The 60,892-nt window shown below is 44.4% G+C and overlaps 2 protein-coding genes across 6 annotated transcripts; one reads left to right on the top strand and one right to left on the bottom strand.

Annotated features, from left to right (window-relative positions):
• Window positions 1-8,949: 8,949 nt before the first annotated feature.
• CHMP1B (charged multivesicular body protein 1B) lies at window positions 8,950-19,759 on the bottom strand. Its single transcript, XM_018086469.2, has 8 exons — window positions 19,666-19,759; window positions 17,001-17,098; window positions 15,635-15,781; window positions 14,041-14,109; window positions 13,697-13,804; window positions 12,740-12,783; window positions 12,334-12,406; window positions 8,950-11,976 (listed from the first exon to the last, which is right to left on the bottom strand). The coding sequence occupies exons 1-8, from the start codon at window positions 19,679-19,681 to the stop codon at window positions 11,932-11,934; spliced, it is 600 nt and encodes a 199-aa protein (XP_017941958.1). The 5' UTR covers window positions 19,682-19,759; the 3' UTR covers window positions 8,950-11,931.
• Window positions 19,760-32,174: 12,415 nt separating this feature from the next.
• Window positions 32,175-47,885, top strand: TENT5D (terminal nucleotidyltransferase 5D). 5 transcript variants are annotated; one of them, XM_018086473.1, is made up of 4 exons: window positions 32,175-32,284; window positions 40,277-40,398; window positions 41,614-41,728; window positions 46,604-47,885. In XM_018086473.1, the coding sequence occupies exon 4, from the start codon at window positions 46,619-46,621 to the stop codon at window positions 47,795-47,797; it is 1,179 nt and encodes a 392-aa protein (XP_017941962.1). In that variant the 5' UTR covers window positions 32,175-32,284; window positions 40,277-40,398; window positions 41,614-41,728; window positions 46,604-46,618; the 3' UTR covers window positions 47,798-47,885. The 5 variants fall into 5 exon arrangements, with proteins under 5 accessions (XP_017941962.1, XP_017941966.1, XP_017941964.1 ...); XM_018086477.1 differs by having other exon boundaries at window positions 41,614-41,732; XM_018086475.1 differs by having other exon boundaries at window positions 40,277-40,455.
• The last annotated feature ends 13,007 nt before the right edge of the window (window positions 47,886-60,892 follow it).

Raw genomic sequence — 60,892 nt, 5'->3', positions numbered from 1 at the left:
TGCCCAAAATCACCCCCAGTGTGAGCAGAACTGAGCTCAAACACAGCGATGTTGGCAATTTGTGGAAGTACAAATCACCTGGGGCAGGCTTGGAAGAAACTCCTCCACCAAGGAGGAGATGATCTGAACATGTCATATTATTTCATCTCCTAATTCACCAAACTAGTAGAAGATTCAACCCTCTGACTACTGTGAGTTATTAATTTAAAATCAACTTCTCGTTTGACTCTTGCTGCCAACAGCAGGACAGTCCCAAAGGCAGCAGCTCCATGAATCCCCTGGTGAATCTCCTTCAGGAAGCTCTTCTGCTCTTTCCATCACAGCATATTGGCACCAAGCTGTCTATAATATGTAACATATACACGCATAAAGTGCATTCCCAAGGGATTTCTGCTGCTCTGGAAGCAGCTGGAGGCTGTGCACAGTGTCCATGTCCTTCTGGCATCTCTAAATCACCCTTGGATGAGAAACCAAGAGCTGCTCACAGTGTTCCTCTGCCACCACCAACCCAGCAGCTGCAGGAGACTCATCCCACACCAGGAACATTCCAATCCCACACCAGGAATATCCCAATATTGCCTCTCCTGGTCAATAATCAAATTTCTGAGCTGGTTGCTAATCACCTGCTCATGAACATGTTTTGCTGCAGCTTGAGGAATGGAAAGTCCCATCAACGTTGCTCTAATATTTCAGAGTATTGGGAATCCTCACTAATTGTCCCTGCAGAGAAATCCAGCCCACCTAGACATCACCTGCAGAATAAAACAATTACATTTAAAGAAGCACATTGTTGTTTTGGGGTGGCTTTTTCACTCCAGGCTGCTCTTAGAGCAGAGTTTATCTCCCTCCCTCTGCATGGCAGCACAAATCTGGCCAGGGAGGCAAGGAAGTGAAGTGTGGTGGGAGCTGTCAGCAGCTCCCTGGGATCTGACAGGGTCCAGCAAACGCTCCCCCCACCCTGACCCCACCTGTCAATCAGCTTCTGGGGGGAGAAGCCCCTTCCCACCCTCCCCCTTGGCGAGGAGCAGCAGCTTCAATTGTGAGGAGCTGTCATTTATCATTATTTTGGGAGGAAGGGGCTGGGAAGGTTCTCCTCACCCCCAAGGTGCAGGCAGAGCAGAATTTGAGATGATGGGTGGGGATTTCCCCCGGCACAGATGGGAATAAGACCCGGAGCTTTCTAGGCTGTACCAAAAATAGTGGCCCAATTTCAATCTCAATTAGAGCCTGGTAACCCCAGAGTATAATTCAGGAGGCAGCTTCTAATATTTCAGTTCAGGATGAAGAATAATATCCCACTTCCCGCTCCGCAGCCCGAGCGATTTTCATTTCATGGGGGCTAATCCTGACTCCAACATGTGTTTGGTGAGGTGCTCAGGGATGGGAGGGCGCTAAAGAAAATATGGGAAAAAGCTGTGTAGGAATGGCTGCGTTGAGGTCTGTGAAGCACAGTAATACAGCTCCCTGGAACCACAGAATCATGGAATGCTTTGGGTTGGAAGGGATCCTAAAGCTCATCCTAAAGCCATGGGCGGGGATACCTTCCACTGGACCAGGTCTAACCTGGCCTTGGACACTTCCAGGGATCCAGGGGCAGCCACAGCTTCTCTGGGCAACCTGTGCCAGGGCCTCCCCACCCTCACAGGGAAGAATTCCTTCCCAATATCTCATCTAAACCTCCCCTTTATCAGTTCGAAGCCAAATAATGCCTTTCATTTATTTTTTGGATGTCTCTATCACCACAAAGCTCCTACCAACAGGCCTTATGGAGAAGAAAACAAAAATTGCAAAACCCCTCCCAGATTTATTCTTTATTCTGGAAAACACTCCCTTTCCAAAGCTTCCAGTCAGTATTATCATCCTAATAATAAATTATTTTAAGAATGATTATTTTAAGAAGAATGCCTAAAGAATATTTTGAATTTTGGAAGACGAGTCTCAATCTGATTTCATTCTGATGACAAAGGAATTTGGCTTTAGCATTTAAATCAACATCATTATTCCATAAATATCATATCTGTCAATTACATGATTCACCTGTGAACACTTTTTTAGCATTTAAAAGGACAAACTCGTACAAAGGGATTGATCCCTTGGGTGGAGAGAGGGGGATGTTAGAGGTGCAGGCCAGGCATGTGCTATTCCAACAGCAAAATACTGATTTTCCAGCCCTTTTTTAGCCTATTACTGGAGATTCCTGGGGTAGAAAAGCTCCTTCAAGGTTTCTGCCCATCCATGGCCCTTCCTGCAGCTTTGGCTCATCCCTCCAAGAGAAAAGGCTCATGGAAAAGTGCCCCTTCCCTGCACCACAGGCTTTCCCCCTTTGCCATAGGAATCATTTCTTTGTTACTTAATCATCTGTAATTATCTCCTGGAGTAAATTCTGTTGGTGCATCAATTTTCAAACACAACAGTCGTTTTTATCAGTCATGTTTATTTAATTTTAGCTGATTAGCACAGAACCTAACAAGTGGCTTAGACTAACAGTGTGTCACTGCCCAAGTATTTTGTAGGTAACAAGAAGACATGGAATAGTGCACATGTTGCTTTGTCTGCATTAATCTATTTACATTGTAATTCTTCAACTGTTTTTAATGGCTGGTTCAGCTGGAAGCAATTAGTTGTCTAAATTAAAGCCACATTTCTCACTTTGTGCACTGGGAGGGGTTTCAGCCGTTGTCTTTCCCTTTGCTTTTTGTTTCCCAAATCAAGACGGGTCCCACTTGAAAATGCATGAAATCCTATTGAGGGGATTGAGCCGGGTGTTTGGAGCCATGTTCCCCTGTGTTTGCCTTGAAGCCAAAGGCTTGGATGGGCCACAAAACTCTGTGTTTGAAGTTCAACTCTGCTCAGGGCTGTCAGCAGGAGCCGACCCGGCAGCCGGGGCAGCTCCGAAAGGAGTGGAGGAAAGCCAGGAGAAGACAAAGCACTGGATGTTCTGGACTGTTCTGCACAGGCTGTGGCCCTTTGTTTATATATTAATTAAATTCACAAATAGGTTTGTGCTAAGCACAACATAATTCACACGTGTTGGATCTCACCTTCTTTTTTAAGGAAAAAAAATGTCTCATTTTTAAAGCAGTCATGGAACACTTGGAGTCAGGCTGATGTTGCTCCTGGTGCTCATCCCAGGTCCACTCATCCCTCTGGCTCAGGATTTTCCAGGTCTGGCCTGAATACCACACTTTTCTCCCAGATATGTGTCAAGTCTCACAAGAGACCTTCAGCTCACTGTGGAGACTCACAAGGCATGCAGAGCTGTGGGATGTGAAGGGTTGTCCAGCCCTGGCACAGCTGCTCAGGGAAGTGGTGGAGTCCCCATCCTTGGAGGGGTTTAACAGATGTGTGGATGTGGCACTTGGGGACATGGGTGGCCTTGGCAGGACAGTTGGACCCAATGAACCTACAGGTCTTTTCAAACTAAACAATTCCATAATATTGCAATCCAATGTCTTTCATGAGGTTTGGACCCTCTATGCAAGGTGAGAATTCTTCCTTAAAATGTACTATTTATTACTGTTTGTTAAAAAAATAAAATAAAATGCTCTCCATGCAATGACTTGGAAATCAATGCATGAAGTCAATGACCTATGAGGGCAAGGAAAGAAAAGCCCCACTGTGCCCTCCATCGACTTCAGAACACCTTATAAAGTGGTACCCAGTGCACCAGCCTGGGAAGGGGGATACCCCCAGAGAAAACCAGGATTTGAGTCACTCTCTCCCATGGCAGTGCCTGCAGGGGCCACGGGACGGGTTTCTGTAGGGGCTTCATTGAATTTGACACATTTTATTTTGCTTTCAGCAACAAAAATTAATAAAAACTCACATGTGGCCTCATCCAAACTGAGTCTTCTCTTAAGTCAGTGTTCAAATAAATCAGGTTTGGCCCAGATTTACTCCTGGGGAAGTGCTGAGCTGGTGATCCAGCAGAACGGGGTGACAGGAGGGAAGGCCACCACCCTGCTTGCTCCTCTTCCTGCCCACCTCCAAACCCAAAGGCAAGCAGCCCCAATGGAGAGTTTTCTGCCTTCTTCTGTTTGTCCCAGCCTGAAAGTCCCTCAAACACTTGTGTTCTCCCCTCTCCTCCCTGTCCCATCTGTCCCTCATTACATGGCGCGGGGTCGGGTTGCGCCGAGGCAAAGGTCAGAGGAACCTCCAGCCCACACTTTGCCAGCAGTTGATTATTCAGATAACAAACAACCTGAAGACTGAGAGGGCCTCAGACCGGACCCTGTCACTTCAGCAAAGGAAAAGACAATATCTAAATCCTCCAGGCTCCCTGCTACCCTGAATCTCCCAAAAATAATTTAGCAACCAGATGGTGTTTCGTGGAGCTGGTGCAGAGCTGCTGCCTGGCCGCAGCCTTCTTGCTTTTAATATAGTGCCCAGCATCAATCAAGCAGTTTAGGAGCATCCTGTATCAGTTGTACAAAACAGAGCTTCAATGATTTACTGTCAGATTCTTTCAGCTCCTGTTGGGCTCCTGTTTTCCTTTCATGTGGGGAGCAGGGTCAGTGGTAGCACAGTCCTGCTTTCACTTGGGCAACATTTGCTGCTGTCATTCCGGGCCCCGCCGTGTTCATGCTCCCAGCCCTGGATGCTAATTGATTTTAGGGAGCCCATCCATCAGTTAAATTTAGGAGATCACCCACCAGGTTTGCTGCTCACTGTCAAAGGTAATTCAATTAAAACTCCACAAGTGTGACTAACCAGGAGATGGGGAATATGTTCAGCAGCTGTGTTGCTGTGCCTTCTCCATCCTATTGTGTCTGTGCCCCAGCCATACACCTTGGCTGGGTAATGTACACAACAGTAGAAAAAAATTAAGCCTGAATGGGGCCTTCAGGATGCAAATGTCTGAATTTAAAAGCTTCGGCAAAGAGAAAACCTTGAGATGTGTTGAAAGGCAGCAGTGCTTGAATTAACTTGTTGCATCTATAGGGGTGTGGGGTTTCTAAAATAACCTTCAAAAGAATCCAATTTAGATTTTAAAATACACTGATGGTTTGGTTTCTCCTCATTCCTGCCTGTAAATTCCCAGTTTCCCCTCAGGCCTCACTCAGAGTTGATATGAAACCATCCAATGGTTTCCAATCATGGAAAGATGCTTCTGTTAAAGTCCCAAGGCTGAGGATTTTTGGACCCCTCCTGTCTGACACCCAGGATTTGCCCCTCCTGCTGCTGCCATCGGGCACTCAGATGTGGTTTGGCAGTAATTAAGCGCATCGTTAACGATCCCATTGCCCACCACGGGACAAAATGGTGTGTCTGCTTAAGAGATTAAAGGAAAACATTCCCTGAAAAGAACAGGTAAACAAGACACTCATCCCTCAACCTTTCACCCTCAGAGACCAAGGTTCACATCCCACTGGAGCACAAATAAATAGGGACTGGACTCCCCTGAGTCACTGCTGGGGGTTTATAGTCATGGTGAGACTATTCCAGAGCCCAGCAGAGTTGGGGATGGGAGAGGATGGGTGGGGTGCAGGCTTGGAAGGGGCTGGGAGCAGAGAAACCCCTCAAATCGCTGCCTGCTCGGACGGCAGCTTGGATTTACTCCCAGTAAACACAGTACTGACAGTGGCTCCCTAAAATTCCTCTTATAAAATTAATTAGGCACCAATGGGAGTTTCCAAGGGCTTCCTCTGCACAGGTCCCATTCCAGCAGCCCCTTCTGCACGAGCCAAACCCTGAACAAACACTGGGATTTCCAGCTGGTTGTAGAAAATAAATGAGCTCCAGTGACTTCACAAACCCCTGGCCTTCCTGCACATATTTACAGTATCAGTATCCTGAGAAAACATTCAGACTTCCCAAATATCCCCATAAACCTTTGTGAAGAACTTGGGGATACCTGGCCTATTTATTACTCCAACCACAGGCTAAATGAAACTGTAAAACTTCCGGAAAAGCATTAAATTTGGAAGACAACCCAGAATATTCTGTATTTGCTGCTTTAAACTCGCCAGACAACTCAGGGTTGGTAAGTATTAACCTTTATGTTTTTCAAATATTTGGATGAAAAAACAGTGCTATTCTTAAATGCAATAATTGCCACTAATATATTATTACATCTGCTATCTTTACACATAGAATTACCCTGCAGAAAATGTTGTAATTATATATTTTGCATGGAAATATGAAGATTTTAAGCAACATTCATATACTTACAGCGACATAACTGGGTGAGGAACGGCTTTGATATACAGCTGCTGCCAGGAATCCTCTTCTTCTTGTTGCTGCTGAACCTCTCCCTTCCTCTGGCATTAATAAATTAAGGCACCTGCTCAACAAATCAGCAGGAATCTGGAAAATCATTATCACTCCAACACGGAAGCGCTGCCCATCGGGACAGAACAAATGGGGTATGTGGCCTACATGGGACTGCAAAAAGGCTTCTATTTGTCAAATTACCAGAGGAAAAGTTGATCTTACTGTTATGGACTTTATCCACTTCCAGGTCATATCAATTAGTCACAGCAGGCTCGTGGAGACTGGAACTAATTTACAACACTCTGAGCGGGTCCCGCTTCTCCTACGGATTTCCAGGCACATGTTGGGGCTTCCAGACAGAACCTGGAACTAAAAACCCACGAGCAACAGAAACTGAGCTTAATAATTCCGGTATTGACCCATTTTACAACAAGAGAAGCAAAGCCCTGCCTGTGATAAGGATAAAGTGAAACAGAGACTCCAGGATTATGTTTATCTAATCTTTGAAAAAAAAAAAACCCTTAAAAAATGTAATTAAAAAACACTGAGCGTCTTTAACAGAAGTTTTTAAATGTTTTCCTATCCCTGACAGCTCATTTTGACATAAATTGGTTGCAAGAAAGAATTATGAATCAGATAGCAAGGAAATTAAATTGAGCTGATTATTATCTTGTCAGATACACGCAGTAGTTGATACAGAATGTTCATCGCTTTAGACTTTCACACAAGGATTGTTTCATTCCTTAATAAATCCAGAATATCCTGAGCAATACACACAGGAAAACAGCTTTTAGTTTAGAAATATCCAATATGAAATATTTTTATGGTCTGAAATCACCCTTATCCAGAAAGGGCTGAGAGCAGCCTGTCTGTGTGAGATAGTCCAAGCCCGGCTGCTCCTCACGGCGTCAGACGACCTTGGAAAGCTTTTCCAAGAGCCAGGATCCTGCAGTGCAGTGATGTTCTATTTTGAACTGTTTAGCACAGCCAGAGATCCTTAATAAGGAGCAGCAAAGGGAAGCAAGAGCCTGCAAAAAAAATCCCTCCCTGCATCTTCTGCCGAGCTCAAACGGCCCAACTGGCCCAGAAATTGGTTACAGATTGTTGGTGTTGGTCCTTTCCCTCATGGAATGGTAATGAAGGGACCTGCTTCCGATACAAGCAGGGCCACTGACCCTTCCCAGGGCTTCAGTGGAAAAGTGTTGTTTGGAAAAAGAAAGCAGGGAGTCTAGTGCTGCTGTGAGCTCAAAATGAGCCTGATGAGAGGCTGAAAAGTGCAATGAACTATAGAGAGATTATGAAATTATATAAACATATAAATCATATATCATAGAGTTATACAATAACATATCATTAAAATATATTACTGTATAATAAATATAAATATGTGAATACTTAATGTCTGATTATTCTATATTCCTATTATTACTTTATTTTATAAAAATATTATCTAAATATATTATCTGAATAGATATAATACATATTGTATATTATATATATTATCTAAATATATAAACTATCTAAATATATATGATCTAAATATATATCATCCAAATATATATGATCCAAATATATATGATTTAAATATATAAACTATCTAAATACATAAACTATCCAAATATATATGATCCAAATATATATGATCCAAATATATATGATCCAAATATATATGATCCAAATATATAAACTATCTAAATATATATGATCTAAATATATATACTATCTAAATACATATGATCTAAATACATATTAAAATACAGATACTATAAAATTATCCCATATGAAATTATAGTCAATACTTCATCAAATCGAAGCTCATCAAGCCTCCAGTAAGAAAATAAATAAATTTTACTGATGAAATATATTTCCACCAGCCCACAGTGTTTCCTTCTGCACAAAACAGAATTAGCACAGGACAAAAGCAGAATGAGACAGTTCAAAAACGCACGGCCTAACTAAAAATGAAACTTAAAAGCAAGTTTAAAGCACAGAGTTACTCACTATCACACTCCTAACAGATCCTGAAGACCCAAATTCATGGCTAAAGACAGCAAAGGGATGTTTTGAGGAGGATTTAGTGAAGGCTGACACGAATCAGCCCGTGCCAAGCGCTGCCAGGCTGGATCCAGGCAGCCCAGCAGCTTTTTAGGCCGGGATCAAGACTCCAACACAGGCACATCCCCCCGTGAGTGGGTACTGCCGAAAACAAAGGTTCCATGGGAGACAGTCCCTTAAACCAGCCAGTTTCCCCGTAAGAATCTCAACCAGTAACTTCTGTAGGATCTACAAGAGCAAAGCCTGAGGCTCCCTCTGCTGGTTCCCAAACAACAGTGGAAGGGAAACATTAAAACTGAAAAACTTTAGGTCTGGGAAGGACAAACCCAAACCCAAACTCAAACCCACCCCCACACCATCTCCTGCCACTTTTTCACCTAAACCCTTGTTTTGTATGTAAGGATAGAAAACCCTCTGAGATGTTTAAGCTGGAGGGATCACTCCACATAAGACTAATCATTTTAAAAAATCATTAAATTGTTAATAATTAGAGTTTATGTTGTTATACTTAATATTATTTACTCCCTAATTTTGCCAAATCTCTCTCCCAGCAGTTCCCACTTTATTTTCTTCTTGTTTTGATCCATCAATATTTAATTTTCTGGTTATATTCTCACAGGAATATGATGGCATGTGCTTGTTTATCCCTGTAAGAGACCAGTAACAGCCACACACCCAAAATAAGTTGTCTGTACAATTTTATTTACCACCTGCAGTTACATTTACAAACTGTCCCATACAAGTAAAGCAGTTTTCAAAGTGAACTTGACCAGAGCTACAAAAATTATTTTCTTCTCTATATACATCACCAGCTTCAGAGTTTATTTCTATGCACAACTGCTGATTATACTTAACAAAAAGTTGCTATTTTTTGGCTCTGAGGATCTCCACAAAGGCAACTCAATCATTTGATCCCATTGCAGTCATGAAATTAAAGTTCTTGTTCTGATTTTCCTTCCCTCTCCTTTCCTCTGAAGCTCTTCATGGCTTTGTTTTGGAATTCTAATGGAGACAAAACGTTACCACACACCAGCAGTAACAGAGGGAAAAAATGCTGAGCAAAATCATCCAGCAACATTTCAAGCAATGTTTCATTTTAGATGTTCCTGCTGGTCACATAAATATTGAAATATTAGCTGGGAATAAGTTCCATAAAAGCACATAAACAGATTTAACATGAAATGAACTTGTACAAACACAGACAATTTACAGGAGACAAAACAAGGTCGGAGTGAGGAGCCAGAGCTGCTCAGGGAAGAGAAATGTTTTGAGGAGCCCGAAAGGGAGGAAGGATGAAACTCAAATATTGCTCTAAGAGTAATTTTGTTTGAAGTATTTTCAAAAGACATGAGAAAAACATACATATTTGAATATATAACTGTTAAAACTTGGTGAATGCAGCTCTCAGACACCACTTCCCCAGGAGAGGGCAGGAGATCTGCATGTAGAAGCTGTAGAAGCTGCCAGGCCCCAAATCCTGGCACGGCTGGAATACACCAAAATTCCTGGAGTGAAGCCAACAGGGCAAAAATTCCCTGTTTCAGACACCTATTTCTTCCCCAAGTCAGCTAAACCTGCCTGGCTCTTTGCATCATAGTCCCCCAGACTTACCCTTAATTAGAACTAACTTGATTAAGTCAGTCAAGCCTTTATATTTTAATTCCTCTAAAGGAAGAACACTGGAAATCTATGGGGTCTTAGAGTTCACCAGCCTGGGATAAGATCAAAACTCCAAACCAGACTGTGCATCACCAATAAAATAATGAGTTTATTTAATATTTATCTTGCAGCAATCTCAGCCTCGGCTCTTTATTTTTAAATTCCTCCAAGGCTCACAGGAACTCAGAAAATCAACCATGTGGGAGCTCAGTTCCAGAATGGCCCAAACCCAGCCTAAGAGCAGCATGATTTTTAAGTTCTTTAAAAAAATTTTAACATAATTTTAAATTAAGCATCATTAAAATAAGCCAGGCAAGGCAGCTGGAGCTGTCATATTAAACACTGAAACCCTCAGCACTTCATGGACAGCTCCAACAAACCACAAAGCTCAAACAACCCCAAAGTAACTCTGGTGTGGAGTGATTCCACAGTAGGAAGTTTCTAGCAATATCATGATATGAAGTAACTGAATATACAAAAAAAATGAAGTAAATCCAGCAAGGCAAAGGCACACACACAGTTACCTCAGCTGGGGTAACCTGTTGCATAGATACACCACTATCTGGTTACACTGTTCAGAAGAAAATGTAGTAAATAGTCCCTTTCCTAAGATGTTGTACTAATAATTTGAAGGGATTGTAGCAAAATTATGTGGGTTTTAAACATCTTCCAATTTCTCCTGTTTACAGGAGGAACACTCAAGGTGTTTACACTTATTTTCATTTACACAAGTGAAAAGATCACATTTTAAACTAGTTGTTTTAGTTCTGGCTGCCAGTGTGAGAGAGAATTCCACAACATTTTAGGTTGTTTTGTCTATCTTACTTTCCTTATCTTATTTTCACAGTAGCCTTGATCACTTCAGTATGTAACACCCTGCTAAACCTTTGGAGTGAGTTGGGTAACACATTCCAAATAAAGTCTGAAACTGCTCTGAAATGTTTCATCATTTTTGCACGTTTTCACTGAAAAATCCTGCTTGAATAAAAAAGTGAAGTGTTTTATTTTCCTCAAATATTTCCCCAACACTGGAAAACCCACGTGACCCTGAACACCAGGCAATTAAAAACCAATCCCAAGCCTGATGCTTCACACCTTCCCTCACCCCTACAAAGACAAAAACATAAAAATGAGCCCAAAAAATCAGGAAGATAATTTGAAGTCACTGCTTATCACAACACATCACAAGTGGTCTCAGCTACAAATTTCTACAACCATTTTTTACTTTACAACTGCAGCGAGAGTTTGAAGCTCCTGAGAGCAGCCAGACCCTCCCTCTGTGCAGAAATAGAAATTGCTAAAATGAGCTCCTCCATACAACTGGAATATTACAAATCATGTTATTTTATCTGCAGAGAGCAACAGACAAAGAGTCAAAAAATATATTTAAGTCCTTCTGTGTTAAAGTGATACCACCATAAGTCCCCAGTTATATGAAATCAGCTTTTGGTAACTTATTTTTGAATGAAACTGCTAATTTTAGCACAATTACCTCACCTTTAAAAGACTAAAAAAACTCAAAAGTCCACTTATTTGTTTCAACAAGTGCATTTTCCATGAAATCCATGCTGTCCACCCCTGTGTGTTCCAGGAGTTCGGCTCTGTCAGAAAATTATCTGAACTGAACCATCAGTTCTCCAGCTGTAAACAGTTCTCTTCATTTTAAAAAATCACCTCATAATTTAAAATATATCTCAATGACACTCTGCTTGGCTTTGAACTAGAATGTACCAACATTAGTGGCTGAATTGGAACATCAACTTGAATTTGTGAAAAAAGCTTGCAAAAAATAGATCAACTTCCAAATGTACAGGAAAGGACATCAGGGCTGATATTTTTGGGTCACTTAATGTATTTTAGAAAGAGTAGCAAGCGAGGAGTGAAGTACCCTATATCACAAATATTCAAACACTAAGCCTGACTGTTTACATCTCCAGTGTAGTGCAGGGTTAGTTCCAGAAGGGAAGTTTGGAAGCAGGAACAAAGAACTGCAGCTTTGTTGAATTAAACTTGATCCCGTAGGCGGGCGAGTCTCTGTGACAGCTCATCCTGCAGGACCACCAAACACAAAGAAACCAACCATCAGCAACACCAAAATCAATCTCTGCCACCTCATGTCCAGCTGATATAAAATTCTTTCATGTTTTAACAAGATTTGCTTAAGGATGGCTGTGAAGGAGGAGTTACAGGACACAGAACTATGAAAGAACCAGGCAAAAATACATCTGAACTTTCTTCACTAAGGAGACAAATGTATAGTTAAAATTATTTTGATAGCAAGGCTGTTGTAACTACACACAGCTGAAATAGAAATATCATTCAGCAGCAGTGCTTTGGCAGAGTGAAGCATCAGTTCTCACAGCATTTCTCTAGAAAACACTGATCTCAGGGAAACCTGACATTTACCTGTTCTGCTGAGGCAACGCTTGTACCAACAGAATCTGTCTGTCCTTGAGGTAGTTCCATGTTCAGATCAAGGCTAAGAGGAAATACATAAAAAAAGCCAAGTGAGGTATAGGTGGATAAAGGGGAAGAACAATAACTGACAAGCAGAGGAGGAAAACACTGAGGAATACTGAGACAGCATCCCAGGAATGCTGTACTCCAGCTCCTTAGACCAGCTGGTGAGTAATTCTGACTCACTACCAAGAAGACAAGTCATACGTGTCCAGAGGTGAAAGGAAAATGGTGTTTTAACTATGCTTCCAAGAGGCAGACATAAAAAGGAAGGGGATCTGACCTTAAAGAAAACCAGGAAGGGTTGTGGGAACCAAGACTTAGTTGAGAAATGGACACTCAAGATTTTACCTACCCTGCTTCATCTGCCATTTCCTGCAGCAGCATGTCCACTTGGTTCTGAAGGAAAACAAAAGGGATTGTTGCATTTGGAGTTTCTGACAACTGTTAAATCTTCTGAGAACAGGAACTATTTGAACAAAACTGATTTAAAGGTAAATGCCTTTTGCAGAGCAGTTTTGTGCTTAACCACCAGAAGGTATGAACTCAAAACTAAGGAGTAGAGGTGACATTAACTGAACTCTGGTTTGTGAAATGATGCTTCTAAAGAAATCAACTTCTCTGCAAAAAACCCCAAACATATACCTGAGTGTTTCAAGTGCTGAATATGAGCTATTGCTTTGCACAACATGGAAAAAAAGCCCATCTCCAATAGATTTGGTTTATAGGATTTGGGCTTAGGTTTATTTTATTTATCTCCAGTAAATTTCTCTCACAAATGTTCTATTACAAAAGCTGGTCCTTGTGGAACAGCACAAGGGGACAGTTGCTGGGAATTCTTAATAAGCACTGTTTAAAGATTTGTTTTACTGAACACATGTGCATAAACTGGAAGTAGGTAATTACCAACCTCTCATTGCATATAACACTACTAATTTGGTAGTGACTCATGTAATTTTGTTAATATCAGTGAGTTAGAACTCACAGTATATTCTGCTTTGGCAATGCTGCAATATTCTCTGGTGCAGAAGTTCATTAAAACTCATGAAAATGCTGCTTATTCAGTAGGAAGGTTAAATTTTTCAAGTTATAATATAAAATAAAGCCTGCAAAAATAGGCTAAAATACATCTTTGTGATCCTCTGCACTTGTAGCGACAATTTGAAACAGTCTCTTCATCACAAAGGAACAAAAAGCAAAAGGGCTGCAGTGGCTGATATGTCCTAGGCAGAATGAAGAGAATCAGACATTTCCATCCAGTTTAGACACGAAATTTAAGGTCACCTTGTTCAAAATATTTGACTATTCTTACTTGTGGTGTTGTTAACGTCGTAGTGTTGCTCATTGTGTCTTCCATCTGTTGTGTCTGAACATCCAGTGTTTCAAACTGATGCTCAAATTTGTCCATTAGTGCAGAGATCTATACAAAATATGAATCACATCAATAAGCTGCAGATAACAAAAGAAATATATCTCAACAAAAACAGAATCATACAACAAGGACAGGCAGCCTCTGGAGATCAGAAGCTATGTCCCCCTTCCCTCCCAACCTCACTGTGAAAACTTTTCTCTTGATGGAATTTCCCTTTTCAAAACTTGTGTTCATTGTTCTTTCTGCTGTGGACGTGCAGCTTCAAGAAAATGAAGTTTATTTACCTTTTCCAAGTTCATGCTCTTCAACGTGGCATCCATGGACTTCACCACCCCTGCCATCGACTTCGTCACCTGAAATAAGGGCAGGGAAATTATTACAAAGAAAAATTAGGAGTTTGGGAAGCAATCCTGCCCTGGGAGGGTGGGGAGGCCCTGGCACAGGTTGCCCAGAGAAGCTGTGGCTGCCCCATCCCTGGAAATGTCCAAGGCCAGGTTGGACAGGGCTTGGAGCAACCTGGGATAGTGGGAGGTGTCCCTGCCCATGGAGGGGGTGGGACTGTGTGAGCTTTAAGGTCCCTTCCAACCCAAACCATTCCGGGATTCCATGATTTCTTATCCAGCTCTCTTATCCACAGAGCTTTGGCAACACTAAATAGCAGGAAACACACTATATCCATCTGGAATGTCACTGTTTTAATAGCTCCTGCCATTTCAAACTCTATAAATTAACTCAACCACTTGAAATACACATCCTAAGGCAAAATTCACTAAAAACTGAGGTTTACATGGCATTAATTTTTGTGGACTTGAGACCTGTCAGTGTTAAGGGATACACTTGGTACACAGGTCACGTGGCACAATAAACTCTCAGTAGAGCAGTTTGCCTTAAACAAGTATCTGTGTTGAGAAAGATCTCTGGAGTCCCAAGTCCTACGCCATGACTTGATGCATTGGGAAGGGGAGAAGTATCTTGGCAAAACAATCTTCCCCCAAGCTAAAAAAGATCTCTAGAATCACAAGCCCTATGCCGTGACTTGATGTCCTGGGAAGGGGAAAAGCACCTTGGCAAAATAATCTTAAAATCATAGAATCAGCTGGATTGGAAGGGACCTCTGAGATCATCAAGTCCAACCCTTGATCCAACCCCGCCCTGGTTCCCAGCCCATGGCACTGATGCCACATCCAGTCTGTCCTTAAACACCTCCAGGGACAGAGAATCCACCACTTCCCTGGGCAGCCCATTCCAATGGCTGAGCACCCTCTCTGTAAAGAATTTCTTCCTAATATCCAACCTAAACCTCCCTGGCACAGCTTAAGACCCAGCCCTCTTGTCTTGCTGATAGTTGTCTGGGAGAAGAGACCAACCCTCACTACAGGCTACACCCTCCTGTCAGGGAGTTGTAGAGAGTGAGGAGGTCTCCCCTGAGCCTCCTCTTCTCCAGGCTCAACAACCCCAGTTCCCTCAGCACTCTCCTCCATAGGACTTGTGGTTCAAGTCCCTTCACCAAGCCATCTCGTGCTGCCTCCTCTCTGGACTGCTTCCAGCCCCTACATGTCCTTCCTGAACTGAGGGGCCCAGAACTGGACACAGCACTCGAGGTGTGGCCTCAACAGCACTGAGTACAGGGCAAGAATCACTTCCCTGGACCTGTTGGCCACCCTGTTCCTGACACAGGCCAGGATGCCACTGGCCTTCTTGGCCACCTGGGCACACTCTGGCTCACGTTCAGCTCCCTGTCAATCCAAAGAGCAGCTGCCAGAGAAATTCCAGTACCCGCTTTACTACCAGCTACATCTAACCCAAACCTGACACTGCCCCGGTGGCTCTGGACAGCACGTGAAGCAGCTGAGGGGTGTCCCTGTGGGAGGGCTGTACCTTGCCCATGGTGACAGCAGTCTGCACCCGGGCAGCCACGGCGTCCACGCGGGCGCTCATGCGCAGGAAGTTGATGGCCTGGTTCTTCTGGCGGATGGCGTTCTCGGCGTGGATCCGAGCCACCTCCATGTTCCCCTTCTGGATGGCCTGGGAAGCGAGGAAAAGAGGGATAAAAAAAAAAAAAAAGAGCCTTTTAGCCTTGCTTACTCTTGCACATATGGTTTCTGAGTAGCCTGTTTCGTTTCTGAAATAAAAGCATTGACCTGTCACGACGTTTTTTTCCATTAAAAGAGATGATAAACCTTTCCCTCCTCCTGCTGGATTCCAAAATTTGGATATGAGAAAAAGAAAACTGCTAGGTCTAAACAAAAGCCTTGGGCTAACAGAGACTGGGGAAAACCCTCCATCTAGAGTCCAGACAAGGATCCATTGATGTCATGGTTTTGGAATGTCCTGTCCAAGCCTGGAGAAACCATGCCCTGATTTCATCAAGCCAGTGCAGAAGACTATTGTGTTTTATCTCTCCCTTTGTGTTCCCTGGATCCTGTGCATTCTGCAAACCTGAATACCTCTTTCCCCCATGTAATCCCCCTAAGATAAGACGGGGTTTTTGCTATGATGTAATTGTTAAGACCCCAAATTTGGTAACCTGGGTTTTTCATCCGCTGAAACCCCCTGTTTGTAATAAATTGTAATAGTTACAACGCCCTGTTCAATATGTAGACCCTAAACCCTTCAAATATGACTTGTGAGCCCAATAAAGCATTCCAGTTTTCTGCCTCTGCTGGGATTGTCATAGTTATTGACTCACTACACCCTCCCCCAAACATTTTCAAGATTTGAATCCCTAATTTCTTTTCAAGGAAAATATCTAGAATGCTCATCAAACAGGAGCGTTTACAGAGCTACAGAAACAGAACTTTCTGTTCCTCAAACCATTTTCAGTCTCAAGATTCAGATGCAACCACACCAACTGTATCTCATGGACAAAACCAGAGTTAAATAAATTTCTTCTCTCTTCACTACCTCAATGACTCAAAAGCTATTTTGAAGTTCCTCTCCATAAGCCCTTTTAACACGAGCTAAGAAACATTAAGCACTTTTAACTTTGAGAACAATAATCTCTAACAAAATGCCTACAAGACAATCCTCTTGGGAAGCAAATTCCACAAGCTGTCCAGGAGGATACATGGGAATTTATCCTCATGTTTATTAATAAGCATGGGAAGATTTATAGTCATTACTTTAAATCCCAGACATTGACCACTTTATTATTAGCATGCACACCAGGGAAATGATAAAACACCACAAGTTTTCCTGCTGTAGTAGGTAAAAAACAGACATAAAAATCTTTTTTCACACTTACCTTTTTAATTTTGGCTTTCTCAGCCTTTTCTTCTTTGTCACATTTTTTGGAGTTCCTGTTGAGCTCCTTTGCAGCAAACTTCAAATTAAACAGGTGTTCTGCAGTGCAAGTTAAGGCTCAAGAACAGGATTGATCCTTCAGTTGTAGTATTTTCTCTCCTGTTTGAAGTGCTGCCAAACCATGCATATACTGTGCTTCCCCATTAGTGATATTAAAACTTGGAAAATGTTAGTTAAGCCCTTGAAATCTGCAGGATAAGGAGACCTACCAAGCTGCTTTATAGTGCCACTTAATATCTTGATCCAAAATGTACAGCCATAAAAAAAGTTCAGAACCCAAAGTGGCTCCATTTAACATGAGAGACCTCCTTCAGACTGATAAATACAACCAGTCAAACATCCCCTAAGGACTGAGAGCTCTTCTCTGCCATTTACTTTCACTCACACACCCAGATCCTGTGACTCTCAGTGAAATGATGTGGTTTAGTGGCCCACCTGGAACCTCCCCATCCAAAAAAACTCCAAAGCCACTGAGAAACAGGATAAATGAACAGTTTAACAGCGAAGTAGCTCAGCTGGCCATGCCCAGGCACAGCCCAGCAGGCAGAGCTGCCCTTCCCAGCCACAGGAGGATCCCAGATTTAAATTGCTCATTGAGCTCCTTCCCAGCCCTGGGTCATGTGAACAGTCCTGGACTCTCTGACAACTCCATCATCTGACTTTTGGGCAGAGAATATTTAAGGCAGGAAGAGAAAGTTTTTAAAAAGAAAAGTCTGAGTCCTGCTTAAGCTGAGAGTTCTAAGAAAACAGTAAGTCAGGCCTTCAACGTGACTTCGAATGACTGCATTAAATGATACTGACAGAGAATAAAGTGTGTGCTGCAGAAATATCAATTAAAAACCACTCTCTTAAAATACTGTCAATGAAAGCTTCCAAATAATATTAATCTTTTTCAAACAAAATGAAAGTAAAAAGTTTTGTAGGCCTCTTTGCTGCCACCTTTGCTACCCCAGGAGGAAGCTGCAGCAGGTACTAAGATACTTAACAGTTAAGTGGAAGCACAAAAGCTGAAACATTACAGGTACTCGAGGCTTCTTCAATATTTCAAGTATATAAATTATTCCACAGCTGCTTTTTGCCTGCAGACATGAGGAATGTCTTTGATATCCTACAATCAGGTAACGGATGATTTTGCATTTAGGATATTTACTAAGGTAGGTACCAGTAGCACTGAAATTGCTACTTGTATTTATATTTGCTTTAAAATCCAGGTCACCATCCCTTTCAGCAGCAATAAGTGTATGCTCTGAGCCACAGATCAGGTAATTACCAGGCAGGAAAGCACTTTTACGTTGTTCACTATGGTTAGAGACCAGAACCACCAGGCAAAACATGACATCACCTGCTTACACTGATACAGCACTTCAGAGCAGTTTATTTTGAAACAACTTCCTCAGTTACTCACTTGGGGCATTAAAACATCTCACCTGCCACCTCCTCAGCTCTCCCATTCCTGAGCAGCACATTCCTGCTCCTCCCTTGAAGTGTCTTTCTCAATGTGCCATAGCCCAAGTGAAACACAACTTCCACCAGGGTTTGTGACTCACAGTCACCTGCTCCAGCCTTCCTCAGTCCCTACAGACAATTGGCAACTCCAGCACTGCCTGCACATTCCACCCACACCAAGACCTCTGGCATCCACAGGGAGACCTCTGTGGTCTTTAAGAAGTTTCTGTCCCTGATCATTAAGATGGTTTTGTACATCAAGGAAGTTTAAATCAGCCCACACAGCGCTTTCTCTGTGTGTAAACTCTTCCCAACAGCAGGAAGCACAGTCAGGAGTGTCCACAGTGGCTGTGTGGGGGGACAGCCCTACTGACATCACCCCAGTCTGTACACACGTCTGGTGTCCCTGCTGCCCAATTTACACTATTTATAGTATAAACTGTGTTTTCTTCCTCAGGAACTGGGTTGTCCCTCCAGCCCTGGGAGCAGAGGCACCGCCTGCCCCTCCTCTGCGGAGCAGCTCAGGCCGCCTGGCCATGCCTTGGGAAGAGACACTGAACCTCCCACTCACTTCCTCGGCCCTCCAGGGTGGTGAAACCACAGGATCACAGGATGGCTGGGGATGGAAGAGACCTCTGGAGATCATCCAGTCCAAGCCCCCTGCCCAGGCAGGGTCACCTGGCACAGGTGACACAGGGATGTCTCCAGCTGGATTTGGAATGTCGCCAGACAGCGAGACTCCACACCCGCCCTGGGCAGCTCTGCCACCCCGGACATAAAGAAGCTCTTCCTCATGCTGAGGTGTTTTAGTCGTGTTTTCGTTTCTGGCCATTGCTCCCCGTCCTGTCGCTGGGCAGCACTGAACAGAGCCTGGCACCATCCTCTGACACTCCTGGGAGAAATCTGTGCGGATTGAGGAGACCCCTCTCAGCCGCCTCTTCTCCAGAGAATTCAGAGAGCTCAGCTCCTGCCAGTGTCACACCCAGCCCTCCTCCTCCTCCTCCTCCTGCCCCTCGGACCCCGCGACCACCGACCTGAGGGGCTGGAATCGCCTCCTCCTTCCCCAGGGGCTCCTCCCGGGCGGGGAGGCCTCGCCCGCCACGTCCCCCGCCCCGTTCCCGTTCCCCGGCCCGGCCGGCCCGCGGTGCCCCCGAGGATACTCTCCATGTTGGACATGCTGGCGGCGCCGGCCCGGGCCGGCAGGGGCGGGAGGGACCGAACCGGGCTCGGTTGCGCTGGGCCCGGGCGCGGCGGCTCCTCCGGCGGCCTCCGGTTCCCGGGCCCGTGACGCGCGCGGGCGGACAGGACGGGGCGGGCCGGGGCGGGGACGCGCCTGCGGCCTTTGGGGGATCGCTCCTTCCCACCCCCTGCCAGGGATTGGGATGCTTTGCACTAGCCCAGGCTGCTCCAACCTGGCCTTGGACACTTCCAGGGATCCAGGGGCAGCCACAGCTTCTCTGGGCAACCTGTGCTAAGGCCTCACCACCCTCACAGCCAGGAATTCCTTCCCAGTATCCCATCTAACCCTGCCCTCTGGCAGTGGGAAGCCATTCCCTGTGTCCCGACGTGTCCCTCCATCCCTTGTCCTCAGTCCCTCTCCAGCTCTCCTGGAGCCCCTTTAGGCCCTGCAAGGGGCTCTCAGCTCTCCCTGGATCCTTCTCTTCTCCGGGTGACCCCCCCAGCTCTCCCAGCCTGGCTCCAGAGCAGAGGGGCTCCAGCCCTTGGAGCATCTCCGGGGCCTCCTCTGGACTCGCTCCAGCATCTCCACGTCCTTTTGCTGTTGTTCCCCGGGGCTGGAGGCAGCTCTGCAGGTGGGGTCTCACCCGAGGAGGCAGAGGGGCAGAATCCCCCCCGCCCTGCTGCCCACGCTGGGGATGAGCCCAGGGCACGGGGGGGGTCGGGCTGGGGCATCTCCAGCCTCTCACCCACCATTAATAAATATATAATGACATTTTCTGCCGAAGCATCTCAGGCAAACCCCGCCAAGGTAGTGATGTATCTCAGCTGCTAGTTCCTCACAGGGAAATTGCCTGTAGGAGTTGTGGACACGGTAATAACACAGGAACGCACGTAGCAAATAAATGCACGCTGCAGTAAGCGTGGCAGAAGACACTTGAGCAAAGCCAGTAACTTAATTATTCTTGCTTGTGTCTCAGGAGCCTGAATTCGTGATGATAAGGATCTCTGCTGAATCCTGGCTGTAAAAGCGTTGAAACCCAACTGGTGACACCTCAGCCGTGACACACTGTGTGTGTGCAACGGGAGAGGTCTGCAGGAAGGACTTTTTTTTCCAGGAGATAGGAAAAGATGAGATTTTCTGGACCTGATAATTCTCAGTATCACCAGTTCACAGAAGAAATGTTATTGTCCATGGTTTTAAACCAAATCTGTGGAGAGCTGTAGCAGAGATTTCACATATTTAATAGAGTCTGCTCCTGCTTGAACAGCCCTCCTGCACTCAGCCTCCTAGACACTTGCACAGTAATTCTCATGAGTAATAGTTCCTTAAATGAATAAGGTTTTCCAGGGTCAGAAACAGACACTAGATCACTGAATATCCACCTTGTTTTTTCTCTAATATTCCTGGAACTCTTTCATTAGGGCATGCTTTGGAGGTGGCAGTGATATTAGATAGGAAGTATTGGAGTGATCATCTACTTTGAAAAATAATTATTTGTTTCAGTGCTGTCAAGGAGAAGTGAACCTGACCTAATTATCCACAACAGTGTTAGAGAACAAAGCAGAAAAACCTGCTCAGAAGCAGGAGCATGTAATGTTTTACCTCAATTAAACCTGGAAAAGCATCAGCCAGGTTCACACTGGTGACACAGGAGGGAGAAAACTGGGCTGCAGCTGCTCAGGACATCAGCTCACAAATTCCAGCTGAAATCCTTCTTTCCTTTCGACTGCTGGGGAAATATCCTGGTGATACACCTTAAAAAACTACCTGAGATAAAACAGAAATACAGTTTATTGTTTGGGTTTCTTTTTCCTCTGACAAGCATCACTGAATTTTCATGATTTAAAACAAAAAAAAAAAAAAAGAAAACACAAATGTGGAAGGAACACATTACGGAGCAATTATCTTCAGAAACCTAAATTAAATATGTTATCTGCTGTGGGTGCAGGTGTAGAGATACACCAAGATGTTGGCAAAGATTGCAATGAAACTTATGTAATTTAATAATTTAGAAATACTTTCATTACAATAACGTCCTGAAAATACATTAGACAACAGAAATTGCATATTCTCTGCATCTTCCATTTGCAACTTGCCATTTCCTGGAGGAGCGAATGAATACTGCAGAGCAAATTATATCAAAAGAGATTTTTTTAAATGCTGCTCTTGCAGCATGGGGGACTCTGTGGGTCACCCTCCAGTGCCACTTCCAGGAGATAATCCTGGTCTCATTCCACCTGGACAAGGGGCTTGGCATGGAAGAGGCAGAGGTTGAACCTGGCACAGGTGTGGGAGGGAACTGGCCCTGCTTGGATGCATCTTCCCACAGCAGGAACATCGTGTCTATAATGTTCCAAACCAACATCCCTGTGTCCTTGGGGCTTTTCCAGCTCAACCCCATCCCAGTCCCTCCTGAGCTCTGTTTTGGGGGCAGAGTGAGGCACCACTCACAGCAACTCAGTGCTAAGACCCTCTTGCCTCTCCCAGGAAAAAGGGACAGGGATAAATGGCATTTGAGTCACTGTTCTTTGGCCTCTGAGTGATCAACATTTGGAAGTGAATAAACCTGTTGACTAATCCCTGAACTCTCAGTACAGACCTTCTGCCTCTAAAATGAGAGGGACTTTGCTGTATCCCAAGTTCTGAAAGTTGTTGGCTTTTTCCAGCCAATAAAATTGTAAATAGATTGCTTTACCTTCCTTCAAACAATCGTGGATGTCCAGTACTGGCTGCTTATGTCTCATTAGACTGAAATCACCTTTCACAGCCACCTTTCCTCTTGTTTTTTGTATTTCAGTTCTTGATAAATCCATTTTAGAGCCTCAGCCATTTTGTACTGAGTTACCAACTCTCAATTTTCTAACCTCTCCCAAAAGCAGCAATTTCAAGTCTACCTCCTGCTTCCACCCCTCACCTTCCCTCCTACACAATCTCCATCTCATCTTGGATGCAGAAAATATTTATTTTTCCTTAAATTTTATTGAGTTGTGGGTTATATGTTGCTCCCTTCATAGCACTTTGGAGAAATAAAACTGACAAACTGAGCTGCACAAGAGGATGAGCTGGGAAAGAATTGAACTGCAAATATGAAAAAAATCAGAATTATTAAATAAAAGTGCTGAAAACTCAGCAGAATTCAATTTCCAGGCATGATGGAGGTGTATGTATTTGCCAGTTTAATGTGAATACTTACAGGTGGTGACGGCTTTTAGGGCAGGGAGGAGGTGATGAGGCTGAAAATACTCATTACATAAAATTCTCTCTGTGTCCATGGTGTTTCAGCTCAGTTTTTTTCTTATTCTTCCTCCATCATGCTCTTTTCTCTCTCCTTTTTCCCTTTCCTGTGCGTTTTCCCAGGTATTGACCAGCACAGGAGTTGGCACAGGTTGGTTGATTTTAATGAGCTCTTCAATGATGCCTTTCAGCCAAACCTACAGAAATTTTCTTCATATATTGTAAGAGGGTACAAAGATACATTTTACTTTCATGATACCTTAGATCCCATATTGCACAAACCTCCCAAGCATTGGCTATAAAATGGCATTTTTGCAATGCATTCAAACCCAAATATGACTTTGCCACGGGGTGCAAAGTCCATAAACACAGCTTGATTTTTATTCTCCTGATGATCAAATACTTTAGTTTTGACATAGCAATGATTTTAGTCAGTGAAATTCTTCCTGTATGAAATGGTTCCAAGCCCAAGCCAAATGGGCTCGTGTACCTTGGCTTGTGAGCGGTGACACCAGGAGAGCTTTGTGGGGAGATCAATTTTAATCACAATAATTGATGTGTTCCCTTAGTCATCCCTGGTGTCAGTCATGTGTGATACACAGAAGACAGTAAATGTTAAATTCAGGGGGTAGAACATTGGAACAAGTAAACCCGGGTGTGATACAGCACTGCTGAGAGCTCTGATGCTGGGAGAACACTTGTAATTAAAATGCAGTTTTCTTAGTGCATTCCAAGTAAAAGCAAGACAAGGATTTGACTCACATTGTCCTTAAAGTCTACATGTAGCAAAAAGAAATTAGAGTGATGAAGAGCTTAGGGGATGTGGGATCTTGGCTACATCTGTGGAGCAGAAGCCGTTGGGAGACAGGATGGTGTTCATCCGTGGGATGAGCTTGGCCTCCTCCCTGGTTTTGGATGTAGGAACACTGGCACCAAAACATGCACTTGTTGCCCACTGTCTGCTTTGCTCTTCTAATTGCAGCAAGATTCATTCCAGCAGGAGGACTCTGAAACTCAGCATTCCTGAGGGCTCAGAATGCTGGGGATGCACCAGAGTCCACTGCAAATGGTGGCAACTGCAGAGTCCAGTTCAAAGAGGGAACAACAGATTAGTCCTGGTCCAGTGTGGAGATGTGGCAAAATCTAGGTCTGCCCACTGTCTGTACTGGGTAAACAGGGACATTCTGGCTGTAGGGGGTCAGGGACCTGTGGGTGTACAAAGCCTGTTGATCCCAGCAGTTTTTTGCACATTGTGTGATTATATCCCAAAATGAGCATTTCCATCATTCAGTAGAATCACTACGAGTATGAGGCAACAACAGGAGACAACAAGGTCGCCAGTGATGATGATTTAATCACAGAACCATAAAATCACAGAATGGTTTGAGTTGGAAGGGACCTTAAAGCCCACCCAGTTCCACCCCCTGCCATGGGCAGGGACACCTTCCACTAGCCCAGGTTGCTCCAAGCCCCGTCCAACCTGGCCTTGGACACTTCCAGGGATGGGGCAGCCACAGCTTCTCTGGGCAACTGAATATTGCTTCCTTCAGAACTGAAGTTCTGGTTGTTTTTTCACAGAGACAATTCTGTAATATTTTCACTTAAAAGATGCTACTCAAAGTGGACAAAACTAAGAGTTTCTGTTCCACGGAAAATTCACCAAAAATTGTTCTCATTTAGAGTGCACACCAGAAATTAAATTTTCCATGGAAAGGAGAGTCCAATAGTTAATGTTTTAGAAAGAGCTCATTTTCTGATTTTTTTTTTTTTAAATTTCTAATATTTTCTTCCCCAAAAAACTCCTCTTAGTCATATTTCATGCTCTTTAAACATCATTACCTTTAAAGTCTTCTGGCTCTGCTTTGAAATGTCGCTCTCTCCTTCAAAGTTTCTGTGGAAAGAAAACTTCTTGCACTGTGGGCGTTATTTATCTGAAGTAGCAGTGGGATTTCTCTGTCTCTTCGTGGAACAATGAAGGAAAGCAGGACTGTAAAGCCTCTGTCCCTGGATGAAGTGTTTAGGAATTCAGAGTGAACCTGCACAGATCTCAAAGGCAGCAGCCAGAGGGCATGAAAGAAATGGTTCAATAAAACCATTTAACTCTCCAATACCCTGTTAATGAGCTGATTCTGCACCTCTGAGCTCCAATACATCATGTCATTTCAGGAGAATTGGTGTAAATTTAAAGTTCGGTCTTTCTGAAAGTAGTAGAGTGAAAACCAAAGGGCTCCACATCACTAGGCTGATTTATTTTTAATAATAAATTTTCCCCTGCTCTATTACCATGGATTTCCTGAATAAGCTTCATTTCCAGCTTATCTCTGCCAGTAGCTGTGACACAACCTTCCACTGAGCTGTACTGGTTGTGTTCTGGAATGGGATGGGGGTGGTCAGTTTAAAATAGGGACATGGTGTTTCACTCAAATCAAAAACAGATTGAAGTAAACAGGATGCTAGTCCTGAAAAATATTTGAAACTTGGGGTTTTTTTAGTCCCTTAAATGCTTAATTTCTGTTCTTAAATAGATTAATATTTAGATTTTGAAAATACACTGTCAACCACTGAGCAAATGAGAAGTCTGGGACAGATTTAAGGCAAAAATTAAACTTAACATGACAGAAAAGTGATTTTTCTTCTGGAAAAAGACTAGAGGAGAGAGGCAGCTAAAAGAACCTCCATGAAAATAAAAAATACAAATTTTTTATTTTTTTTTTAAATAATCTCTTTTCAATAGTAAATCAATACAATACCCAGGGATGGCTCTACCATTTGTTAAGGTTGTGTAGCTGTGGGTAAATTCATCCCATGCCTTGGAGGAAAACAAGGACCTCCAAAGACTGATGGAGACTGCGCGACACAAAGGCTTTTTTACGGAATAGCAATTTTTTTCAAATTAAAACAGGATTTTTATGTTCTTGCTTTATATTTTTGCATTTAATTTGGGGGCGCTTCTGGGAAATAGTCCTATGCAATACTTTCAGGGCTTTTCCCCCTTTTTTTCCCAGCTGAAATTATGTGAGGCCTAGAAGAGCCTCCCCTTCTCCTCTTCCAGCTTCTCCAGCAGTAGGACACAGCAGCTGCATCCTTAGTGCTCCATGCTGTGCATTTTAGATCTCAGCAGGAACTCCCAAGCTTCTCTGGGATTTAGGGCTGAGCTGGCAGTTTCCCTGTCCCACAAGGAGTCCCACCACAGCTGGCACGGGCAGCTCAGAGGTTGGGATGGTGTGAGAGGGAAGCACCGGAGCCTACGTGACTGCTCCCTGCTCCAGGGATTCAGGGTTCTGCTGCCAGGGCTGCCTGTGCTCTGCTGAGTATTTAAAACACGTTTTCTCAGTGATGATCAAAACAGTCTTTCCTCTCTGTAAGGTATTTGTCAGAGTGGTTTATTCTCTAAAGGGATTGCTCCTGCTCTGCATTTGTCATTCTTTTTGATTGCTGCAATATTGCACAACACAGTAAATAATACCAGGCTCCACTCCAGCTCCAGTTCCTTGTAGCACATGAATGCTACTCCAGAGCCTTGCTGCTTCCCTGATAAAAATACCATCCGATCTGATCTAAGCCTCTTGCACTTTGCAAATGTGGAAACTCCTCCTGTTCTGTTCTGTGCCCTGGTGACTCACACTGCTGGCGTCACGCACGGAGCAGAGCCGAGCTCTGAGGTCAGTGTGTGCAGCCCAGCCCAGCCCAGCCCCAGGTCTGTCCCTTCCTGATCTGTCACGGCACAGGCACTCAGGCACCAGTGCCACTGTCACCCTCTGCTCTGGGGCTGGGACACAGGATGGGCCCCCAACTTCTGTCCCACTCCAGTGCTGCTGGTGGGGAAAAGCCATCTCAACACTTTTCCTCCTTTCCTTACAAAGTTAGGACATGTGTTACTAAGGCAGCAGCAGATCTTGCTCCAAGTCATCGTCTACATTAACAAATTCTTTCTTCCTTCCTTACCATTCACCCTCCCTAATTTCTTGGTGTGCCTTCCTACACTCTTTGCCAGCTCTTACTGCTTCTTCTTTCAGGGCTGTGTCCTGTTCTCCTCCTCTGTCCTCCCACAGAGAAAAAAGTTTAAGAGGCTGCTCATCTCCAGAGTTATGAACCCACAGTCCCATGAAGTCACTCTCAGAGCTTCAGAGAATCATAGAATCACAGGATGGTTTGGGTTGGAAGGGACCTAAAAAACTATCCAGTTGAACCCCCCGACATGGGCAGGGACACATTCTACTAGACCAGGTTTCTCCATGACTCATCCAGCCTGGTCTTTCTTCACAAATCATGGTCCTTGAGGTATTTTTAAAGGACCTTTAGTCTCGCTCCTAATCTGTGTGCCAGAGGACAGCCAAAGGTTGACATGGTGTGACAGCCTGCAGTGCTCAAGAATCTGTTTTGTTGCAGGAGAAATCTGTCAGTGGATAATGTGAATTTACAGACAGCTGATGCTGTTAAAACAGCACCAACAACTGCAACAAATCTACAGCAAGGTGTGCACCCAGATGTGACCCCAGCTGGGGACATTGCTGCTTTCTATGGCAGCTGAAGTGCCTTGGCCAGGCAGCAGAAGGTCCCCTGGGTGGGAACAGCCCCTAAGGAGGGACACGGTGCTGCTGCAGTCTATGCACTCCCCTCCTGGAATTTGGGATGGCTGGAAAAGCCCTGCATTGGGAGATCATGGAATCATTGTTGTGGAAAAGCCCTCCCAGCCCATGGAGCCCAACCTGTGCCCAGTCCCCACCTTGTCACCCAGGCCAGAGCACTGAGTGCCATGTCCAGTCATTCCTTGTACACCTCCAGGGATGGGGACTCCACCTCCTCCCTGGGCAGCCCCTTCCAGTGCCTGACAAAAAAAATATGGAATGCTTCCCCAATTTCATCACCTGGGTCTAAGGGTGTGCTGCAGAATGTTCCTGATGTAGTTGGAGCACTGATGCAGGAAGGCATTTCAGCAGCTTCTCTTCTCATCTACAGTATTTCATTCTCATCCCTCAGGTGCTCCCGAGTGCCCTACACACACAATCGAATTACTGGGGCTTTACTAGGGGAGAAGATTGGATCAGGAGCTAAACAAACCAGATCAGGTTATAGATTTCTGTGCACTTTTATTTTCTTCCTACCACCACAGGGATATGTGTAAACAGGCACATATATAAACCCAGCAGCAGATCTTTTTAAAGCAGCCACATATTTCTGAAGTGTAAACATTTTTATTTGGGATCTGATACAGGAGTCAGAGGTGAAGGGCACGCACAGAACTTGTCTTTCCTTCTGAGCAGAGAGGCAGGAAATAGAATTTTTCTGAGCTTCCCAGCTGTCCATTGATGACAAATTACTGCTTGTTCCCATTTAGCCCAGCTTCAGCTGGCCTGAATACATTCTATTTACAAGTGCCCTGGGATTAGTTCAAGTTGCTCCAGACTTCAGCGTGCTGACGTTGGAGGAGATTAACAGAAGTAATTTGCTGATTCACCATAACAATTTTCATAAAATATGACTCAGGGTTTTCTTCTTTCATGTAAGGCTGAAATTAGGTTAACATGCTTTGCTGAGCACTGTGCTGTACTATGTGTGTTCCCAGCAGCATCTGATGTTCCAGGGGTATATTTTTGGAAGTATAACCAGATTTATGAGGCCTTATCTTTTCCTCAGCTTTCCAATAAACTGACCTTCACCAATCTGTGGCTTGAATTAGAGACCTCTTCTTCACTCCAAGACAAAGTCACGATACCAAGTGGATTTTCTGCAGCCTCTCACCTGTTGGACTGCTAAAGCTCTGTTTAAATTCTGTGCTTAAGTGAGCTCCTCCAAACCTGGACACCTGGAGCAAAGCTTGCGGAACATTCATGGCAGGGAGCTTGGAATGAGATGATCTTCAAAAGGTCCCTTCCAACCCAAACCATGTCCCAGGATCCACCTCAAATTCCAGAGTAGGGAGACACCTCTTCCCTCAGACTGCTCATCTGGGAGCAGGGTCTTCTTGCCACCCCTTGCATGTCATTACCCCTTTGATGTGTCTCACAGTGTCTCTGCCACCTCATCATCAAACCTTCCTGTCCTCGTGCCTTTCTAGTTTCACACAGTTAAATTGAAGTGGTGACTGTGGAAAATGACATCAGCATTTAAATAGATTTCCTGAGGAAATGTTTTAATGGTCATTTTTATAGCTTGTTTTGTGCTTTTTAACTTTTTCCTCTCTGGTCAAAATCAAGAAATCATTTCTTACACACCAGTACAGGAAAAGAGCTAATTCTGACTAATCTCAAGGGTTTGATTTTTTTGATTCATTTTCATTCCAAGCAGCGACGGCAGAAAAAAACCTGAATTTCTTTGTCTTCAAACAGTTTCTTTGGATGAACCAAAACATTCTCCACTTCTAGATTCAGGCAATACAAAAACTCAACAAGTCTCTTCACATTTAAGAGTAAAACTCCATAAATGGCAGCAGAAGCTATAAACCCCCTGACCTCAATGGACTTCTTGGAATTTCTTGAAGATAAGTTTGCACAGCAAGTGCTTCTCAGCACTTTTATTCAGTGACATCTGACTTTCCCACTGTGGCTACTAAAATGGATATAAATTCCTTCTGAATCCTGACCAAGGGCTCAATCCAAGGTGCCTGGTGATGAGAGGAAGAGCTTACAGTGCTCTGACAGTCATGTGTGCAATCTGGCTTCACCCTGGTGGGCTGGAAAGGAAAATTCCATATATTTCTCTTTGTGTTTGTGTGTGCAAAAGTGAATGCCCATTTCACCTGGAAAATGCACTTTGACTCACCCTCATGTTGCCTCAAAACTCATGCTCAAAGTTAAGGCCATGGGGGTTGTGTTTCCTGAGGTGATTTCCTCTGAGACAGAATATGAATCATTCATGACAAAAAATTCTGGAGTTTGGGAAGGAAAACACAGCCCTGCACTGGAATTTTCCAAAGGTAAAGCTGATTTTCTTCTGCCTCGCTGAACTGCAGAGCGCAGAGCTGAACGCCCAGGGTATCTGAGATCTAAATACATGTGAGAATTGGGGGAGTGTAGATCAGGATCTGACCTTTACAGGTCCAAGCTCAGTAATCTTCAGCGTTTTACAACTGCCTTTATTGCTCTCACAGTTTCAGCTTGTTCTGCACATCCAAATCCCTGCGAAATTTGATAAAATCTCCAAGCAGGGCTGGATCCTGTTGTTGCCCTGGAGGATTTAGGTGCTGCTATTCCAGCAAAACATGACCTTGCATGGGGTTATCCACGGCATACTATGGACCTTGAGCTCTGCATTCATAAAACCTGACAAAGGGCACAGTTCCAAGCTCTGTGAAAAATTGGCTGTGCTTCTACAATTTTATTCAGCAAGAAATCAGTGCTGTGCGTCACTGGTCAAAAGATGACTAAGCTCTCGTTATAAATGATAGAAATGATACAGCCAGATTATGCCTTTTGACTCCTTTTGAGTAATACCTCACTTCTTCACCAATGAATTAGAGATAAGCAAATCTTTAAACTAGGTGTTTGCTCAAGAGCTTGGCTGGCTGGAAATGTATTTATGGATATATTAAGTGCTTTCTGGAATTAGGGCCAAGGCAGGAGGAGGCAGCAACAATCCGGGTTTAGGGAGTGTATCTTGTACATCGGCACAGGAGACCTGGCCTTAGAGGTTGCCTTTAAAATCCTCATTTCCAAACCAAACAAAGTGAGCTGGGTGAAATCCCAGCTTTACTGAACTCCGGAGCAGAAGTCCCAGCAACCTCAGCGGCCCTGGGATGTCATCAGACAGACGTCCTTCTCCTTCTCCCACTTTTCCACTTGGAGAATATGGTACTGCCAGCCCTGTGCTGGTGTCCCTGACCTGCCCATGGCCAGTCCCAGCAGCCTGGTGACGTCTCGATGGCACAGATTTGCATCTGCCTCCCTGAAAATGCACAAAGAGGTGAAGGCATAATTCCAAGAAAACCCAGCTCTCCCTGCCTGACATTAAATTAGGTTTATCACCCATCAAACATGAGCTTTTCTCTGTATACTAAACACTTGTTCCATCACCCAGCCATGCTGTGGAGCTGCAGCTTCCTAAAGAGTGAAAAAAAAGGAAAATATGTAGCTTTTCTGAAGTAATTCACTGTTTTCCAAGTGCAGGAGGACCATTAACTAATTAATTTGCCCAATTAATCATTCAATAGCTATGTATAATGGTTGGGCAAGCCATGGGCTTCATCCTGGCACAGGCTGAGCATGCAGCTCCCGTCCTGTCCCAGTCTCCAGCAGTTCTGTGTGTCCAATTCTCCCAGCAATTCTAGGCTCCCTCTGTCTTGGCTGTGGTGGCCCAGGATCAGGAAACTGGAAAATACACTTATCAGAACTGAGAATTCATTTGTTTTAGAGTTTATGAGGATTTCAAAAGTCTCATCAACTCTTTTTCTTGATTTGTGACCTAGGAAGATAAATTAATATAATAATAAACGCAGAAATAACAAACAAAAGAAACAATCAGCTAATATAACAATATAAAGTAATTTAAATAGAAATACTTTTCACAGCTAGGAATATCAAGTAATAGAAACTAACTCGATGTTTATGACATAAAATGAAGTCGTCTCACAAGTGGGATTCTTTAATCGTGAAGTGCTTTGTAATTGCTGCAATTGCTCCATCATAAAACTGTTCCCAAGAGGAAAGAGACACTGAAGATATTTTTAAGGGCCCTAAAGAATAACAGCTGGTTTGGGGATTTTTATGTTCAACAAGGGTCGTATTTCCTTGCTGTGGATCCTTTTAGGATAAAAGGTTAATATCCTTCTCTGGTGTAATACCCCAGAGCCAGCCTAGAAGTACCTGGGTGCTGGAAGGTCAAGTACAGACATGGCTATTTAAGGTTATTATATATTTCCCTATGACAAAATGCAGTTTAAAATACTTTCATAACCTTTTTTTGCTCATTGTTATGAGTCACTATAGTACTAAATCTGCACTTTTTTTCAGAAGTAATCATGCCTTACCCATGTGGCATATTTTCTCAGAACAGTAAATTATGTCTCATTTTAGGTCTATGTCTAAGCAAACTTAGACATCCCACAGCAGCAAATGTAAAGTATTCAGTGTTATAGTGGAATGGAAATGACCAAAAATGGCACAACTGACATAACCTCACCCTGGGCAGGGTTTTATTCCATCCATCCAGTGAAGTAATTGATCAAAGATAGTAATTTTTAGATACCCAGTCTAGTTTTGTAAGTCAGATGCTTGGAACCAGAACTGAGTCTGTGACATCACATATTGCACATGAAGGAGCACAGGGAATGTTCCCAACAGGACACCACAGTAGAGGAGATCCTGGGCCCAGAGCTGAAGTGACAGAGCAGCCAAGTGTCTTTCACTGTGAGAAGGGCTGTGCTGCAGGTGAGGCAGAATTTGGGGGGTTGAGTGACCAAACTGCAGGTGCTCATGTCACTGTTATCAGTTTAATCATCTTAATCCTCAATCTTAATCCTTACAATCCTTAATGCATCCCTGAAATGTAGATTTCCTTCTTTAGATTCCTTTGGCAATTACATCCTATGCATGTGTCTTGCCCAGAAAAGCTGTGGCTGCTCCATCTCTGGAAGTGTCCAAGGCCAGGTTGGAAGGGGCTTGGAGCAACCTGGGATAGTGGAAGGTGTCTCTGCCCATGGAAGGGGATGGGATGAGCTGGGCTTTAAGGTCCCTTCCAACTCAAATCATTCCAGGATTCCATGAAATAGTGAGGCAAAAACGAGAGACTGTTTGTGCAAGAAGAATCTCAAAACCAAACAAGTTTAATTCTGACTCTTGGGATCTGAGAACTGGATCACCAGAGGATGAAACCATTTGCCACCAACTGAAAGGGACCTTCTTTGCCTGGGCTGACAGGACCTGAAGTTGCACGGGGGAAGGTTCAGGCTGGATATTAGGAGCAATATTTTTCGTGGAAAGGTTTGTTAAAGCATTGGAACAGACTGCCTAAGACAGTGGTGGAATCATAGAATATTCTGAGATGGAAGGGACCCACAAGGATCATCCAGTCCCACTCCTAGCCCTACACAGGACACCCCAACAATCCCACCCTGTGCCATTGTCCAAATGCTCCCTGAAGTCAGTCCCCATCCCTGGGGGAACTTTACAGCTGTGTGGATGTGGCCGCTGGGGACATGGGTTAGAGGTGGGCTTGGCAGTGCTGGGGGAACAGTTGGACTCGATGAGAGCTTTTCCAACCGAAACAATTCCCTTGATCTTATATTCCTTGTCGCCCTGATTTTATGATTCTGTGATTCCGTGATTTTATGATTCTTTGATCCCGCGATCCCGTGACCCCGTGGTGTTCTTATTCCACGACGCTATGACCCCGCGATTCCACGATTCTACGGTTCTGTGCCCTCCGCCGGGCGTATCTGGCAGGGGCGGCGGCCGGGGGGCTGCAGGTGAGGGGCGGCGGCCGGTGGCCGTCAGCTCCCGTGTGAGCGGTGCCGTGGGCGCGCGGTGTGACGAACAGCGCCCGGCAGGTGTGTGCTCGACCGCTCCTCTGAGGGCCGCGCAGGGGCTGGCGGCTCGGGGGTCTCTGTGGCGGGGCCCTGAGCGCGGGGCGGCGCGGCTCTCCGTCGTGCCATGGGCCTGCGTTGCCCCGGCCTCCGGCGGGGGTGCGGCGGAGGGCGGGGCGGGGCGGCCAGCTTCAGCACCAGCGCGGCGCGTGACAGCGGCGTGCGGCTCGCGCGCCCGGCAGCGGCGCCCGGACAGCGGCGGCCCCGCTCGGCGGGGGCACGCGGGAGCGCTCGGGCTCAGCACGGTGAGTGTCCCCTCCTGCCCCCGCTCGTCCCCGCGGGTCCCCGGCGGGGTCGCGTGCCCGCGGTGCCCCCTGGCCTGCGGGGCCGGGGCGTGCGGGGCCGTTGCGGGAGCGGTTGGTCTCGGTTAGAAAACTTGGCGAGCCCCGGAGCGCTCGGCTCGGGCCTTTCTCCTCTCCCCGTTAAGGCGTTTTCCTCACAAACTTCGGGGGTAAACTTACAACAAGGGCGGTTTGGCGAGCTGGCGGTGCCGCGGGGGGTGTGTGTGTGTGTCTGTGTCTCGCCGCACGTGAGTTCTGTCTCGCTAGGGTGTTTGTTCCTTTGCACGAATCCTAAAAACTCCCTGGATCTGGGCAAGCCCTGCCTCACCACATCCATAGTAGGAGTAGTAGGAGTGTGGTGTTCCCTATTCGCGGTGGAAGCTCTGTCACCCCATGTAGAAGATGACAGCTTAGGTAGCTCTGTCACCCAGTGTAGAAGATGACAGCTTAGGTAGCTTAGGCCTTTTGTAGGTGTTCAGCAAGGACCATCTGTGTTTTTGGGGAGGTCACAGCCTGGAGGTGACAGCGACAGCGACAGCGAGCTGGGATTCTCTGCCCTAAACTATTAGGAAGTGCCTGTGTGCAGTGCAACTCAGGGCTGGAATTCTGTGTCTTCCCACGCAGGAATCACTCTCCTGTGCTCCCTGCCTTCTCCCACAGGCATCTCTGAAACGTCTGTAAAGCCACTGCAAATCTTTAATGATATTTATTGTTCCCTCTCAAAGAGGAGGGCTGGCTCTGCAGGCTCACACACGTTGTGTTCCATGTGCTGCGTTAACAGGGACAGTCTGTCCGTGGCTCCCATAAAAAGCAGCAAGGTGGGTATGAATGGGGATGTGTTCAATTCTCCGCTAAAGGCCGAGCAATGAATAATAAATGACAGTGACGGAGAGCAGGGACTCTCCCATGCTTCATGCTCTTGAGTTCTCCCTAAACTAGAGTCAGATGTGTCTGTCCCATTCAGAAATATAAAAACAATCCCTTGTGTCCTTTCATCCTCCGTGTGCCGTGCCTGCAGCATCCAGGAGTCAGGAATAAGGGCTTGATCTGTGAAACGGGAGTAGTTGCCTGCATTATACCTTCTATTCCTTATGCCTTATCCCTTTTGCATTCCCATAGCTCAGTTCAAAGAGAACACTAATAACTCCTTTAATTTGCAGTGCTGCAGACCTTTGACCCCTGGGTAGTGTTGCCTGCACACCATCCCTGCCCAGCTGTGCATCCTGGGCATAACTTTACAGTAAATTTAGTTTTATTGCCTCATTAGGCGTTGGAAATACAGCTCCTGTGTGCTCTGTAATGATTCAGCTGCCACAAAGAGAGATGTCTGCCGTTGACCCTTGTGAGCAAAGGCCTGACCCTAAATTCCTGCCCCTGGGTGTATCAGCAGCTCAGGTTCGGGAGTAGCTGCTGACACTGTGGAGTCTGGTAATTTATGAACCCACTATAAATCAGGGAGACATAAGTAGACCAAGTTCCTTGAAAGACACATTGAGACTGAGTTATTTTGGAGAGTCAATTAAGCAGCATTTAGGCTGGCAGTGGAAATTCATTCATTAATTAATGCTGCTCGAAGGAATGAAATTCTACCTGTGTTTTCAAAACACTCCTAATCCGGAGCGGTTTCGTGGCCTTCCTGGTTCTGGACTCTGATGATCAGACTCCAGGATGGGCTTGGGCTGAGCCATCAGTGCTCAGCCATGGCAGGGAGTGAAATGTTGGTACCTTGTGCTCTGCTTTACCTCTTTTATTCGTGTTGGGGAGCCCTTGGTGGGTCACCCTGAGGTTATTGACAGTGTTGAGTTCCCAGTGGCCTGATGGTCATCTGCATATGGGGATAGACCTTGTTTTATGGATGTAAGACATAGATATGTCTTGCATGTCATATATATCTTACATGTCTCTGTTTAACCTGTTGTTTTTAATGGGTGAAGGTCAATGAAAAGCTTCAAGATTTGGAGGCAAATTCCGAATCAAATTTCACCACCAAACTATAGGTAATGCAGAGTGAGGGATGGTCCACATGGAGTGGAAATGAGCTCAGGTTTATCTTACAGAAGTCAGAAGCTCAGCCATGAACAGACCAGGCCAGTTCTGCTCTCATTTATGCCAAAGCAATTCCTGGCACTGGTACAGGTTGCCCAGAGAAGCTGTGTCTGCCTCATGCCTGGAAGTGTCCAAGGCCAGGTTGGACAGGGCTTGGAGCAACCTAGGCTAGTGGAAGGTGTCCCTGCCCATGGCAGGGGGTGGGACTTGATGGGCTTTAAGGTCCTTTCCAACCCAAACCATTCCATGATTCTATGAATTTATGCCCTTGGGTTTCAAATATTTTTTAAAAAGAAGTATTTTGAAAGTTACAATCTGGCTTTTCCCTTTTGCCACCACGATTTTCATGCAAGAATAATTATTCAAAGCATCAGCACAGAATCTGAGATGCCACAGGGAAGCAACAACGTACCTATTTCCCAAAATTAGTGTGGTCCAGAAAGGGAGAACACAGAGAGCTGCAAAATTTGAGCATAATACTGAACATGGTTTCTTCGTGTTGCAGAATTGCTCACAGATAAACCATCCTTTCAGTTCTTTTCTAGCCAGGATATTTTTGTGGCCCTAAAAACTGTTCCTTTCAGCACTTATTACCGAAAGGAGGGTTTTCCTCCGTGAACCACCACAAATGGGTACAGCAGATGTTGATTTATGTCAACATCAGCTGATTTTCTTCTCCATTACCCTTCCTGCTGGGTCTTTGCTTAGCGAGCAGGTCCTGTCGCCTTGACAGCCGGTGTCACGTTGGATGTTTTTGCACATTTGGGGAGAGCTTGACTCAGTCCTTCTCCCAAACTTGGTGTCGTCATGCGCATGATGGTCATTATGAATTATTGATAGTGATGGAAAAGTCACGAATACACAGCTTTGCTGCAGGGCCTCAGCCTCTTCCTTTGGTTTAATCATTGCTTTATCTCCTCTCCGTGTTTTACTAATAATGTCAACAGAGACATTTTGTGCTGCCTTCCCCACCAAAGAGTAGCAGTGCTGGTGCTGCAGCCACGATCCTTTCTGCTGATCTAGTTTGACTAGTTATGCAGATTTTTTTTAATCTGCAAACTCTAGAAAACATTTCAGTTATCAAAAAAACTATTTTCTAGGGGAATCCTGGCTCTTACTGAGGCAGAATTAAGAGTAAACTCTTGTACAGCGAGTACTTTGAAGATAATGAATTATTCATTTATTTTTCCCCACTTTTACAGTGTAACTCGTAAAATTGGGAAAACAGCTATAAAATGAAACCCCACTGCTGCATTGTGTAGTCAGAGAATAACTTTCTAATATAAATATGGAAATTAATTCATAAAAATACGAATTCTATATTAACATTATAAACACAAGTAGTAATATCAATAAACAGTGGAAGACATAGTAATCTTTGAGTAAATTGGGAGACACATTCCTGTGGCATTGCCAGCCCAGCCTGCTCCAGAAGTTTTTTCCAACTCAATTTAAACTCCCCACTTGCTGTAGCAGTGGGGAAGAGCCTTTATTTGAAGGGATCCCAAAATGCTTAATAAATCAACCTGGAGTCTGTGCCCAGAGCTCATGGCTTGTGCCATAAAATGAAAATACTTCTGGAGTGAAACAGGATAATTGTCTAATAGCAAACACTTTTCTAAGATATGCAGAGCAGAGCAGGGGTGATGCAGAGAGGCCTTCATGGAACACCAGTTCCATTTGTCTCAGTTTTCTGACTCCTCCCATGGAAAGCTTTCCAAATCCATTCTATTACTGTATGAACAATCAGAACCCACCCTCGATACTCCAATGGCTCAGCACTGATTCAGAGAGGGGAAAAAAGGCATTGCATTGATTGAAGGAACTGAATGCAGCTTCCAGCAAAGCTTTTTTGGGCATGATCAGTGAAAAAAGAGGAATCCATGCCATTTGCCGTGTGTGTTGTGTTAGAACCCTCTCAAAACACACATAAATGCGATCCTGGAGGTGTCCTCTCGTGGTTCAGTGACCAAGGCTGTCCCACAAGGCGGGTTCTTGGGGACATTAGATGGTTGTCCTTTGGTGTAGATGAGGGGAGGAAGGCTCTGGAGAGTTTCTGAGGAGAGCCTTGACTTTGTAATGCCCTTTATCCCCTGACTGAGCCCAGAATCGGGGCTGTGATGGCATGTGGCATCGCTTATCCCTCTTCCTCCGACATCTGAAGAGGAGAGATGATTATGAAGGTGGTTAATAGATGGGAAAGGAGGATTGTTCCATTCTTTACCTTGCCTGCTTTTGCTGCAGTTTAGTCATAATAATGAGAGTTTTTGATAAGTGAGCTTTGGATTGAGTCACTGGGATCTCGAGTGAGTAAACAGATGTTGGGATTAGTCTGAGGAGCTGAGCAGAGCAATCATGTGCTGCTTGGGGAAGCAGGCAGAGAGGGGGGGAGGCAAGGATCTCTTGGATCCTTGGCTCTCATTCCTGCCAGTTTGGGGGGAATCACCTTGGAATGCTCTGGGTCAGCTGATGAGGTGTTGGAGCAACCTCCGTGCTCACCGAGGTGTGGGCACTTGAGGGGTTTGAGGGTGGATATTCCTTATGGTGGTAGCTGGGAGTGGGGACACCCAAAGGCAGGGACACCAGCTGGGAATGTGCTCCCAAGCAGTGCTTGTGGCAGGGAGGGAAATCCTCAGAGCCACATGTCACCTCCCAGCCCCTGCTGGGTCTCAGGAGAGTCCTTTGCTCGTTTGGCACGAGGGGAAAAAAGCTTGGAAATGGGTTTGTTGTCGCATGTCACAATTCACATCTCAAATTCAGGCACAGGAAAATACTATCTTTGAAACACAATTGTTGACAGAGTAATTTTTATTTTTATTTTTCCTTTAGTTGGAAAAATCCTGGGAACCACGAGTGTAGAATAAAGGACTGATGCGCTTTTTCCCGTGATGACGGAGCCAATAAAAGGCAGCAGTTGGGAAAAAAGTCCCAGCAGCCAAAGCACTCCATCAATCTCAGCTGCTGCTTCTATGAACATATTATATAATAATGGCTCTTCTTCTACAAAAAAAAAGCCATAAAGGTCTCTCTTTTCTCCCCTTAAAGATCACCAGAGGAAGCCATTAATTCTGCTCTAGAGTTAATCTGTTCCATCATGGTGATATATCCATTAATGGATATCATCTATCCATTAAACCTTCCCCCCTTGCACAGAAAGAAATAACAATATTTCATCGTTAAAAAGAATTTTGTATTTTGTGTTTTGTTGTAAAGTGACTGATTTGTCTGACTTTTCCAGACTCCGCATGCTGAGACTTTTATCTAAGCAGCCCAGAACCTCTTTTCTTTGGCATTGAAGGCCTAACTGGGTTCTCACTCTCAGGCTGACCAAAGCTCAGCCCTTGCCAGACTTAACCCTTTATTCCCAGCTGCAAATATGAGCCATCACTGCATGGATTTGGGGAGCAAGTTCAGGGAACACACATTCATCCAATTAATAGCCCGTGAGGAGTTGGAAAGCAAATGAAAGCTGCAGACAGGCCCTAACACAGCAGCCAGGTCCCCACAGGGTGAGCAGAGCAAGTGCTGTGCTTTTGGCAGCAGCAAAATGGCATTTTCAGGGATAAAAATCTGCCTGCTGTAACACGGAGGGAAAATCCAACTTATTCTGAATAAAATTATTAACACAGTGCATACCTCCTCGGGCTATAATTCCAGCTTCTCCTGCAGATTATGCAGATATTTACACTCAAATCTTGTTTGCAAAGTTACCTTTAGTCAGAACCATATGTGCTTGCAGCATAAAAGCTGAGATTGTGGAACACAACTCATCAACAAGGAGTAAATTCACATGGATATCAAACCATAGAGTGGACAGGGCCCTGCTTGGGATAGTCCAGAAACCTTGTGTGGGTATTGTGGACTTTGCAGGATGGGGTTCTGGAATGGGAGATCTTTGAAGGAAAGCCTAAAAAAGGCTGCCTAGCTGTCAGCATGTCTTCAAAATGAGAAACAAATATAAAGAAGTGCCTTTATGATAGCACAGGAATATTTAGAAATATATTTAATTCCAGCATAGCCAGTCAACAGGCCACTGGAATTGGAAATTCCAGCAACAGGGATCCTGGGCTTACTGTAAATGAACAAACAACCTCTGAAACAAGATCTTCCTGTCATCTGCTCTTATAGAAGCAATATAAAGCCACTACACAACTCATAGTATTTCATTTTGCTGGGTTATTCATTCTATTTTTTAAATGATTCCACTACATCCCTGCTAATTTGCATGTCTATTAATAATATTGAATTCTCACTCAAAATCCCATAGAGAAAATGACAAGTCTGTTAATATCCTTGCAGAGGATTAAGCAGGACCTGAAACCCAGAGTCTTTATAAGCACTTTGGTGCCTTTCCACTGCTTTTACCTTATCATTCCCAACTTGAAAGGCTGTTGTTATTCCTGCAGGACTGCCAGGCTGTAATGCATCATTTATTATGTACAGCAGGTGACTGGTAGTTAACATTGATCTCAAAATGAATGTTATTGTTTGTTGGGTTTTATTTCCTGCAGCTTTCCCGGGGAGCTTCGTGTTTCTGTCAGTGACAAGATGACAATTCATATTTTTACCAAATGATCCAGTGACTCATCCTATTAACTCCGCTGGAATACACACTTCCAGTCCTCCTGCCACAGTAAGTCCGTGGGATTTTGCATTCTTTCTGGAAATATTACCCAGGAGTCAGTCCACGGTATGTATCTGGTAGTACAAATAACCTTTACCTAAATCAGTAACTTCTCAGCAATGGCCATAGCCCCAAATAGACCAAATACTGCATATAAGACGTATTTTTTTTAAGTTATTAAAGTATTTTAGAGCAATTGAGAAGATTGTGCTTCATCCTATGTTACTTAGAGGCCTTGGTTTGTTTGGACATGGAGGCCATGTAAGAAGGAACATTGTGTGTTGTGGGAATTGATGCAAATCATAAAATATCTGCCCTTGAAAATGTTGCCCTGTGAGGGGATCCCCATCCAGCTCAGAATGACTGTACCATGAGTCATGAGGGAAAATCTGTCATCCAAAACCCCCAAATGTGCAGGATGAGATAATATGGATTATGTATTCATACTGCTTGCCTGAATTAAACTCCTCAGTTTGTCCCTCCTGAGAACTCCCAGCTCATCGAGCCCATATCCTGTAACATTCCAGGTGTTGGCTCCTCGGTTCCTTTTCCCAGCATTGTGCTGCAGGGCTGGGCTCTGCACATCATTCCCAGTTGGGAGAAGGGGTGTTGGAGCCTGGTACATGCCTCTGCTGATTCTCATGGAAACACAGGATCACAAGATGGTCTGGGTTGGAAGGAACCTTAAAGACCATCTCATTCCACAGGCAGGGACTCCTTCCGCTAGACCAAGTTGCTCCAGCCTGGCCTTGGACACCTCCAGGGATTGGCACCCTGTGCCAGGGCCTCACCACCCTCTTCCCAATATCCACATTCCTTCCCAATATCCAATCTAAATCCGTCCTTTTTTCCTTAAAGCCATTGTCCCTGTTCCATGGGTTGGGGAAAAGTTAGAGCTTATTTTTGTCGGCAAAGTCTCTTCTTCTGCTCACCTTTTCTGCCCCTGAAGGTGATATTCTGTGGCACGGTCCAAGCAAACTGCTCTTAAGTGCATTTTGCCCACCTTGCAGCCTTATCTCACCAGAGAGGAGCATCTGGCCCCGAGTTATTATTTGTTATTTCAGGGTAACTCGATGGCAACTGTACTGAAAACTGATGGCAACTCATGCGTTATCTCGTGATAACAGGATAAACAAACACCACCTTCCCACATGCATTAACAGTAATGGGAGGAAAAACTGGTGAAAAACACTGTCAAATCAGTTTAAATATTTCCCCATTTAGGTTCTCCAGATGCTTTACTGCTTCTACTTGTCTCGTACGCATTTAAATTACGACTGGAACTCCTTCCCCGTTTGACATTCCTGCCTCCGGAGCTTATGCCAGCTGCAGTCCTTAAGTGAGTGAGTAAAATACTTCCAAATGCCCGGCTTAACAGAGAAATGGAGCTTTGAACTTAAGGGAAGCTTTAGCAAGAGATCATGGGAGTCGTTAGTGATGCATGTAATGTGTGTGCAGGAAAATCAGTGCAGGCATTGAGGGGACAATGGCAGTATTTCTGGGAGTGTTTCTGGAGTAATCCCTGAAAACAAGGCCACCAGGGCAAGACATTTTGCTTCATCTCTTTTTAAGCCTTTGCTCCTGGGTAACAAGAGAGAGGACGAGAGGAAACAGCCTCAAACTGCACCAGGGGAGGGTCAGGTTGGACATCAGGAGGAATTTCTTCCTGGAAGGAGTGGTCAGGCACTGGAAGGGGCTGCCCAGGGAGGGAGCACCTTGTAGGTGTCCAAGGACCACCTCTGGTTGAGTTGACAAGGTGGGGATTGGTCACAGGTGGGACTCGATGATCTCTGAGGTCTTTTCCAACCTCAGTGATTCCATTATTCTGTAAAAGGTCCTCGTGCAACCAATTTCAAGTGCAAAGTAAAGAGAATTAGAGCAGTCAAGCATTCCCAATCTTTGCTGGAAAACAGGAAAACAGGGGAGCAGATCAAAGGGAAGAGGATGGAGCTACCACAGCTGCACAAAAACCCTCTCAGCTGGATTCTGCTTGAGAACTCCAGCACATGGCAAAGCCTTTGAAAACACACTGAAGCAACATTAGGGAGTATATAAAAAGAGAATCTAAACAGTTTATGGGAAAAATATGAGCTAAATTTGATGAGACTGTTCTCTAGACTGTAAGTATCTGTTTCTCTGAAAGTTGTGGGGAACATGAAAGCTGTCATTAGCGTGGCAGATTTTCTTCATTCAGATGTAAAGCCAGATCTGCTTTCATTTTTTTTTAATGCAGCTGATCCATGGTGCAGCGCTAAGATGTGGTTAACAAAACCTTTCAGCGTCATTTTATCCCAAACTCAGAGTTGTTTGGGTCCACAAAGAAAACTAGAGCCTCTCACTTCAATATTAAAATAAATAATAAAAGTTAATGAAACTGTGTTTAATGATCCCACAGTATCTTAATATTTTTCCATGTTGTGACCACTTTGTCAGCTCAAGGTGACCACTCAAGGACAAGCTGGAGCTTGAGACAGGGAAATATTTTTCTAACCTTATAATAAGGATACTATATCACAAAACTTGACTGGGTCTGATCCATCTTATTCTGTGCTTCTCTGGCCGGTGTATGTGAAAGAAAACACCTTGAAAACTACTTTTCCTCGTTGCTTTGTCTGGTAGAGATCTTAAGTCAGACAGTTTATAGTAACATTTTAAATCCCATAAACAAAAAACTAAGAAAAATCACTAGGAGAGAGTCCCAATAAATTACAAATATTGATGAAGTGAGCTAAAAACCACCCTCTTTTGAGTTTCACTGATGTTTGTGCAACCTCCATTTGCCCATGGACTGACTTTAAGGCAAGAAAACACTGAATGTGGAACACATGAAATGCTTTTGGGTATTCACATGGAAGAAGTTACAGAAAATGAATTCTTTGGCAGGGAGCAGCAGGGAAGAGTCAGGGAAGGCTGGGATTGAGGGTGCTGCTGAGTGAGAGCTCTTGAAGTCTGTGTCACATGTAGGGTGACCCTAAATGATCAATGCTGGTTCTGGCAGAGGGGCAGGGAGGTGTTGCTGCCTCCGGGGATCATGGAATCTCAGGATGGGTTGGGTTGGAAGGACCTTAAAGATCATCTGCTTCCACTTCTGCTAGCCCAGGTTGCTCCAAACCCTGTCCAACCTGGCCTTGGACACTTCCAGGGATGGGGCAGCCACAGCTTCTCTGGGCAACCTGTGCCAGGGCCTCACCACCCTCACAGGGAAGAATTTCTCCCTAATCTAATATAAATCAATCCTCCTTTAGTTTAAAACCATCCCCCCCATCCTATTGCTATCTGCACTTGTAAATGGAACATCCTCCATTCCAACCATCACCAGTTTCCAAAGAATAAAGTGATTTTCCAGCCTCTTTTCCCACGGACCAACCCAGCATTTGCTTGTGTTTGGCTTCATCCAACTGCTGTGGTGACATGCAGTGAGTTTCCTTCCCTTCTTGTTTCACACAATACTTTAACTCATTTTAGTCTCAATATTGCTACTGATTTATTGTAACTGAGGTTACTTACATTAATAATAACTCCTGACATTGGCCTGAGCACCTCAGTAAGTAAATTTGCCACTGCTTTGAGAAATCAGGTTCCTAATGAGTATAAAATTACCTGGAAATTGTTCTTGTTGCCAGACAAGGTTGAGGAAAAGAACAAGAGAAAACCCTTCTGGGAAAGTCCAGACTTGCAAGCTGGAAGCAAATTAGTAAATAATAATAATTACAATCAAGTTTATTAATGTTTAGCTGCAAATTAATTACATGCTTGAAAACTTAATTCCTGTTTTTCCCAGGACGTTTTCCTCACTTGTCAAATTGAAGGTGCTGTTTCAGCACAGAATTCTTAGTATTTATTGTAAAACATTAATGTTGAAACTCTGAACTCCCAAAGCCTCCCCAGACTCTCCAGGAATCACTTTAGAGAAATGACATTTTGAGGTACGTCTCTTCAACACAAAAGAGAGATTTACTGACATTACCTTTTCCTGTCAATTTAAAATGCCAGTATGTTGCAGTAACATCTGAAATAACTAAAAACATGTAGCAATAAAGAAGGGATTTCTAAGCTTATTTAGGGATACTTCCATCTTCTGACTTACCAAGTATTTGAAGAGGGTTCCTCTGCTAAAAGAGGGGATTGAATTTCAACATTCCCTTCTCTGCGCCCTTTCTTTTACATCACAACATTAACCTCAGAAAGATCAAAGTTTTGCAATATCAGACAAATCCCATAATAAAAAACTGCTTAGGCAACATTTCTGGCAACTATAAGTTTTCTGGTAGATCTGCCATAATCTGAATTATAAAAGGTTGGACTTCATGATCTTGGAAGTCTTTTCCAACCTTAACAATTTAATGATTCTATGAATGACACAGAGACAACAGGGCAGTGAAAACATTTATACAAAAAGCTCTCCTTACATCCTTCTTGCTCTACCCTGGGTTGTCCTGTTTCCAAAATTCACTGTGGCTTTCTGTAACAGCTGTTTTTCAGGATTAACTTGTTGTTGAGGGATGTGGAAAAGGCTCTGAAGGATGGGTACAAGTTTTTCATGGTAATAGTTTTAAAGGAATAAGCGTGGAGCTATAGTAGATATTTAATGGTGAAATCATAAAATTGGCAGTATTATGGATGGCAATTTCTCTCCTTTTTGGTTCAAAAGGTCATGTTCTCTAAATTCCTGCAGTAATGTCCATATTCCAGAGTACATGTGCAAACATACATGTGTTTGCATACTATGTATGTGGAGTTATACACTACATACACAGTGCCAGGAGCTATGTGGGACTGATTCCAAGACCTTCACACTGTCAATTAAATTCCCAACTTAAGTCCTGCTTTAGCCAACTTTTAAAACATTCATTCAACTTCAAACATCTGGTTGGTTCCGTTCTTTGTAACGAGGCCAGAAAGGTGCCTGGAACTCCATATGCTCCTGATCAGTTTGCTGGGAGATGAAATTATAGCAGAAGTATGTGAAATATAGCTCTGTCATATTCCCAAGCCATTTGTCAGTTCACAAGTTACTTGAAATTACTAAAATATTCCAGAATGTGGAATCCGAAGGCGAGGGAAGGAAAATACATGACAACGTACATATGTAACCACTGCTGATGAAGAAACAACAGTGTAGACTTTTCAGTGGTGTTATTATTACTCAGTAGGATTTTATTTCATTTGTATTCTTGAGGTTTGGCTGAAAGAATCTGTTTGAGCCATCTGCCTGCAGAGACATTGCTGGTGTTTCAGTAGTAGGTTCTCAGTGTTGGCAGATTCCCAAAGACACTTTTTCCACCCGGTTGGTGACTCACTGAGCTGGTTCAGATCCCACCTGGGCACCACCTGAGTGTCACATCTCATTGCTAGATGTGAGGCTATGAAGTCCAAATATCATTTTAAACAAGTCAGAGCTTTCCCCTATGTATTCTACAGGTGCTTCTTTACAGGCTTCCTTGAGAAATTCTTTCTCCATAAGACTGGAAGGGGTTTTCTTACTGGTTCTGCAAACCATAACTTGCAGCATTGGTACATTAATGTAGGAACTAATGTTAATACATTAACATAAGTTAATGGCTTAGAAGGAAATTTTTTGCCTCAGGAACACAGTGGAAACAGCTTAACAATGATCAGGTTCCTAAACCACAACAATTGATATTAAAGGATGTGTGTGTATAGATGATCCATAGAGACCAAAGTTCATCCAAGGCACTCACTGGATAAACAGTGAGCGTGTTCCTCACTCCTGCCTTTCACAAAAACTTCCTGCTCTTTCAGTGATTTGAAGTATTCAAGTCACTGAAGATAAAGGAAGATTTCTAGACAGGACAGAAAGAATAAATTTGCTCATTTTAGCTCTTCACAGTGAAATTTATTTGGAGTTTCATTAGAACCACCAAGTATTTGGTGTTATTAACCTTTGAGTAGTTTTCAGTTGGGTCTGGATGGTTTGCTGCATTTGCTTTGAGTCATGGGTTATACAATAACGTGATGGCTTCTCAGCAGGATTAAAACCTGGGTGCATTAAGATTCAATTAAAAGACTGCGACAAGTGCAGTGGTTGACTCAGACTATTAACTGGGATTGTGTCACTGGAAAATGAACTGGCTTTGCAGTTACTGCCAAGGAAGGAAGAGACAAGTTCAGTACAACCAAGTGAAATGTCTGTCTCTCTGGTATTTCAGGAAGTTCTAACATTTGTCCCTATTTTTTCTTTCTTCCTGTTTAGCTCACTGACATCACAATGACTGAGGAGGACTTAGACCACAGATTCAGTTGTCTCACCTGGGATCAGATTAAAATCCTGGATCAGGTTTTAGCTGAGCCCATACCTATCCATGGGAGAGGAAACTTTCCAACCCTGGATGTAAAGCCGAAGGATATCATTCATATGGTGAAGGACCAGCTCATTGAGAAGCAGATCCACGTCAGAGACATCCGCCTGAACGGCTCCACAGCCAGTCACATCCTGGTCAAGCAGAACGGAACCAGCTACAAGGACCTAGACATCATTTTTGGGGTGGAACTTCCCAGTGAGTTGGAGTTCCAGATTGTTAAGGAAGCAGTCCTTAATTGCCTATTGGACCTCTTGCCAAAATGCGTTAATAAGCAAAAAATCACGGCTCAGACCATGAAAGATGTGTATGTGCAGAAGATGGTCAAAGTCTCCACCGACCACGACCGCTGGAGTCTCATCTCGCTGTCCAACAACAGCGGCAAGAACGTGGAGTTGAAGTTTGTCAGCTCGCTCCGGCGGCAGTTCGAGTTCAGCGTGGACTCCTTCCAGATCATCCTGGACTCCATCCTGGCGGTGTACAGAGCCTCAGACTGCCCACTGGCAGAGGACTGTCACCCCACCGTCATCGCTGAGAGCATGTACGGGGACTTCAACGAGGCCATGGACCACCTGAAGTACAAACTGATCTCCACCAGGAACCCCGAGGAGATCCGAGGAGGTGGCCTCCTGAAGTACAGCAACCTCCTGGTCCGTGACTTTAAGCCTGCAGATGAGGCTGAAATTAAATCTCTGGAACGTTACATGTGCTCCAGGTTCTTCATTGATTTTCCAGATGTTGCCGAGCAGCAAAGGAAAATCGAGTCCTATCTGCGCAACCACTTCATCGGGGAGGAGAAGAGCAAGTACGACTACCTGATGACCCTGCGTGGGGTGGTGAACAAGAGCACAGTCTGCCTCATGGGGCACGAGCGGCGGCAGACTCTGAACATGATCACGATCCTGGCTTTGAAAGTACTGGGAGAGCAGAACATCATCCCCAACGCGGCCAACGTGACGTGCTATTACCAGCCTGCTCCATATATCAGTGACAGAAACTTCAGCAACTACTACATTGCTCATGGACAGCCCCCCGTGTTCTACCAGCCCTACCCATTCCACATACAGATCCAGAGCGGGATGGTTTAGGAACACGCCGACCTCCGCAGCACCCACTTACACTCCTCCCTCTTCCCAGTTCTTAATAAAGGCCTCATTAAAGCGAGTTTTATCAGCACTTCTGAGTTAAGGACATATTTTTGTGCAAGTTGCCAAAGTTCTTTGGTTGATCAATGTCTAAATCACCGTTCAGCACGTCGTGAAATAAGTGAAGCGTCCGTCATTCGTGAAGTGTTTATACCTTGGGCTGTATTTTTTTGCAATGAAAAGAGAAGGGTATAAATTATTCTAATTTTTTAAAATGAAATGCACTAAGTTCTGGGTTCTAAAAAAAAAAAATAAAATTCTGAAGCAAAATTTAAATAGTGTAAATGAAAAATGAAGCCAATGAAATACCTCTCAGTAGAAATGCCTGATTTTAGAAGTGTTAGATCATCTCTCCGTTATATCCATGTGGTTCCAGCAACATTTATTTGCAGCACCTTTGAAAATACACATTGATAGGTCATCTCTTGGTGGTGGGGGCTCTGCTTCACAGTCTGATCATCCCTCAGGTGCAATCAGAGAGGTCCCTCTCCTTCCCAGGGTACTGGTTAGTACTGGGGAGCAGGAAACACCCCCACCAAGAGCAGCCTTAGGACCTCGTGTGTCCAAAATTTCCACTGATGCGAGTGACAGATTTGGCTGCTCAAGTCATGCAGCATCAGACCCCAGGATCTGCCTCCCAGATAATGAAGTTGTAAGAGATACAACTATTCTGATTAAATTGGTCTTGAAAGCCAAGGCAACAGAATGAGAGAGAAGGTGAAAATTGAGCACGTAGGGCTCGCTTTCTGTTGCTAATTTGTTATTGATCTGAGCTGCTTTAATGCGCAACAAACAGAGTCAGGAAAAAACCAAAAAGCCCAGGACTGCGTTATTTTTAGGGGAATTAAAACAAATCCTTGGCAGTGGCATTTGAAAAAAATATTTTATATTAGCAACGTCCTGTGTGTGCTTAGATTCCTGCACACACACACCAGTAGCAAGTGAGGATTTAACGATCAGGAAGCAAAACATTAGTTCCGAGTTTTTGTGTGTGTGTGTGTGTGAGTGTTTACCAAAGATAAGTTTTAAACATGTCACATAAGTGCCTCCCTGTGCCAGTTGCTCCATGAAGGTTGTGATGGTGTTGGAAATGGTGCCGGAGAGCTCCTGAGTTAGGGAAAGGGAAACACACACTCCTGGGTTGCAAAGTGTTTGTAGCAGAGAAGGTGGGAGAGGTGGGAAGTGTTTGCCCCGGGATGAGCAGGTTTGGGACAGGTGGACCTAAGGTGGTGTCACTAAAACTAAATATGGGACAAGGAATGGCATGAAAAGGAGATTTAGAATTGGTGTGGGTGTAAAATTGGAACAGCCAACTGGAAATGCAAAGCTGTAGAGTTTCTTACATCGATGCTTAACGTGTCACTGTGTTATTCTACGAGTCCCTTGCCAGTCCTGTACTATCCTCAATCCTCCTCCTGTGCAAAAGCAGTGGCTGCATTTCATTGATTTACAACAGTGTCAGGTCTTGGAAGTTTATTCTACTTGGGCACGAGTGCTTGATTGATTTTACACATAAATATGCTACGTAAATGTGCTATTTTAAATCAAACATTTCTAAAATTTCTATGAAGTCCTACAGCCAGTGAAATGTAGCTTCCCTTTTCCCTCTGATATTCCTGTACAGTTGAACAAAGAACTGTTCAAAGGCAACTTTGCTGACCACCATCACTACAGGCAACTGTTTTCTGTAAAATACAGTGCAAAAAATGATGTTTCTGCAACATAAGAAGGGTTTGCCAATGATGCTGATTCATTTTGTGATGCCTCTCATGAATATAGTACTGTTACTTTTGCTGATTTTTCAGGTATGTCGAATTTTGTGTCTAAAAGCACACTTGGTTCCACTTCCACGAATATCTTTCCATTGGCTAAAGTCTATTTAATAAAATCATCAATCCTAATTGCTCTGTTATCAGCTGTGATAACACCATATTTGCATGAAAGCACTTCTAGGGAATTCCCCATCAGGAGCAAAATGGAGTGAAAATGGTGGTTTCATTTTACTTCTTAATTGAACTGTTTGAATGATAAAGGGAACATTTACATGTAGTTTGGTATTTGCCAAATTAAATGACACTGTGAAAAATTCTGTCAGAGCCTTACACAGGTTGTGTCCCTGTTCATGCTTGTGCTCCAGCACTCGTGTGACCTGCAGGGAGGAGGAGCCAAGAGCTGGACTGGGGAATCTGTGGGAGTCAGGCATCCAAACACCTTGAGTTTCAGGAGGAATGAGGCTCCTAAACTCCCTGAATTGATTGGAAAATCTCAGTCCATCTGCACTGGCCTGTGACCTTAATGCAATGTAGCACATCAACTCATTACTCCTCCACTCCTGGTTTCCGTGGTTGGTGGGTGGAGAAATGGGTTGATCTTCTCAAGAACCAGGAAACAGGTCAGGCAGGAAGGAGCATTTTAAACATGTCTGATCCATTACCCTGAGAAATACTTCAATAAGTTGGTTTTAACCAACAGATAGAAACACTTTTGAATCAGATGTTGTGAAAACTATCAGGAATGGTGAAATCACTCTGGATTTGTGTAAACCAGCCTGTTCACTTGTACAGCAACTGTTTATTTAAATGTATATTGAATTCTGTTAGGTCTCTGTTTATACATGCAGGTAAGGAAGGGCTCAGCCAAAGTCCATGAAGTTGGTGGGAAGAATCCACCAAACTACAACAGGCTTTGTACCCCAGAAAAGAGCAAAGGACTTAGGTGAGGACCTACAGGTAAAGGTACAACAACATCAATATGCAAAAATCTCTCAGGTATCAATAAACCCTTTAAATTATTGAAAAAAGGTCTTATATTTCATACCTAGAGGTAGTTCAGTTCTGAAGGTTAAGTGAGGTTTAGGATTTTGTATATGTAAGCATTTATATGTCATTATTTATCCTTACATATATGAAATCTCATGTTTCTACACCCACAGGGCAATTACAAAAACCTGATGGTTTTAATTATTTCCTTCCAGATGTTATATTGACACTGGGAGCAGTATTTGACCTGGAGACTTTTTCTCCAGGTCATAGTGACTCTGTAAAGTAATTTCAAAAAGGGGATGATGAATTGACTGCTGCCTGCAAAACATTGATATCAGTGTGTGAGATGAAATATTGAAATATTGGAACCTCTTCTCCAGTTGTTACTGATTTTACCACGTGCAGATATAAATCTACAAAGAATTGAGAGTTTTCTTAGTCCCAGTCTCCTGAGCTTCATGTTTGCATTATAATTATATCTCGTTGTTACAATCTGTTCAATGATTATTATACCTGGAAATTGTAATGCTGATTTTATTTAATCACATAAAACTTAAGGTTTACGGCTTAAAATAATAGAATGTTGTCAGGACCTAAGTGTTACAGTTTCAAGTGCTTTCCTAAAAAATGTCATTTGAATTTTGTGTTATGTTGTAAAAGGTCTATTTGAAGCAAATACTTTATGGTAGTTCCTTTAAAATGTATTTTGTGAGCTTTATACTCGACATGTCACAAAGGTCTTTGCAGTGGGTAAAAGGAATGTAAAGTTGTCCTGAGTCGAGGTGCTCCCTCTCCCGGGGATCTGTGGGTGATTTGAGTGGTGTCAGAGGAGTTACAGCGACAGAAATCGGGAATTACACAGCTGTGGGCTCAATATGATTTGCAGAAATACCTGGAGAAAGGGCAGCAAAGAGAGTTGGGCAGGTCAGCACGATTCTTACAGCTCAGTCTTGGGTTGATACTTCTATTAAACAATCAAATGGAAGGGTGTCCAGGACAAAGCTGTTGCAGCTGAAATATTTCACTGGATGTACCACCTGAAGCTGTTGAAAAAATGTTGTAACGCTAAAAAGGTGTGTGAATCCCACCAGTTTGTAGGTGATTAGTCCGCAGGGTTGACTGGTGCCTTTGGGTGTTTGGGGAGTGATCATTAAAACTACATTTTGTTTAATGGATGGTTTATTGGAATCCCTTCCTTACTCCGGTTGGACACCAACTGGAGCGGGGAGATTTTGTCCAACAGCCCAACCGGGGAGGTGCAACTGCAAGAGAGATACAGGTTTGGTCACATTTTCTTGGGTGGATAAACCACTGCCTCAGATTCATCAGGGGTCCACTGTCTGACCCACATGGAAGGTTCCCGTGGATCTCCCGATACATTGGAATGGCTCTGTCTAGTTGTCAACAGGCTTGTGTCAAATATTCACATTTGAAGTGCCTAGATATATATATATATATTTATATAATGAAAACATGACTGTCTGCTGGGTGAATAAAATTAATACTTAAATGACAAATGATTTGACTTTACATCTGCCTAAAAGTACATTTTACCTACTCTGAATGCACATTCCCATAAATCTAATCATGTATCTGTCCAGGCTGTAGGATTTGTCGTGCATGGACACGGCCAGTGCTGGTGATTTTGGAGAAAATCCAACAAACTCAGAGTTTTCAGCTCGTCACAGTTACATTTATGGTTGTTTACTTGGATTTTCTGGGGTTTTTTGGGGGGGTTGGGTTTGGGATTTTTTGGTTGTTTGGGTTTTTTTGTTTCATGGGCTGGGTTTGAGCTCCTGCTTATTAATTCAATCAGAGTTTTTAAAAAGGACAAGAGAATATTGTTCTTTCTCCCTGGGGGTGTCATATGCTGTTATATCTCATGGACCCTCCAGTGCCTTACAAGGAGGGGTGGGAACATGCCAGAGGTTTCAGCCCCACCTGAGAGCTTGGGAATTCCCAGTTTGGCCTCTTTGTGTTGACTGTGCAGTAACAAGTGGTTCACATACAGCAAAGGTGCTGCCATTTGGTGGGAATGGGGAGGAAAACCAGCCTCAGAAATCCAAAGATGCTGGAGCAGGTCCCTCGCCCTCACCAGCCCCTCTGAGCTGTGCCCCAAAGCCCTTTGTTATCCAACACTGATGAGATTAATGGGATGGGAAGGGCAATCTGCAAATCTCCTCTCTGTTGACTCAAATTGGTGTTCAGTGTTTTCCCCCTTCACTTCCTGGCTCCCTCAGCTCTTCCTTGAGCATCCAGTGCCATCCCAAACTCTGACTGAGGGAGGGAAGCAAGACCCCCACACTCTGGACAGACCTTTTTTCTTTAATTTTACTCAATGTTGCTCAAAACATGTTCTTTCATCTCTTTTTTACAGTAAAATGGTTAATTTTTTGTAAAAGCCTTCCCTTTATTTTAACCAGTAAACACCATTTAATAATAATTTCATTTCCTGACCGTTTTCTTTTCTTTTCTACAGCCAGATTTTTAGGAGTCTGCCTCTTAATAAACTGGTAAGTGGGGAAGTTGGAAGGCAGCCCACATAGGGGGGTTCCTTTCCTTAAATATCCACCGGATGCTTTCCTGGGGAACTCAAAATCTGAGGAAATACGTGAAGCTGAGGGAGAACTGTTTTGTTCTAGTCCCTGCCACCCCCATTTTTTCTGCTCCATCAATCTCCATCATTAAATACTATTTCATAAGCAAGTGATTTTCTTCTTACCAGCTGCTTCCATATTCAGCTCCATTTCATCCTGTACCATTGCAGAACCTGCGCCTCGGAAATCACAATTAGTTACCATGGAAAGCAATTCAATACCGCAATAAATGCACTCCAAGGCTGCTCACCCTGCTCCATGTTACAAAATAAAAATAAAAATAAGTCCTCCCGACAACCGGCTGCAGATCATGGGTGTCTGTGTTTGTGGGCAAGTGTGTGCTTGTGCATACATGGGTTGATGTTATTTTTAATCCAGTTTTCCTCGTGTTTGGGTGTATGGGAAGAGCAAACCCCTCCACGATGCAGCCCCGCTCCTTCATGAGCCCACCCTCCAATATGAGCCCCCTTTCCCCCGTCCTATATTTCATTTTCCTGTAAATATTCCCGTCCTGTTGTTGATGTGAGTTTATTTCTCACTCGTTCTGTTTGCTCTCTGGAGCAGACAGGGACATGATGCTGCCCATATGCTGCTGTATTTCTGCACACACACACAAGCAGTGGCATTTCAGTGTCCCCAGCAGCTTCCCGGGGCCTCTTTGCCATCCCACGTTCCCTGAGGAGGAGCAGCGGTGTCAGGAGGACGACACGTCTCTTCTGGAGACGACGTGACCCCGTGGTGCTCCCACCATTAATGCCAACAATTCCTTCCTCCAGAGTTTTATCAGCTCCTGACATTTTCCAGACAAAAGGCTGAAATTGCAGCTCGTGGCTTTGCCTTAAAGATAAAACCAGATATTGGAATATATCCCTTTTTATTGTATTGCAGTTCCCAGGTAATGACATTGTCCAAGCAAGGATCTGGATTCTCCACCTGCCTTGAATGGTTTATTTACCCCCCAGGGCAGGAGAAAGAGCTGGGTACTTCTTGTATTAAAGTACCAACAACTTGTTACACTTCTCTAGAAGTTGATTAAACTGCAAGTTCCAGCCCAAACACTCAGTCATAGAATCATAGAATTGCTTAGGTTGGAAAAGACCTTTCAGATGATGATTTCAATCAAGAGGCAGAAGGATGTCCATGAGATACAGCGCCACAGTTGTCGAGTTTAATAGTGTGGGACAGGCACAGCTGGTCTAATACTGAGCACTAAATCATTTGTGGCAGTGATCAGCACTTTCATTAAGTACTGCATTCAGGCAATGAATTTCTCAACTCTTATTGTGGTAAACCAGAGTGGCACAAGTCCTGCCATCCAAGGAGTGAGCTGGGCTTTCACTGGGGCTACCCCAGAGACACCTCCCAGAGCACATTTATGTGCTTTTCTCAACTCAAATGGGATTTTTTCCCCATGGTTTCTAAGTCAGATCATAACAAGAAAACAGGTCATAGTACATAAACTAAGGAAAAGCTGTGGGAGAGCGTGGTGTCAGTAAAACCAGTCTGTGCTTCTGTGAATACACAAAACAAGGGCTGCACAGAACCTATGGAAAGCCAAGGATGAAGGATCCCAGCCTGGAGCTGCTCCCTGTGTCAGGGTGAGGTTTGGTGATCTTGACTTTGGTGGGTTGGGAGGCAGAATGGGAACTTTGGCAGTGTCCATCTCCTGCCCACTGACCAGGAAGGACCCTCCATCCCACTCCCGCCGGGGACGGCGGCTCTATGGAAACACTGCTGGACATCATTATTTATGGCACTTCAGTCACCCTGGAAACAAAGTAGATGCTACCAGACATGACTTTTAACACAGCTAATTATATCATTAGTGTCAGTGTCTCTCCACAGCTGGCATACACCTTCCCTGGGCTGGCGCTGGCGACGTTGCCACGGCAATGACCCGGCCCCGCACCCCGGTGGGGAGGTGCAGAGATGTGCCAGGACCATGGTGAGGTGGCTCAGCTTTCTGCTGCTCCTCCCAGGACAGGTTTGTTGCCTAATCCAAGTTTTGCATTGGCTAAAAAAGACTATTTGGAGGACAAGAGACCGCTGATGAATTCAGTCTGATTTCGGGAATGCTCTGCCCTGAAACGCTTCACGTGCCATCCCTACGTGTGGTACTTCAGCCTCTCATTTCTCAGCTGTGCTCCCATCTCAAAATCCACTCAAGCAAAAGAATTCATTAAACAAAGTAATTAAAAAAAAAAAAGAGCAAAGTGAGAGCTTTCCTCCCTCCTTTCCAGGACTTCCTGATTGGCCCCAGCAATGCTGATCAGCATTTTAAGGTTTCAGAATGACTCAGAGGAGATTTTGGTGGGTGTCCAAACCGTTCATCACCTGGCACAAGCCTCTGGCTCCATGGGGAATGTGACCACATCCAAGAGCCATGTCCAGCCAGGATATGCTGCAACCAGAACCTGCCAGACTCCTGAGGTCCACAGGCCAGCAGGAAAACGCTGCTATTTTCCTCTTCAGTTGTACAGACCTGGGGCCAAATCTCTGCTGATAGGTTTTGGTGAAGTTTAACAGCATTTTAGCCACACACAAAGGGCTTCAGTTTCTGAGTGAGAAGCAAACAGCTCTGTAAAGAGCCAATAAATGATGCTTGGAAGAAAAAAACCCACTGAATTATTAAATCCCTGTCCCAAGGGCTGCACACATGGGCTCTGCAGCCTTGCTGAGCTGCTTTGCCCCAGGAGCACCGTGACCGATGGGCTGGTGGGTCTTGGGCTGATCAGCAGGATCCAGCTGTTCCACAGAGGGGTTGTCACCACAGCCCAGCTGTGGTTGGCAGCATTTTGGGGGCGATACATGTGTTTTTGGAGGCTGATCCCCCCTCAGAGCGGCAGGTGGTGGTTTCTGGATGAGGGGAAATGAGACGAGGGATGGATGGGACTTTCAAGCTCAAAGCTGAAAACGGTGTGTTTGTGGATTTAGAGAAATGAGTTAGAAAATAATGAAAATCACTGAACTGCCACTGAGAACCACTGTGTGTCTGCTCCCCCTCACCTGGGAGAGATGGATGGCTTCGTTAGCAGGTGATAATCGGTGCATCCAGCCCGGCTGGAGGCACAGCTTTAACCAGGGAATAGGGAAACTAGAGGGGAGATGGATGTTATAGGAATATGCCCAAGGCCCCAAGAATAAATCCAAGCCCAGTGGATGTTTTTCAGCAGAAGACAAATAGTGCAATTGGGGACTTGTTTTTCAGGGGACTGAGGGTTCAGCTCCACAGTTTAAATGTAATGGGAGTATTTTACTCTTTTGGCAATGGTTACTAATTATCCCCTCTGCCCATAACCCACCACCCCACATGGACACTCCATGAACACACCTCTGACACTCCTTTACAATCACTGAAGTCCTCGAGGTTCCTGTGGCTGCTCTTTGCTGCAGCTGTTTCTTGGTCTAAAGCAAAAAAATATTGGCAAAATGATGTGTCTTTGTAGAGGAAACAATGTCAAAATGACTCAGGACTAGAAATAAAAGGAAGCAGGTGACTCTTGACTGGAACCCTGTACTGCAAGGTTTGGGCTTGAGGGCACTAATCCCTGCTCCTGCCCCATCCCTTTCCACCCTGGCCCTGAGAAAGGGGGCAGGAGAGGAGGGTGGGCACTGTCACCCCAGTCAGCAGAGTGGGTTTGGGCTCTTCTCCCTGATTCCTGTAGGGAATTCCTCAGGGGAAGGTAGGGTTGAAGGGTTCCAACAGAGCAGCAGAATGTCTTCATCATCGTTGTTCTTCACAGACTAAGGGGAGTGGGGTGGGGAATGGTTTCCCACTGCCAGAGGGCAGGGCTAGATGGGATATTGGGAAGGAATCTTTCCCTGTAAGGGTGGGGAGGCCCTGGCACAGGTTGCCCAGAGAAGCTGTGGCTGCCCCTGGATCCCTGGAAGTGTCCAAGGCCAGGTTGGACAGGGCTTGGAGCAACCTGGGCTAGTGGAAGGTGTCCCTGCCCATGGCAGGGGGTGGAACGAGAGGATCTTTAATGTCCCTTCCAACCCAAACCATCCTGTGATCCCATGGGTGCTCAGTGCTGTGCCCAGGGTGACACTGGTACAGGTTGAACCTTACCCTGAGGGAGGTGTAAATCCAAGGGCACTTTGCAGCACTATCCCTGATCCCAAAATCCACTGGCAGACTCTGCCCCAGGTGTCAGTCGGTTCAAACCTGACTCCAGCTGAAGAGCACCTGCTCATAAATATCCACAAATCCTCCCACATCCTGTTTACATCATCCTCCCTGTACTTTACTGGGAGAGAACATGAGTAAATGACTGACTCACAATGCCTTATTTCCCAAATTTCATGCAGTTTTTGAGTTTTCCTTGTATTTTGCATTAAGATGCTTTTATAACCTTCATTACATGCAACGAGCCCCAAATAGCTCTTGAATTCATAAATATGGAGCAATCAATGTATTTTATTTTGCAATTATTGCCATAAACAAATGGGATATTTCAGGGCTGCTCGAATGTGCTCTGTAAGTAATGCCTCTCATTGTCCTTTAATTGTAAGGATTTGGTAAATGAGCTTTAAGGGGTCTATTAGTATTCATTAGGCAGAAGCTGCCATACATTTGCTGCAAAATTAATGAAGTATAACTGTTTCCTCTGATCATGACGTAGCTGAGTTGCAGCCCAGCTCAATGCAGCTTTATTACAGGTATGTTTTACTGTTTCTTCCCAAATTCTGGTTAGGAAGGTCACAAAGTGGCTATTTTCAGTCCCTGGCTGTGCAATGAACAAAGGTATGTAGGCACTTACTAATTTTCTTAGGATTTTCAGGCTGAAGTCTGCTGCCCAGCTGGGAAAATGAGACTTGAAATCCAACTGGATCTTGGTGTTGGGGATCTAAAACACTTCTGTGAGCATTACCAAGCTTTGGGATGTCCAGATGCTCCATCAACCCCAAGATGCTGCCAGTGCTGGGGCAGGAAAAGAGGTGTCCAGCCCCTGCACAGGGCATGGATGGAGCTCAGTGGAGCTTTCCCCCTCATTTTATTTGGCATTATTTTACATCAAACGCATTTAAAACAGTTTGCAAATGTTATATTGTTATTTTTGGGTTGGGCTATGAAACTTAAACTAAACATTTTATCCGAAAACTAAACCAACTGCAACAAAAAGCCCAAAGGCCAGCTACACAAAGTGCAGAAGGTTTTGTAAACCCACATGTTTGCTGAGGATATTTTTCCTAGCAAATGAATGAAAACTTGATCTAATGAGGACTTTAAGGGTCTCACGTAGTGGAAATCCCTTTAGGAGGTGGAGAGGGTGAGCTGAGGCTGAAACAGGCTGTGCAAAGGGGTGAAAATGTCACCCCCCAGCACACCCATCAGGCTCGTGGGTTCGTGGTGGTGAAGAGGAGATTCTGGGAGAATCAGGAGGAGGAGGCAGCACACAGCAACCTGCTGGAAAAAAATACCCACTGCTTGGCAAGGTGGGAGGATATAATATAAGAAATAAATGGAGGACGTGAAAGAAAAACAACCCCAAACATGTATGGGGAGCTGTGCTTAGAGAATAATGGGTTTGTTGTGGGGATGCCAGCTTGGATCCTGCTAAGTGATTAATAACCTGGAATTGAGAAGATCTATCACCCATTTTGAGGAGCTGAATGACAAATGAGCGAGGGCAGAGCAGGAGCTGAGGCTGCAGAACGCAGCAGGTTCCTTCAGACAGACGTAAAAAATGACTGAGGGGAAGTGTAGTAGAAAAAAAACAACTCAAAACCAATCAGGAAAGATATAAAAAAAACCCCAAAAAACTATGAAAACATAATGAAGGCTGAGAAAATCAGAATATTACAATTTTCAGCTTCCCAAAAGGCCTATTAAATCAGCAGAGGTGAGGAGCGTGGGCTCTCGCTCCTGAAAGGCAACACTTGTTTGAACACGGATCCATCAGACAGTGGGAAAAGTTCATCACCAGGGGATTACTTGTGGCAAAATATAATGCCACCCCCCCAGCTCACAGCAGACTGTGGGATTTGGCTCTAAATCCCAAGCGAAGTGGAAGAAACCACGTTCATTTAGCAGGATATGTTTAATAGAGGAGGGAACAAGTCAAGCAGCTGACAGCTCTATATAAATATTTAAATGGCAACAGAGCAGCCCCTCGAAGGTGTTGCCCAGGGGTTCAGGAGAAATAAATGAAACTGGCCTTTCCCACCTTGTCCTCTGTGAGTTGGTAAATATTTGGGGTGCTCAGTCACAAATATTTTGGGAACAAACCCACACTATGCATGAAATTCAACAGCAAATAACTTCACGCTCCCAGACTCAGGGAGAAGAAATGATTGCTGGTTTCTGGTTAAGTCAGAATAATGAAGAATTTAGTTAATTTGTTGCTTAAAGGCATCTGAAGTTGCAAATAAATTATGTAAACTGAAATGTTATTGATCTTTTGATCCGTGCCAGGGTCAGGCGAGGACCAGCAAATACAAGTTGATGGCACGTGATGTTAATTGCATGGAAAGACAAACCTGAGCCTGCTTTTCCTGAAAGCACAGGAGGAACTCTGCTGGGTTTAATGGACTTTCAGACATTTTGAGAATTCCATTTAGGAGCTAAGATGTAGTGTGTAGGTGAAGCATGAATGATTCAGGTGTTTTTCTCAGCTGGAGGAGGCACGAGCACCTCCTCTCTCTCTTCAAGGACAGAGCAAACTCAAGGAGTTTGCACATCCCCATTCAAGGCAGAATCACTAAAATCCCGGTGTGAGTGTTTCTGTGAGCCCACACAGGGCAGGGCAGAGGCTCAGCAGCCCCAGCCAGAAATAGAAACACTCCTCAGAGAGCCTGAACTCGCTGAGCTTCCCCAGCCTTTGCCTCACGCAAGGGAAGGGCCACAGGATCATTGCATAACTGTGCTGGAGCAGGAGCTGATGGGCTGCAGGATCCCTGGAGGGGTGGGGTAGGCAGGCACAGGAGGGGATGAATTCCATCTGGAAATTTCCAGCTGTCCAGGATTCGGGCTGGTGGCAGGAGTGAAGGGGAGCATGGTCGGAGCCAGAGGTGACAGGTCATGAGCTGGAAGTGCCCAAGGGGTTTCCCTAAAAAGCAGTTTTAAATGTTATAGTTTTATACACAATACAAAATAAGAGTTGTTTCATAAAATCATAGAATGGTTTGGGTTGGAAGGGACATTAAAGGTCATCCAGTCCCACCCCTGCCATGGGCAGGGACACCTCCCACTAGCCCAGATTGCTCCAAGCCCCGTCCAACCTGGCCTTGGACACTTCCAGGGATCCAGGGGCAGCCACAGCCTCTCTGGGCAACCTGTGCCAGGGACTCCCCACCCTCCCAGGGAAGGATTTCTTCCTTCACAAGTCCTCCATTCCCCAAAATAGAGCCAAGCACAACACGCTGTAACCTGTGTGGTAACAGCACAGAGAGAGAAAAAATACCTGGAAATGTAACCCCAGTGAATAAAACAAACCTCTTAATGCACCCTCTGGCTAGACTGAGGCAATACATGTAATTGAGCAGGTAAATCCAGTTATCAAAGAAATAATATTGGGAATAATTTGTTGGGATCAGAATTTACCCCACTGGATAAGGCACCTGAGGTTTGGCAACCAAACAGCTTTTAAATCCACTCCATGGTTCCATCCCTTCTCCTTGGAGACTGGATGGGGAATTACATACGATTGATTTAGATCCTGCAGCTTGTTTTCATCAGA

This window comes from Manacus vitellinus, unplaced genomic scaffold, assembly GCF_001715985.3.
Source record: "Manacus vitellinus isolate BGI_N305 unplaced genomic scaffold, ASM171598v3 scaffold_95_pilon, whole genome shotgun sequence".
NCBI lineage: Eukaryota > Metazoa > Chordata > Aves > Passeriformes > Pipridae > Manacus > Manacus vitellinus.
Note: the sequence above shows the minus strand (reverse complement) of the source record. Positions and strands in the feature narration are given on the sequence as shown.

Excerpts from the sequence above, each read along its gene's own strand:
- CHMP1B (XM_018086469.2), bottom strand. Across the intron at positions 13,805-14,040 it reads AGAGCATGAACTTGGAAAAG|ATCTCTGCACTAATGGACAA; the intron begins GTAAATAAACTT and ends TATTTTGTATAG. Across the intron at positions 11,977-12,333 it reads GCGTTGCCTCAGCAGAACAG|GATGAGCTGTCACAGAGACT; the intron begins GTAAATGTCAGG and ends GTGGTCCTGCAG.
- TENT5D (XM_018086473.1), top strand. The coding sequence starts at position 46,619 with ATGACTGAGGAGGACTTAGACCACAGATTCAGTTGTCTCACCTGGGAT.